Source organism: Hyaena hyaena, unplaced genomic scaffold (genome assembly GCF_003009895.1).
Source record: "Hyaena hyaena isolate Hyena2069 unplaced genomic scaffold, ASM300989v1 scaffold_372, whole genome shotgun sequence".
Classification (NCBI taxonomy): domain Eukaryota; kingdom Metazoa; phylum Chordata; class Mammalia; order Carnivora; family Hyaenidae; genus Hyaena; species Hyaena hyaena.
Window position 1 is genome coordinate 263,552 of NW_024081004.1, and position 72,089 is coordinate 335,640.

The window sequence follows — 72,089 nt, forward strand, 5'->3', positions numbered from 1 at the left end:
AAACCGTGAAATCATGACCTGAGACTAAATCAAGAGTCAGACGTTTAATCAACTGAGCCACCCAGGTGCCCCAGATGTCTACTTTTAGTAGGTCACTGACCCCTTCTGGGAAGGAACCTTGCCTCACAGCAGGTGCTGGTAGTAACTGGTAGTAAAAATTTAAGCACACCTCTTAACTTCTGTGGGGTGTGAGTTACTCATTTATAACCTGAACATCCTCAAGGTCTTTTCCCACTATTCCAACACTTTGTTATAGTAAGGATTTCTAGAGAGGAAACAGCATAAGCAAAAGTATGGAGAATGAAATAGCAGTTCTGAATTCGTAGAGAATTTGGAGGGAGGCAAGCAACAGTGAGAGGTGAGGCTAGAGAGGCACATTACCATAAAAGGCGATTGGGGGAAGACATGGAAGGTGTTATATCAGTGCTTAGGAACTTGGCTTTTATCCTGTATATGCTAAGAAGCCACTAAAAGGGGAAAATGACATGCTTAGCTTTGCAAATATTATTTATGAACAAGAATTGCTCAGAAGAAACAAGCAGAGAATAAATATCTGAAATATACTCAACTCTATTAGAAATTAGAAAATCCAAATTAAGGTAATTTCACTGAAATAGCCTTTCATAGCCTCTAGATTGGCAGAAATTAAGAACTTTTGCCAATCTTCTAAACTGTTTGAAAGCTATTACATCAAGTCTTTATTAGGTTAAACATTCCCAATTATTTTCATAACATCTCCAATGCCACAATTTCTAAATATTATTTTAGAAACTTTAAATGTGTTCATGTATTACAGTTTATACACTCCAAGTCTGATGTCAAAAATCATGCAGTAATGTGGGTGTGATCTATTCATTACAAAACAAACAAATTAGTGCTTGCATTAATGAATTTAATAGGAGTTTCAGTACCCTCCAACTACTAAAATAAGCTGTAATGTTACTGAGTTTCAAACTCAAACCCCATCTGTGGCAATGCTGGTGTACTTTTCTAGAGTGAGCTTACCCAACTACCTGGTAAACACATGTCAAGAAGCTTACTTGTTCTCAACATTTTATGGGAAAAATTATATATCATTGTGATATTCACAATTTGAGGATTTACAAAGCTTAAGATGCATCCTTCCCAATCTCTAAATCCCCCTCCAACTCACTTCATGTACATTCTGACTCTATGAAAGATATACACCTCCGCCCTTTTCTTTAATGGCATCCACATACTCTAAGACCTGTATAGGTTATTAGTCCCTGGGGTCAAAGGGCTCCTGGCTTTGGCAGTAATGGATGTAAAATAATAGTTTAAAGAGAGAACTTTTTAAAAAAAAATTCTGAGAGACAGAGACAGCATGAGCAGGGGAGGGTCAGAGAGAGAGGGAGACAGAATCCAAAGCAGGCTCCAGGCTCTGAGCTAGCTGTCAGCACAAAGCCCAACATGGGGCTGGAACCCATGAACAGCGAGATCATGACCTGAGCTGAAGTTGGATGCCTAACTGACCCACCCAGGCGCCCCAAAGAGAGAACATTTTGACGTCCATAATTAAGCTGAATAACTTGGTAAAGTCTAAAGTCCTGTTGAAAGAGAAGAATGTTAAGTTTTTTTTTTTAATGGAAGATATATAGTTAGATATAATATTAAATACGTATCTAGTATATTTGGGAAATATTAAGTAAATTTTAATAAAAGCAGCTTCTATCAAAATCTGAGATGTGTGCTTCAAAATCACCTACCTAATAACTTATGAAAATGATTATCATTTTATGATGATCTCTTCATATTAAAGAGAGGTCAAAGTATGTAGAAAAGCCAAAAAGGATATTAGAAGATATAGGACACAGAGAAACTATAAGATGTTTCTATTTCTATTATCCTCTCCAAAATAGTACCAAACATTTGCATAAAGATTGTAATAGGGAAGAGTAGAGTGGACAGAAAATGATTTGAAAGTCATAAGCTAAATACCATGTTTCTGCTGTTAGTAACAATGTCATAATCCAGAAAATTTCACTTTTCTCTGCCTTCCTGATATTCTAATACTATTTTTGATTCTGTTGCACTGGCATTAATGTATAGATAAATAATTGAAGTAATTTTTTTTTTTTGCTTGGTATATGCAGAGAAATACAAGGGAAATCACAGAAGGAAAGAATGAATTCAAATTATATTAAAATGTTTGAGGCATCAAGAAAATATTGCTCTATCTCCACCCTAAAGTGAGGGCAAGAATGAACATCTCAGGAAGATAAAGATCTCTCTTCTCTGCTTTACTTTAACAGTTTAGTGCAGTCACAACGTTCCCATATCAGCTAAGATCTGATAGGAAAAGAGAACCAGTTCTTTAATTTCTTCTGCAGATGTCTTCCTGTTTACATTAGCCTCAAAAGAAAAATTTTCACTGGCTGTGTTCTGCATCAGAGGCACTTTTGGGACTGAAAATCCCAACCAACTTTAAAATTTGTTTTTCCATTCTTTTTATTCTTTTATGCTAGAGCTATTCTTTGATTTTTATTCCTTCTCTCTACCTTTTCTCTATCCCTCTCTCACATTAACTTTTTCTTTTCTATTTCCTGAATCAATGCTTTATTTAGAAGTAAAGGATGCTATATTTCTTCCAGTTACTAGAAAAATGAATGGGCCTCTCTTAGCAGCTGACTTTTTCACTAAGTTATACTCAGTTATAGGGAAAGAACAAAACTCTGAACAATTTATATACTAACCAAATTATGATCTAAAAGAGTTAATTCAACTTTCACATGCCAAACTAAACTTTCAGGCATTAGCTCAGGTTTTACTATATCTATATATATCTACATACAATTGATTTTATTACTATAAAAGATATTGTAACAAAATAATGTAACTTTGAAAAGTGTGTCTTCACATGTCTACATCCAAATGAATATTATTCTTCAAAGTAGCATTTAGTGAACTTAGACGCATTATTCCAGATATGTTGCCATTGTTCAAAAACCTTTTAGAAATCATTTTGGAATTGTAAATCTTATCCCCTAGTTATGGACTGAATGTTTATGTTCTCGCTCAAAGGTCTATGTCGAAGCCCTGGCACCCAGGGTGATGGAATTTGGAGATGAGGCCTTGGGGGATAATTACGGTTAGACAAGTTTATGAGGGAAGGTGTATAGGAAGAGACACCTGAGAGTTTGCTCTCTCTCTGCCTGTGTCCCACAAAGAGATCCTGTGAGCACACAGGCAAATGATAGTGGGCTACAACCAAGAGCAGAGGCCTCAGAATGAAACCTATTTTGTTGACCCTTTGATCTTCGACTTCTCAGACTCTAGAACTATGAGAAAGAAATATCTTCTGTTGCCACACAGACTGTGGTATTTTGTCATGGCAGCCCGAGAAGAAGAAGATGCCTCTAACAAGGGAATATTTAGGAGCCATTAATCAAAAGTCATTTTGAAGTCATGGGATGATCAAACTTGACTGAAAAATGAAGTATGGCTACAGGCAATGAGACTACTTTTTTGTGTGTAACCCACTGAAGTGTCTCTGAGACAAATCTCAAAAGAGGAGCATCAAAACTCTGTTGCATGACTGTTAAAATTATTACAGTCTACCATTATTATGGTACCATTTAGGAGGGGCCTGGGTGGTCCTAGTTGAGCCCCAGTAGAGCATCAGACTCTTGGTTTCGGCTCAGGTCATGACCTCCCAGTTGATGAGCTCGAGCACTGTGTCAGGCTCTGTGCTCACAGTGCAGAGCCTGTTTGGAATTCTCTCTTTCCCTCTCTCTCTGCCCCTCCTCTGTTCATGCTCTCTCCCCTTCAAAAATAAGTATGCATTTATTTGAAATTAATAATTTATTTAAACAAATTTTGTGTATTATTAAATAAATATTTGGGGTTTTTTTTGAGGGGGGAAAGGGAGAGATGGGGGTGGGGGCAAAGATTCTGAACTAGGCTCTGTGCTGACAGCAGACAGCTCGACACGGGGCTCAAACTCACAAACCATGAGATCACGAGCCGGGATCAAGAGTCAGATGTTTAACCCACTGAGCCACCCAGGTGCCCCAGTAAATAAACCTTTCTTTAAAAAGAAAAGATTTATTTGGCTATATGTATGGTCTCTATACAGCTACACCTATAAAATATTAATGACAATTTAATTACATAAAGCAGAGAACAAGTTAACATATTTTACTTTTTGTATACTTACTGTTACAAAAGTAATGTATTTTGTTCATCCCTTGGACAACTATTGGATGCTGACCTGGAGTCAAGTATATACAAGGTATAATGGTACTGATCCAAGAACAATACTAAATTTAAAGAAATTCATACCAGGAATATATAATCTTATAGTATTAGTAAATCCAAAGGCTAAATGAAAATATACACTTCCCAGACGAGAAACATGACTTAATCAAATGTTAGCATGCCGTTACAGTATTTTGTTAGAAATGACTGGAAATCTTTAAAATGTTTGTTTTATGACCAATGTATGACTAAAAAAATAAATATCTTAGTTAGATATTTATCAAATCCAGCAGCTTATTTTAACTATGATATCCACCAATGTGATGAAAAGTCCAAATTAGTTATCAAATTCTATCTAAATTAACTTCTTCAAAAATGATAAATTTTGAACTTCCTAAATCCATGCATTTCCTAAATTCAGTCATTTTCTCCTCAATAATCAAAATGTAAAACTTTGCAATTATTAGACTACATAAGGGAAAATTTTTAATTCCAAGAAATTATATTTTTTGAACTTTGCTATAAAAATTCTTCAAGGGATGAATAGGATCTTCTCATTTAGTTAAGATGGTTTAGTATTTTAAGTAAGGTGACCAATCCTTTTTGTAGATGTTGTCACATTTGCAGTGGATAGTGCTCATGAACAGGCAACCGACTGTCTGTGGGTCCACCTAGAAGGATCTGTGGTATAAATTTAAAATATTAGAAAATGTTACATTCAGATTGAATTTAATATTGAACACAACTGAACATGAATATGTATGAATATGCTTACAGGTGAGGAAATGCAAAATATACAATTTATATTTTATACACAACATTTGGAAATGTTGCTACTTTATTTTTTATTTATTTTTTAATGTTTTATTTATTTCTGAGAGAGAGAGACAGCATGAGCAGGGGAGGGTCAGAGAGAGGGAGACACAGAATCCAAAACAGGCTCCAGGCTCTGAGCTGGCTGTTAGCACAGAGCCTGATGCGTGGCTCGAACACACAAACTGTGAGATCATGACCTGAGCTGAAGTTGGACGCTTAACCGACTGAGCCACCCAGGCGCCCCAAAATGTTGCTAATTTTAAACATGATATTTCAGATAACTAAACCCTCCCTTAATTCATGGGCAACAAAGTTTAAAAAATTATAGACTTTTTATTGCTTTCATAACAGTTTAACATTTGTATGCATCACCTCCTGAAGAAAGTACTAAGTGAAAAGGGGAAAATGGCAAAGGAAGAGGGGTTCATATGGTTGACATTTCTTTTCCATTATTTCCATTGTTCCTAATTTTGTATGAAGATAGTTGTATATTACTCTTTCCTAAAATGGAATACAATAAAATATATATTTCATAAATGTGACTTTTGTTGATGAGAGAATTTTGCCATTTAATTCTTATTTCATGTTAACATTCCTAACAGACACCAATTCATTTTCCAATAGACCCTATTACTGACAATATAAACATTATAAAAGATGATTTTATTTATACATTTCACACATTTTGAAGAATAAGAGACTATTTGTTTAATAGTGACAAGAAAAGCCATATTCACTTAGTTCTCTGGCTCACTGAATCAAGCAATTTATATTCCCGATCTGCATGTATTTTTCTAATTTTTTAAAAAAGTTTATTATTGAGAGAGAGAGAGAGCATGAGCAGGGGAAAGGCAGAGAGGGAGGGGAACTCAGAATCTGAAGCAGGCTCTGGGCTCTGAGCTGTCAGCACAGAGCCCAACACAGGGCTCGAACTCATGAACTGTGAGATCACGACCTGAGCCAGTTGGATGCTTAACCAACTGAGCCACCCAGGTGCCCCCTGATCTGTTATTTTGTACATTTTTATTACATTTTTAGTATTAGGCAAAGGAAAATATTTCATCAAGTGTTGTACACGTGCTTCGATAGATTCTTATATTATGTATGATTAAGTTACCTTTAAGCTTTAAAATAATTAAAAGTTGGAAAAATGCTTGCTAACACACTATCTTTGTAAGTATGTTACTCAGTTCTCTGTAGAACAGAATTCAGGCCTAAATGAAACTATTATTGAAAGTACTTGGCTCCATTTATATAACAAAGCTGGACTTATTATTTCCCACACAATCTTTTTCTCCAAAAATAATCAGAAGTTTTTGTTTTAAATCTACTCATCAGACAAGCACTGAAACCTAAAAATCTGATAACTACTAGTTCTACTTTAACCTTGCTCAGTTCATGAATCCTGACACAGAAACAACAAGAAAAAAAATTGCACTTTTTGGCCTACACAAAAAAGCTGCTTGAGAATAAAGCAAATTCCAAAAAGGAGATAAACAGGAGTTTCAGTGTTTCAAGCCAGATTTGCCTGATGGAGCCACTGTAATGTGTTTATTACATTTATGACGTATTTATAATTTCTTCTACTATAGCCAATAATAGGAAAATGAGAACAGGTAAAGAGAAATATGAATAAATGGTTAGTGTTAGCGTATCAGTGTAATACTTTATGGTATTTTTATTAAATTTAGGCACAAGTGACATCTAGACATCAAAATGAGGATGACTTTTGATAAAATCCTAATGGAGGCCACATATAGAAGAAAGCGACTTTCAAACCCACTCCTCTGATCCAAAGCTAGGACTCTAATTCCCATCCACTTTATTTTCTTATATAAATTTTTTAAATTATTTATTTTATTTTATTATTTTACAGAGAGAGCATGGAAGAGGGGTGGAGGGTGAGAGAGAGAGAGGGGAAAAAGGGAGGGAGGGGGAGAGAGAGAGAGAGAGAGAGAGACAGAGAGAGAGAAAGAGAAAGAGAATCCCGAGCAGGCTGTACACTCAGCACAGATCCCAACGCAGGGTTTGATCCATGACCCTGGGATCATGACCTGAGATGAAATTGAGAGCCAATGCTCAATCGACTGAGCCACACAGGCACCCCCTCATTCACATTGAATACATCAGTTCCACTTAAAAAAAAACAAACTATTTCATATATTAGGATTGTGCATAAGATTTCTTTCTTAAACCTTTGACCTAACAAAAGAAAAGTTATTTACCTGATCTATTCTTACTTGCTTGGATGAAATCATCCTCATCCTCATCACAGCTTTCACAGCTTAATTGTTGGAGGATTGTTTCTGATTGGCTTTCAGCTTGATTTACATCTTTCTGTTTATCAAAGCTTCGAAGTGCAACGAGCCGATGATGTATTGCTGCATACAGATATCCTGTATCTTTGGCACTGGCCTGCGTGAGGAAAATTAAGTTGTTAAGAATATACATAATTTGGGGCGCCTGGGTGGCTTAGTCGGTTAAGCGTCCGACTTTCGCTTAGGTCATGATCTCGCGGTTCGTGGGTTCGAGCCCCGCGTCGGGCTCTGTNCGTCACCGCAGGGGGTCAGCGCCTCATGGCCCCTTCACTGCGGTCCTATTTAAGACTGGACGGAGGCCGGGGAACAGATGGGGTGTATATAATGACCCGGCGTCATCTTGCCTTCTCATTAACCAGGATTCTGAGCAAGTTACTTAAATTCTCCATGCCTCGGTTTCCCCGCATCAGCTAAAGGAAATAATACCTGTGCTGTAAAGTGGTGGCGAGAACTGAGTAAGACGGTACAGGATAAGAATGGGCATTTCTTGGGGCGCCTGGGTGGCTTAGTCGGTTAAGCGTCCGACTTTCGCTTAGGTCATGATCTCGCGGTTCGTGGGTTCGAGCCCCGCGTCGGGCTCTGTGCTGACTGCCAGCTCGGAGCCTGGAGTCTATTTTGGAATCTGTATCTCCCTCTCTCTCTCTGACCCTCCCCTGCTCACGCTGTCTCTCTCTCTCTCTCCTAGAAAGAAATAAAAATATTTTTTAAGAAAAGAATATACATTATTTAATAATAGTCACGTTTTAGAGATGTTTTAATCTTTCACTATTAGTAAGGAAGGAATTATATGGCATGAAACTAGGATATAAATAACCCTGACAAGTAAGGGTAAAAAGCCATTCGTCTTGAACCAAATTGAATCCAAAAGTGAATAATTTTATAACAGGTCCCCATTTGTGCATTTTAAACTGAGAAATGAAATTTTATGATTTAAAATTTCTACTTGAATTCAAGACTATCCCTCATCCACTATTATATACCATAGAAGATTGTAGGATTGGGTGAATAAAAGACCCCCACTTCCTTTACATCACTTTGTTTAGACATCCCAATAAGCCTCGCAGCTCTGTGGAAAAAGCAGAGCCATGAGAGCAGTCTATACTACCGCATCTAGAAGTCAGTGCACTGTCCATTGCACCACCGAGCCACCCTTAGATATTGTATCATAAACACATCATAAGTCTTTGCTTTCAGCACTTTTCTATGCTGTTTTTAGTGGTTGCTGTTAATATTACAAATGATGGTAACAATCACATTTGTATAACATTTATGGTTACTACATTGTTTTTTTTTATTCAATCCTTAACTATAAAACCATGAGTTAGTTATTTATTCTGTTTATATTAGCAAAAGCACTTAGCATAAGTATTCAACTTATGCTTACTTCCCATGTCCCTTTACAGATGAGGAGATATGGCTCAGAAAGGTACAATGACTTGCCTGCATTTACATAGCAAGTCAGCAAATCGCTGGGCTTGAATCCCAGATCTTTGTCATCAGAGTCAGTGCTCTTTTAAGGTAACATGGCAGTGGTTTACATTTTTGTATCTTTTCACAATATCAAGGAGGATGTCAGTAAATTATTCTCTTTGCTAACCCTCCAGAAAACTATCAAACTTTTCAAAGCAAGAACAAACTACATACCAACTGTTTGGGAGAATGGTCTTCAATTATATTTTTTTCATTTGCATGTTCTTAAGTTCCTTTAATTACTTTGTGGCAAAAAATAACTCTAAATTAAATATTTTTGTTTCTCATATTGTGCTAAATAATCTATAGAGGGTGTTAAGTAAATAAATATTGACTCTTGACTGATTTAATGTTGTACATTATGTGCAAAGATGTCATTTTTCTTTAGTATGTTAATAAATATTGAAAGTACTTAAAATATAAATGCTATTCTACCACCATGACTTTCTAACATTAAAATTTAAATATGCCTTTCACTAGTCAATATATTGCCTTTGGCTAAATTCATTCAGATATATTCATTCAAAAAATTCAGAAGAAGTTAAAAGTAAAATCACAATAACATATTTTTCAAATAACAAATTTTCAGTGCTTAAAAAATTATAATTCCCAGGAAGTACCATAAGAAAATGCTGGCGAGAATGAAAACTGGTTCAGTCTTTTTGAAGGGAAATTGGCCAAGAGAAGCCTTTTTCCAAGAAAATTAACACACGTGTACAAAGAGAATTCCTTGCATCTTTCTTGTAGAATTTATAATAGTGGAAGACAGCAAATTACATAAGCATGTAACAAAGCAGGATTAATGGAATAAATTATGGTACAGAATATAATTCTTTTCACCTGTTAAAAAAAGTTTTTGAAGAATGGACTACTGTTTAATGACATGAAAACACTCATTTTCATTGATGAGTGAAAAGGTTACATATGTGTATTTCATAATCAAGTATTAGCTAGCTAATCTACCCAAGCTTTTTATAAAGTGTATTGTTATTATCTTTACTGGGCAGACTGGTAAAATCAAGTTATATAATCCACATAACCTGCCTGAAGATCATACGGTTGGCACACTATATACGTATGTGTACACACATACATGACAAAAATGTTAATAGTGACTATCTCTGGGAATTGAATGTGGGGTGATTTTTATCTGCATTTAGCAAACAAAATTTAGCTTATTTAGTAAACAGCCTACAATTTACAGTCAGTGAAGGTCAGACATTGAGCAGCAGAATCGCATCATAACTAATGGTCTCAGTCTCAGTGTCCGCGGCAGCAGGCTGCTCTGCTCACTCAAAGCAAGGGATCCAGCCTGGCAGCGTATCAAGTATTGTCTCCCTAAATGGTGAACAGGGTTTGGGCATTATCTTACTCTAACATCTTAATACTCAATATCACTTACACATAACAGTGCACTTACTGGTTAATAAAGTTAATACAACTTTGGGTTTTTCATCACTGGGCATTTGCCATTTTTTGATTACTATATTGAAGTTTATTTATTTGCATTGTTACTTTCTGCCTGAGTCACATAAGTACACAGTCTTCTCCAGTCTTCTGGGTCTCAGTTCATGTGGGAAACCTAGCTTTTTTTTTTCTAGCCTGATCCCTACCAGCTCTCTCTCTCTCTTGTGCCTGGATTTTGTATTTGAGGTCAAGCATTCCTGCTGCCAGGAAGCGCTAAAGCTATGCTCCCATCTTGTTACCTTGGTGACTGACTCATGTCCAGAATTGGAATTTGCTGTTGGACTGGTTGTTTTAACTTACTAGCCCTGTGTTTTTCCATTTCTCAGAGGTTCCTTTCCAGTGATCTCAAAGCCTTCTCAGTTTCAGCATTCAGTGTAAGCACGGGGCTGTGTGTTCCCCTGGACTCCTAGGAGCCAATCTTGACAATGGTCCCTTTGGTCACTTTATAAGATTGTTGACATAATTTCAATGGCAAAAAATGTGAAGGTTTGAAGCATATATCAATACAAATGTCTTGGGATACATGCCAATTGATTACTATAGATTTTGGTGCTAATCTAAGTTTCATTTAAAATTTAGGTTTCCTATTAAACTGTAAACCAAAATAAGTGGCTGATTTATTTAATTTTTTTTGCCAGTGGTGCAAGTTATTATAATACAGTGAAAAAAAATTAGCAATTGCAGAGATCTATAAATATAGTAGGATAATCCTCTATCACTGAAATTTGTTACTTACCTGAATTAAAAACACTTTGATGTTATAGTCTTCTAAATCAGTAGCTGTTATTCGTAAATTTTTGTGGTTTGCTCTTTGAATCTCCATTTGAGCCCAGAGTTTGCTATTGAGAATCAGCCTCAGGCTGCCTTGATTCCGCATAACTAAAATAGGAAGGTGAATATATAAGACTACAGAATAGTTGATTCCTTGGCCATATTTGAAAGTGAAGCTTACTTGTAAGCTGGTTTTGAAATTGGCTTATTATGTTGGAATACTGTTTTTAGCTTAAAAGCTGGAATTATTTTTTTTACTATAATATTAAAAAATGATTAAAATTTTAGAATTCCTGTGAGAACCTAGTGGTCTGAAGAATATCCAAAATGGAGAAAACAGAAGCAAAATCTTTAAGCATTCAAAAAATGGAATTAGCTAAATAAATGATGACTTGGCTCTTCAAAATAATATTATGGATCCATTAAGAGTACTGAAGAAGGATCATTACTGATATAGAAAGGTGGGCATGGTATATACTATGTAAAAAGTAAAATCAGGTCACACAGCAGTGCAAACACCATGCATCACAAATTTTGGCAGGCAGTGGAAAGAGTGGAGTTGAACAAGAGTAGAAAACAACTAGCACCTGCCGTGGGAATAATGCTTGGTTGGGTTATTTAGAAACCTGTTTGCTAGTTATAGAACTGAAAACATGATTCCTATTGTTGCAGTCTGAATTCTATTCCTGACTGGTTTTGTGAGCTTGATATCTGAAACTCAATAAACATCCATATACGTGGATACCACTTCTTCCAGTGGTTCCTTCCACAGCTTTGATTGCCCAATGTTGACCAGTAAATCTACCCACCCCTCCCAGATCTCTGCCTCTGCTCACTTTCAGTTTGGGCCTCTGAACAATGCCCAGTGTGTCTTTTCAGATGCCAAAAACTTTGAGAGCCTCTCAGTTTGACTGACTCCAGATTCTTACCATCACTATGGATGTCAGTAAACACACACAGGATTCAATAACCACACACCTTTATTTCCTTGGAAACTGACACCTTCCTCTCAACCCACACAGCATGTTTAGAATACCACTAATAAAATATACGGCAAATATCCTCTTTAGGAAAAATTATTTTGCCCTCAAAAATATCATCATATTGCTTTAAATAATACTGAGATTACTATTTAGGTGTGTGCTGGGCTATGTCATAGGTGCATTATCTTGCTGAATTCTCACAGTTGCTCAATAAGTCACGGAGTACTATTATCCCCATTTTAAACTGATGTAACTAGGGCATGGAGAGATTAAGTAACTTGTCCAAGGTCACCAATTAGTCGGTGATAGAGGCAGAAGAGAACCTGTGTAATCTGACATCAGAGCCTGCTCTAAACAGGAAGTTCCTCTGGCACATTGGAAACAATATTGTTTTCAACAGTCTGATTTGTTGACTATTTTATAAACATCTCCAGAAAATGATACGTACTTATTGGAAATTTTACCCTGAGAAATAGTGGGTTGCTTTACAAAATGATTCCTTACTTAGTCTTGACTGGAATGTTCCACAGTCACTGCTTGCTGTATCATTCAGTCTCAAAGCTCCTCTGCCCCTTTCAATCCAGGATTGTGTTGTTTTGTTGAATATAAAAAGCTTGCAGTTGATCTAAAGGACAATTTTTTAAAATGTCAAATATAGAAAAAATTTATTTTAAAGTGATTTCTTTCTATGCTACAACACTTTTATTTGTCTGATTTTACCAGAATAACCTTGGTTAATGATGTAAACCAGCTTAAAAAATTTATTCAACTTTTAAAACATACAATTTTTGAATAATTAAAATATCAAAAAGCAAAAAGATATACAAAATGAAAAGTCCTTCCCAACCTTCGTTCTTCACCTGTTGATTTCTACTCCCTGCTAATCACTATTGCTAATATTTTGTTTATCCTTCCAGAGATATTTGTATTTATATACATGCCAGTACCTATGTCCCCTATTTTTTCTATAAACAGTAGAATATAATACATACTTTCTGCATCTTGCTTTTCCACTTAACAGTATATGTATATGTACCAAGTTTTAAATGAAATTGAATGTTATTTGAGTTAAGTGACTTATTTGTAAGTAAAGGAATAGTGCAACTATTTGCATGCCTAAAAATTTTCAAAGAACACAGCATCAGAACTAGGATGTGGTACCATGGAGTACCGTACTATAACTTAATCCTTACCAGCATTAAATATTACTGTGTTAAAGAATCATACATGACTTGTTAAAAATATAGCATGCTAGGGCCTCACCGCTAGCAGTTACTTCAATTAATTGTGGTTAAGCCCGATCTGAGAATTATGCTTTGAGGCACACTTGTATAGGAAATGTATCAGTAAACCATGGGAGAAGAGAAGAGATATGGAGAGATTTGGGGGTAAAAGCAGATGGATAAAAAGAAAGATAAATCCACACCTTGTTGAAAAATGACTACCAAGTCATAATTACATTTCATGTGCCTAGACTAATAGCTATGCCACTCAACATTCAAATCCTATGTGTGATGCTACATACTACATCTGTGAAATTCTTGCTTTCTACAAAATTCAAAACTCATTCAAAAGAACTTTTCAAAGAAAACCAGAATTTTTAAAATTTTCTTGGACTGAAATCTATTAATCTAAATCATCATTTAAAAATGTCCAGTGTAAGTAGAACTTTTAAATCATATGATGATAGCACTGATTATTAAAGCAGGCATGTAAAGTATAAAACCTAGGTCTGAAGTTATATTAAGACAGGGTTTTTGGCTGTCTTCTTTCTAAGAGATTAATGTCAATGGTTGTAAATCCTGTAACACATTTTCCTGAAAATTACACATACAAACATAAAAATACAACAAAATATTGGCTTGATCTTTGGAAGTGTCCAGCATGTTTAGTTAAGCAGCTCAGTCTTCATGAAAACTATACTTCTGCCTTTATTTTTATAGGTGTTCCTGCTGATAGAAACTGGTTTCATCTATGTAAGTGCTGCCAGGAAGAGAAATGTGCGGTATACAGACCATGTGTGATATACAGACCTTCAACACATTATGTTCAGCTTCCTCCCCTGTTATAACATCAATTTTCTCCAGCAAGCATTTGGGTGATGGCTTAGAAGAGAAAGCAGCAGCTGATTCAATTAGGGATATATTTTTAATAGAGTCTGTTTGTAAGAAAAAATAGGGCAAAAGACTTCATTTTCTCTACTGTAAAAGCTCTGTATTGTCCCCATTAATATACATATCTCCTTAGCTTTTTATAACAATGAGTGTTTCCAAAAATATGAAACTACTTGAGTTTAGATAAATCCCTTTAATGATTCCTCATATCCTTAAGTAAAAAAAAATTTTTTAAGGTCATGTATCATACAACAATATTTTGCATAATTTAATCTTTGCCAAAAAGTTTTAAAGCATTGTATGACTGTTTTTGTATTTTATAGATATTGAACAGATGACATGGAAACACAGGAAATATACTAGTTGAATCAAACTTTTTACAAATGAAATAATTCTTACTTGAATTTGGAGAGTTGACAGGAAATTCTAGTGTGGATTTGAATGGTTGTTCCTCGGTATATGAATCATTTTCAGGTTGAGATTCGGTGAGATGTTGAGTATCCTAAGTGAAGGAAAAAGATGCATTACTTAATTGTATCCCTATGTATCTGCAGTAAGCCAAAAGATACCTTTGTTCTACTTCAACACAGCAAACGAACTCAACTGCTATGTTTTTGTTTTGGACTCCCTATGTGCTGAACAGAGAAATCCTTCCTATCACCAGAGGACGTTGGTTCTGACCCTCAGTAAGTGTAATCGAGTTACCACCAGACTACTTCGGGTGGGGTCTAGTTCCAGGGACTAAGGGGGGTTTAGACACCCAGAAGGAGGTAGCAGCTATTCCACGCTACCACCAGACTAACCTGATGCCTGGAAGGAGATGCAACTATCACTTCTTTTTTTTTTTTTTTTAAATGTTTACTTATTTATTTTTGAGAGACAGAGAGAAAGAGCAGGGGAGGGGCAGAGAGAGAGAGAGAGAGGGGGACAGAAGGGACAGAAAGAAGGCTCTGTGCTGACAGCAGAGAGCCCGATGTGGGGCTAGAACTCATGAACTATGAGATCACGACTTGAGCCAAAGTTGGACGCTTAACCAACTGAGCCACCAGGTGTCCCTTATTTCTGTTTCAAGGTATTTCAGTAGTATTCCCAGCATTTCACTTTATGCCCACTTCAAACGAACAAACAAAATAAATGTTGTCGAGACCCACTCGCTGTCTCGGAGCTCATCTTTATAGAAAGAATCTTAATTTTTCTCCCAAGACAATTTTTTAAGGATATTCTTTTTTTAAAGGATTTATTTATTTTTGAGAGAGAGAGTGTGAGCAGCGGAGGGGCAGAGAGAGAGGGAGACAGAGGATGTGAAGCAGGCTCTGCACTGAGAACAGAGAGCCCAATATGGGGCTCAAACTCCCCAACGGTGAGATCATGACTTGAGCCAAAGTTGGATCCTCAACCAACTGAGCCACCCAGGTGCCCCTCTCCAAGATAATTTCTGCCAACAAGTGCTTTTAAGGTTGCACACGTGCTGTAATCAGGGCCTGTGAAAAAAGACTGAGTAATTGCCGTGCCATTTCTGATATTGGAGAGCCCCCTGCAGAACAGGGGGAATTGGAACAGTAGTTTGGAAGTTAGATTTATATCTTTTCCTTTATGAACTCAAAATTCTTCCACATTATTTAACTGGACATTAAGATATTCTGTTAAAATCGGTAGAGATGGATGTGATTATTTTTAAAAAAATTTTTAATGTGTATTTATTTTTAAGAGAAAGAGAGACAGGGGTGAGAGAGAGAGGGAGACACAGAATCAAAGCAGTGTCCAGGCTCTGAGCTGTCAGCACAAAGCCTGCCGTGGGGCTCAAACTCACAAACTGCGAGATCAAGACGTCAGCCAAAGTTGGACGCTTAACCGACTGAGCCACCCAGGCACCCAAGATGGATGTGATTATTTCCATTTGAAGAAAATAAACACTAAGGCACAGAAAGTTTAATGACTCCCTTGAAAAGCACATAGCAAACAAGTCAGGAAGGCAATTTGACTACCAAATCACAAGGCCACAGGATTATAGGATTAACTAGGGGACAAATACAAGTAATCTCTATAGCTCCTGCTATCCTCAGATGTTATCAACTTAAAGAGATAGGAAGTACAGTTTCCTTCACAAGCCAGATTTAAAGTGTCCACAGGAAATGTACACAATCACCTCCCCAAACCAAATTTACAATCCCAACTGTAGTTCATTTGTTCAGGGGTCTCTCTGTCTCTCCTTAGATTATAAACACCTTGAGAGCACAGTGGCTCCTTTAGCTTTGCATAACCACTTTCACAGGTGCTTTTCAATCCTGGTTGTACATTCAAATCACCTGATACCTAGCCTCACCCACAGAGACTCTGATCTAATCTGTTTATGTAGATGCCCTGACATAAGAAATCCTTTAGAAGTTCGTGCAGCCAAACTTGAGACCATTGCCAGTGCTTTACATATCATGAGAATATAAAACATGTTTGTTAAATTGAACTGAATGTTAAACTTGATCCTATGAGGGCTTGGAAAGTATTTTAATTGTGTCTGTGACATCTTACAGAAGCTGTGACTAATCTAGTGCCAAATTTGGGAATAAATGAATTGGAAGAAATGTGCTTGAATGTATTGCTCGGGACTTCCCTCTAAAAGTTAGTCCTTTCTGGTTCATATCCAAGAGGTGGGTCAATAGCTCTAGAATTGTGGAGTTGACCTTAATTTTGAGAGTGAAGGAGGATGCCTCTAGGCTGAAAAACTATGATATTACTCTTGGGATTGGGTTTTAGCCTGAGGCAGGTGTAGCAAAACTAGGTCTTAAAAGTGATTGATTTGTGAAAGCCCTAAGAAACTTAGAATAAAATAAACTGACCTCATGAGTTGCTCCTTTTGTTATTCTGAGCCTTTACACAGGTTTTAAAACCTTTGCAGCTTCCTCCATAGAACTAGTAGCCACAAGACAAGCTAGCTACCTTGGCCTATGTCAACCAAGACCCTGGTCTGGCGAAAAGTATGAAGATATGATGGACCAGGTGCACAGCCCTCACTTTGCTGTGTCCTTCCCTGCTATAGATTATGTTCTGCTTTACAAACATTCTCTATGGGGGGGGGCAGCAATGGCCTCTTGGAGCAGGATGCTCCATATTAAATAAGGCAAGGATGTTTCCCTAGGCAAGTTAAAGCACTATGATTTTCCTCTTAAAGCTAGCAAAAAAAAAAAAAAAAGTTATAAGGATGTTTTTCACTATAAAAGCTCTAAGGGGAGGATTGTAGTTAATAAGAAAAAAAAAGTAAATGATTTTAAATGCATCTTGTTATGAAAAAGGCTATCGAAAACCTATATTAAAATATCATTACCAGTTAAGCTTGTCTATTGCAGATGATTCTGGGATTTCCTTGTGTACCTTCAGTTTAATACACGTGAAAGGACTATTTAATATTTCTCATCAGTAATAATATTATAATTACACAATCCCCTTCCTCTGTGGGTTCCTGGCTACTATTCTAACAACTAGAACTTGCTTCCCAGGGGAACCTTTCATTAAAGAAAGAAAATGTGGCTTTGAACTCAGGAGTTAAAGTATGCTCCAGTTTAACATTGTTTTAATTAATCTGCCTCCAGAAACTTGAAGTGATAGCTTTTTATATAATAGAAACCTTTGCCAAATTCTTACCAAAACTCTTTCTACCATGTTTTCTCCAAACACGAAATCAGAACTGCAGCTTTTAAAAGAATATTTATCTTCGTTTGGTTGACATCTAAGGAAAAGAAATAAGCATTTGCTATTTAAAATATATGGATAAGCCATGTTAAACCTTACACATGAAATAATCAAGTGTTTAATAGATTTATGTAAAGCATAAAACATCTGCTAACTCTTATTCATCTGCAGATATTGAGAAATAAAGGAAACATTGAGATAGGTACTTCCAGGGATAATATTTAACATATCTGACGGCTGTGAGAGCACTTGTTGAAACCAGTCCAAACACGTGTTCTGCCCATCACTGTTCAGACTGTGTGAGCAACCAGGGTCTCCCCAGACCTTATCTTCTTGCTTTTCCAGCACAGCCTCTGCAAATCTCTAATTTCTACTCTCCTCCTCAAGGGGTCAATGCTGTTAGCCACCAGAGACCTCCAGAGCATAGGCACAGCCAATCCACCTTGTCAGTGATACTTGAGTGTGCATTTGTTTAATTTGGGTTTTTCCTCCTCGAACTTCTTCTTCTTCTTCTTCTTTTTTTAATGTTAAAAGTGTTTTGCACAACGAGAAACTCAAAGATATGCAGCTCTCTAGCTGAAGGCCGATGTACTCTGGGGTCCATGTTGCATCACTAGTGTGCACTGTAGTGCATACAGTCACATAGGTGAGCTATGTGGGACCCACATGGGCCCTAATCATGTGAGTCCATTTATGTCCATGGCTCGTCTTAATCTTCTTTCAGATCAAACCTGCCTTCATGGTTGATGATCCCGGGAAATGCTAACTTTCATTTTGCACATTTATACTGCTTGCTTTCGTTGTCTAGCCGATGTATGTCAATAAATAATAATTTAATATTCAAAGAAATTAAAAAGAGAGGGAAAAAAAGAACATCAGAGAAAAGCAGCCTAGCAGCCAGATAATTGATTCCTAACTAAATATAAATTTAGCTATACATTTTTGAAATATTCTCACCCAAATCAGTGAAAAAAATGGATATAATCCAATATGAATAGGATAATCTTTATATATTAGAGATATTGGGAAAGCATTAAATTTTAAATTTTTTAATTTTATTTAAATCCAACTTAGTTAACAACAGTGTAATAATGATGTCTGAGTAGAATTTAATGATTCATCACTTATATATAACATCCAGGACTCATCCCAACAAGTGTTCTCCTTAATGCCCATCCCCCATTTAACCCATCCCCCCACCCAACACCCCTCCAGCAACCCTCAGTTTTAACTTCCTTGTATTTAAGAGCCTCTTATGGTATGTCTCCCTCTCTCTTTTTATCTTATTTGAAAAGCTGTTTTTTTTTTTTAAATATTTTTTATTTATTTCTAGGGGAGAGAGAGAGACTGCGTGAGCAGGGGAGGGTCAGAGAGAGAGGGAGTCACAGACTGAAACAGGCTCCAGGCTCTGAGCTGGCAGTCAGCACAGGGCCCGACGCGGGGCTCGAACCCACGAACCGCGAGATCATGACCCAAACGAAAGTCAGACGCTTAACCGACTAAGCCACCCAAGCACCCCTTGAAAAGCAGTTTAAATTTGTGTTCTTTATGAAATCTCAAACGGGAATCTTGCCAATTTATCTATGCAGTATCAGAAAGCTATTTTCCATAAATGATTATAATGATAAAAGAAAGCAAGAATAAAATATATCCTTTCTGTGTCCTCAGCATTAACTTACCCTACTGATGTAGCACCTAACCAATTCTGGTTAGTAGTCAGCAAGACTGACATTCTGGCACTGGGTAAATTTTCACTTAGCAAACAGGAGCTCCCTTCAGAAATCTGAAAGACAATTAATCCATCAGAAAGTTCCTTTAAATTACCTTAATAGGAGCATCAGACAAGGAAACAATAGTTACAGTCAAGTATTTTGAAAATTTACTATGTTCAAGTACTACTCTAAACATTTTATGTTCATTATCTCATTTACTCCTCACAACATCTCTCTATAAGTTGTATGTCTATTATCCACATTTTATGGTTTACAGATGAGTACACTGACCTAATGAGTTTAAATAACAGGGCTGGGTTTGGGCAACCAGGAATGGGGCTGACCTTAGAACCAGGGTCTGTCTGATACCAGAGACTGTATACTTAGCCATCATATTCAGAAATCCCACCTCCTTTTGTTACTTTAATCTTTTTAGCCACATGGAGTTAATTCTCATTTCTAGCTTAGCAAATATATCCTTCAGGACTATTCAATCCTAAAGACATCCTACAAATCTTACCAGCATGTCCACCAAATGTTAGAGGAAATCTCATTCATCTCTTCATCTAGAAATTTTTGACTGGTAATTTAATCAACTGGTTTGATGTATGTACATATGCGCATTACCTGACATGTATAAATGAAGGTGTGAACAATTTTTTGATTAAATGTTTATTTATTTTTGAGAGAGAGAGAGAGTAAACATGCCAGCAGGGGAGGGGCAGAGAGAAAGGGAGACAGAGGATGTGAAGCAGGCTCTACACTGAGAACAGAGAGCCCAATATGGGGCTCAAACTCACCAACTGTGAGATCATGACCTGAGTCTAAGTTGGAGGCTTAACTGATTGAACCACCCAGGTGCCCCCAGGTATGAGCAATTTTAGAACTGGAAGGAGCCCTATAAATTATCTGATATAGTGTCTCCAATGTTTTATAAACACCTCCTTTTCCCCCTACAGAGATTTGCAAAGATGTTGCAAGGAGTTCATATCTTTAAAGGTAGATAGTGTGTATTTCCACTTCAATTTCATATCAATCAATAAAAATAATTTTGAGGGGCGCCTGGGTGGCTCAGTTGGCTAAGCGTCCGACTTCGGCTCAGGTCATGATCTCACAGTTCGTGGGTTGGAGCCCCACATCGGGCTCTGTGCTGACAGCTAGCTCGGAGCCTGGAGCCTGCTTCAGATTCTGTATCTCCCTCTCTCTGACCCTCCCCTGCTCACGCTGTCTCTCTCTCTCAGAAATAAAGAAAAAAACATTTTAAAAAAGACTTAAAAACATTAAAAAATAAAAATGATTTTGAGCATTTTTTCCTTTATAGCAGAATTTGAGAGCTGAGAAATATGTATGAAGAGAATACGTGTTGTTGGTTAGCAAAGATCAAAGTAAGTGCCTCATGACTCAGTCACTCAGATGATTTATCTCTCAGCCAAAATGGTAGTTTTTATTCTTATGTACTTAAAATAGTACATATGAGTATGTGTACTACTGTATAGTACATATACTATATGTACAGTGCACATATATTATTTATATTAAATATAAATGTAAATAAATTATACATAATAAGTGACCATTGATTAATGACAGAGTGAATACAAATTGCTGATTTTATATACAAGTTAATAAAAACATGAAAACAATAGTTCTATGAAATTCACCTAGAGATAAGTTTCACTAGATCTATAAATTACATTATTTTGTCAGAATTCTTACATTGCATCTTATATAGCTTGTCTTAAAATCTTCAAAGGTATCATTCAACAGAGAAAATTCAATAATGGGCATATCCAGTTAAGCTATTCACTAATAAGGAAAAAGTGCTATTCATCATGCTTAATGCATTTATTCAAGAAGAAATGCTTGCAAACAGTAGCCTGAAAATTTCTCTTATTATTTATCATTTAGGAATAAAATGCAAGAAAAACACTAATAAATTTATTTTTAAAATACATAATGCAAAATTTCAATAAACCATGCCAAAGAAATATTGATTTATGACATGTAACAAAAATTTTAATCTATAATTTATAGTACATACTGATCCAAAATCATATGCAATACACCATTTTATTAATTTTTTAAATGTTTATTTCTTAGAGACAGAGAATGAGCGGGGGAGGAGCAGAGAGAGAGGGAGACACAGAATCTGAAGTGGGCTCCAGCTGTCAGCACAGAGCCCGACACAGGGCTTGAACTCACGAACTTTAAGATTGTGACCTGAGCTGAAGTCAGAGGCTTAATCCACTGAGCCACTCAGGTGCCCCAATATAACATTTTAGAAATTAGTCAATACATCATACTTTTTTTTTACATACTTTAACACAAGGTAAACAACATGCATCACTTCTTAAATGGATAAAAGATTGTATGTAATATGGTAATGATTATTAGGTTATATTTTAATGAAATATTTAATTATATTTTAATGAAAACTTTTAATAATCTACTGATTTGAATTTTTTTGAGAGAGAGTGCAAGTGAGAGAGGGGCAGAGAGAGAGAATCCCACGAGGGGCAGAGAGAGAGGGAAGGAGAGACAGAGGGAAAGGCAGAGCTCGCCCAAGTGGGGCTCATGTTTTTTCCAAAGCAGAACACGAGCTCATGAACCGTGAGATCATGACCTGAGCTGATGTCAGAGGCTTAACTGACTGAGCCACTCAGGCACCCTGGTTTGAAATTTAAAACACGTTTTACTTAAAATTCATACCATACACCCTGCAGAAATGATGAAATGATTTTTAAAATTCACAATATGTCTCATGAAATCATATCTTACAAAGAAAAAGATTTGGAATTATAAAAATATTGTCAAATGCTGACCAAGTTCAACTCTCCTTACTTCACTGATAAAAAGAAATTGGGTGCTTTGTCCAAGAATGGAAACATGGTTAGTGGCAGAGGAATGATTACTACCCATCTGACGTTTTTTCATTGCATTGATGAAATAACTGATATTTTCAGTTTCCATGTGTCACTGTCTTTATGTTCAGTATGGAAAACAAAACAAAACAAAACAAGTGACCAACCCTCAACACTTTATTTTTTTTTTAATGTTTTATTTATTTATTTCTAGGAGAGAGAGAGAAAGAGAGACAGTATGAGCAGGGGAGGGTCAGAGAGAGAAGGAGTCACAGACTGAAATAGGCTCCAGGCTCTGAGCTGGCAGTTAGCACAGAGCCCGATGTGGGGCTCGAACCCACGAACCGCGAGATCATGACCCAAGCGAAAGTCGGATGCTTAACCGACTAAGCCACCCAGGCGCCCCAACCCTCAACACTTTAGCTGGAGACTAATGAAGGATGGCATTACTCTCAAATTCCAACCTACCAATTTTGGTACCATTCAAGTATTGGCTTCTGGGAGACACAGCCACAGAATATTCCCAAATCTGTATGTGCATGGCTTGAGCAAAATGACAGTCTTAGAAAGGCCCACAGTGAGGGATTCGACCACCCACAACAACTGGAAGAGAGAATTCTTCTCTGTCTTCAGAAGCTTCCCCAGCCCTCCCAATTCCCTACCCTGTGCAGGCAATTCCCTCCTCCTGTTATTCATGAAGATGGGTCTGGATGGATTCCTGGTCACACTAGGATGTCGATCAGCTGGAGATACTGAAAACCCCTCTTCCTTTTTTTGACTTCTGCCTCCTGGTCCTGGCCACCTCAATGCTCCCTCTGTTCTCACGTGGGATCAGTGCACTGGAACAGGACCCCAGAGGTTTCCACCCCGAGGGACTCAGCTTTAAGCTTAGGGGAGACCACAAAACTAGTTCCTAGAAACTGCTCTCCAATTTAGTAAGACAAAGTTGAATAAGGTTACCAAGGGCTTTGTGCTGTCTATAGTCCGGGTGTTCTGCAGCCTGGCAGTGGCTTCAGGAGCAGAACAAAAGTCAGGTAGCCCCTAACACTGGGTGTAAGGCCCACAGCAATCTACTAATGAAAGATGGAGAATTGATGTCAGTCTTGCCATCGGAGGTTTCCTTACCTTATTTTTTGTCTTGTCTTTAATCTTGCAGGATTCCAAGGTATCGTGTCCCAATGTTGTTCTTGCTTGGTCACACCCTTGAGCTTGAGGTGGCTGCAAAGTAGCAGGTCTTAGAACATGTTCAGAATGTTTCACAGGACCTTAAAAGGACAGAATTCAAGAGTCAATATGTCTTTAGGGAAATACTTCTTCCTCCATATTTTTGACCAATTTAATGATTATTTTCTAAAGTCATCATTAAATGAGGGGTTAATGTTAACTAACCAAAGTCAAAATAGCCAGTGAATTGGTTAGTGCTTTACTTTTGGCCTAGATTTTACCCAATAACCAATCATTTTGACCATGGGGCCTGGCTTACCCAATGTTTCTTCATGTTTTGTCACTGTTCCTACCTTCATATCCCAACATACATACGACAAATTAAAATATAAATGGTAAAATGTAAAATTTTAGACGTTCTTGTAATAAACTACATACCTTGTTCTGCACTGTTCATATCAACATTCTTTTGCACATGAGTTGATGTCATAAAAACATTGTTTTTCTTCACTGTAAGAAAAACAATTTAGAAAAATGTAAATCTAAGAGTCAGGCTCTACACAATTTGGGTTTTTACAGTCCTTACCAGTAGATGTCACTGTTGGCACTAATAACTGTAGGCAGTGTGCTGAGAAAGCAGGTGGGCTAAAAAATGAGTGATGGCTGTGAGTTTTGCCACATAGTTCTATTTACTTTCAGAAATATAAGTGAAAATTAGGTAACTGTGGAATAGGCAGTCTTCTCTAGAATCATAAAAATGAGTACTAAATGAGTACATATTATGAAATCTGACGTTAGTGATCCCTCTGTGTGCGTTAATGTTTATTTTGTATAAAATATTATGAAACTATTAGCAAATTCTGCCCCTTTCTCTACCCTAGTGACACCTACAGAGAGAAGCTGACTGTTATGTTACGTGATTTTTCTTTTCTTTTTTTTTTTCAAATAGTTTATTGTCAAATTAGTTTCCACATAACACTCAGTGCTCATCCCCACAAGTGTCCTCCTCCATGCCCATCCCCCCCTCCCCCCCACATCCATCAGTCCTCAGTTTTTGTCAGCATTCAAGAGTCTCTCATGGTTTGCCTCTCTCCCTTTCCCCCACCATTTCCACCCTTCTTCTCCCCCTTGTTCCTCAGTTAATTTCCTCCTAATCCTCCTATACGTGCAAACATATGATATTTGTCCTTCTCTGCCTGACTTATTTTGCTCAGCATAACACCCTCAAGCTCCATCCATGTTGCTACACATGGCCAGATTTCATTCTTTCTCATTGCCATGTAGTATTCCATGGTATAGATAAACCACATCTTCTTGATCCGTTCATCTGTTGATGGACACTTAAGCTCTTTCCATGTTTTAGCTATTGTGGAGAGTGCTGCTATGAACATTGGGGTACATGTGCTCCTATGCATCAGCATTTCTGTATCCCTTGGGTAAATTCCAAGCAGTGCTATTGCTGGGTCATAGGGGAGTTCTATTGATAGTTTCCTTAAAACCTCCACACTGTTTTCCAGAGGGGCAGTACCAGTTTACATTCCCACCAACAGTGTAGGAGCGTGCCCGTTTCTCCACATCCTCGCCAGCATCTAGAGTTCTCTGATTTGCTCATTTTAGCCACTCTGACGGGCGTGAGGTGGTATCTCAGTGTGGTTTTGATTTGTATTTCCCTGATGAGGAGGGATGCTGAGCATCGTTTCATGTGTCTGTTGGCCATCTGGATGTCCTCTTTGGAGAAGTGTCTGTTCATATCTTCTGCCCATTTCTTCACTGGGTTGTTTGTTTTTCGGGCGTGTAGTTTGGTGAGTTCCTTATAGATTCTGGATATTAACCCTTTATCTGATATGTCATTTGCAACTATCTTTTCCCATTCCGTTGGTTGCCTATTAATTTTCTGGGTTGTTTCCTTGGCTGTGTAGCTACGTGATTTTTCTATAAAGTGTGTTGGTGGCGTAAGACTATGGTGGTGGCTGCAAATATAGAATTACTATGAATTTCAAAGAGATCACTTCTTGGTTGCAAAGTGCAGAAACAGCAACCTTTGAGCATTTGATTAATGGAAATGAAAGAAGAATAAGAATTGATTCTTCTAAGTATTATACATATTATAAATGTTGGGGTAGAATTGCTTCTCTAATTCAAGTTCAACTAAACGGTTTCTGATCTTTATTATTGAAAACCAGTAACAAATGGGACATATCAAGTTGTACTATTTTTCTCCATTCCAACACCAACAACATACTGCACAACATAAAGTGGAATGATATTTACTGATATCGATATTCCTTTACTTAATCTTTGTGTGTGTGTCTAACTTAAGATACTAATGAATCACAGCAGTTATTCAGATACTTAAAGCCGTTCCTTTTAAAACAAATTCTCTAGGATAGGACCCCTATTCCTCTTAATGTCTGTAACTTGTCAGTCAGGTTTAAATGGAATCTAATGGGCTAGAAAGTATTTCTTATCTATCTGAAAGGTATCTGAGATATATGTTGCTCAACCATGTTCGGAATTATTAACAAGAATATAAATTCATTAGTTTGAGAACTCTGTGGGTCCCAGGTAGAAAAATTAGTTGAAAGGAAGTGAATAGTTTGTATTTTTCTTATTTCTTAGTGACAAAATTAACTTGGAAAACGCAGCAGGTTGTTCAGTAGAAAGAAACACAAAAAGAATATAAATCATAATTTTAATGTAGAGAATGTTCCAACATCTCAAATATCTTGTAATGACAAGATTTACTTAGCAAGGCACTACAAATTCCAAATAAAAATAAGTAATGTTTTCATTAGTGAAAAGTGTAAAAGGAATCATATTCCAAGCTTTAGAATATGCCTCTAAAGCATAGACTTTAGAATAAGAATCTGGAGCATAGCAGTATATTTTGAGTACCATTGGTATTGTGAACCGTATGGATGAACAATAATAAATGAAATAAAACAAGTTACTTTTATGGCTTCCTTATATAGAACATATTATCATAAACATGAAATCCTAAAAAAAAATCATCAAGTTCAAACTCTCTACCAAAAACAAACAGGATTTGTGAAGTTGGAATTCATTAGGTGTTCTTCTAATCATACTTGGCTAAGGCCTCTACTTTATTTGCCACTAAAATATCAGTACTTTGTAGTAGCCAAGTAAGAAAGTTCATCATCAAGAGAATGGATTTTGAAAAGCCAGAGTGTCATGCTTGAGGTCCCAGAAGCTGTTTATTACCTGGCCCAGAAGGGGGGAAGGTCGGGAGGTCAGTGAAGGATGATGATCTCATTAGATTCTGGGACAAGGTTGATGCTAGAAGCAAATTGCAAATTGAAGTCAGTAAGGAGGTGGGTTTTTGTGTCGTTTTTTTTTTTTTATTTGAACTTTTGGTATTTCAGAAAAATTTCTATATCCCTAATTTAGAAACGATTTTGTATGTTTATCAATAGAAATAAAATGTGACTGTGGTGAGAATTATAAATTAATTTCTGTTCGGACCAATAAATATTGGAGTGCTCAGCATGTGTGAGACACTCTATCAGGCATGAAGATGACCTCTAGGAACCCACAGTGGGGGAGCAAACACACACACAAATAGCTCTATTACAGAGCAGAGGTCAATGCGGTCGTTTTTAAAAGGGATCACTGGAGAGCTTTGAGTGGGGAAGAGAGCAATCTAAGTTACTGATTTACTCAGAATATGGTACACAATGAAGTTCTTACAGTGTTCTTTTAAAGGCAAACATCTGTTTCTTTAAGTAGATGGTTACTTAGGGAGAAATGGCAATTTCCTTTAATTACAAGGCTAATGCATACTTAATGCAGACACTTTGGAAACACAACAAAGTTTACAGAGTGGGTAGAAAACCCCAAATCACCTGTAATCTCATCACCTAAGACAACCACTGCTGACATTGTGGCTTATGTCCTTTCAATCTTTCATCCAATGGTGATCAATTGAATTTTTAAAATAGTGATTCACTATATAGTCCATTTTATAGACTGCTATTTTCATACAGCAATTTATTATAAAGACCATCTGATGGGTAGACTTTTTAAACATTTTCCGTTTGGAAAATTTCTCAGTAATTCCACACTCGGAGAAAACATAATAGTGAACAGCTAATAGTCAGGTCTATACCTACCTCCTTGGGACTGAGGATGTGTAGTATGCAAAGTAAAAGATGAAGACCGTACACGCTTTCTTGGAAAACCATTAGATTCTGCAAGAAATTCAACGAGAAGGGTAAAATTGTTTGAATAACAAATTATACTAAAGCAAAGATATGGATAGGTAAATAGAATTACCTCTTGCCTACACAGATCATCATCTGATAACAATGTTAACTCCTGAAGCACAAGTTTACATACTGAGGGTAACAGCTTGGTGATTATAAAGCAACAGGCATATCATCCTAATAAGCACAATTAGAAACAAGTGGCTTCAGCAAGAAACTGCATATGAATTTTGAGATCGTAGAGAATGCTTTGGGTAGGTTGAGACACAGGCAATGGAGAAACAAGGAAGTTTAGTGTGGCTAAAGTCAGTGTTCTCAGGAACTACGTGTCATCTGTCAAAACAAAAGCCACTTATTTCCATGTTTAAACACAAGAAAACCCATTACATTTTACACAGTTGTTGCCACATGTCAACATGCTTCTGCCTGCTATTTTCTTTGTATGAAGATTGATTTTGAAATAAGGATGTAAGTCATTACCATGTTCTGCTGCTTCGTACAGAGTGTCTTCTGCAGGTCTCTGGAAGAAACAAAGCTGTCAATGAGAGGTGAGTACTTGCTGTTTTTAGGTAAGAATTCCACCCTGTCACTTGATAAGAGAATTCTCAAAAGCTAGGTCTATTCAGGTGGGCCAGGATAAAGCAACTCACCTTTACTTACTAGGCATGTATTCAAGAGGAAGCAAAGGCTGAGTAGAGCGGTTTTATATTTCAGTGACTGCAGAAGTACTTGCGGGAACTTGTTTAAAATGAAGGTTTGGAAACACCAACTCTCAAAATTCTGAAGCGGTTGGCCTGGGGTGGGGCCCAGGAAACGGACTTTTAAACGAGGGCTTAGGGGTTGAGCTTTTCTTTAGTTAGCTTTGTGAGTAGTAAGGTAAGTGACTTGGCATAAGCGAGAACGAATAACAAGAATATCTTAATCAAGCTAAAGAGAAAACACAAGAATCGTTCATTTGCCTTTCAAAGTAGGTGCTTTTAGTTATGAAGCTGAAAAGGCAGATATATTGGGTCCTTAAGATCCCTTTTAGATCAAGCATCAGAGTTTAGAACTTATCTGATTCCCAATTTTAAGTTAGGTCAGTGGTGGACACCCACGAGGAGTCTCAGGCCTCCTGACCTCTTTCAGTCCTGACCCTTTCTAAGTCACTCCAAAAAACCCTATAATTTTGGTAAAAATGGTATGTTATTCATAGCTTCAAGACAAGGCCTTTGGCCTCCCCATTTCAGCCAAATTGCTGCCAGGAAAAACCTCCTATATAAATATTCTGGAGGCATTACTCTGCTCAGTAAAGAACAAGAGCATAAACTAAGGCAGCAATGATATCATTTAGGATCGCCAGCTTCTTTGAAGATAAATTTCTTGGTCAAAGTAAAAATCAAACATAGAAAAGTAGCTTGGTCTTACCTTAAAAGTTTGTTCTCTCTTTGTGAAAACAAATATTGGCTGAGCAATGACAGGTTTTTCTGTAAAAGGAAAAGAACAGGCAAAAACACAAATTATATTCTGACAATTCCTAACACCAATAAAGAGTATTTGAAGATTTTTTGTTTTTCCCTGCCTTTGGGTAAAATCCAAACTGTGTTTATATGGACCCTCAAACTTGCATATTTGCAAATGATTTTCAGTTAATTACAGATATAAATACTTGGGGAAAGTGATAATGCGTTTCCATAAGTAGTGATATCATCCCATTAAAAGAACACACTTTTAATGAAAACAAAGTATAATTACCTACATTTAGAATATCATTAGGACATAATGATTAACACATTTACTTTTAGAATGAAGAATAGCAAGGGGCGAAAAATCTTATCTAAGAATAGTTCTACTTGGGTTGGATCTCAGGTAGATCCTTATAATGATCCAGAAATATTTCATATTTCCTTGATGAGAGTAGCATATACTATGCCATGTTTTAATTTAAAAAGGTTTTTTTTAAATGTTTTTAATTTATTTCTGAGAGACAGAGACAGTGTGAGCAGGGGAGGATCAGAGAGAGAGGGAGACACAGAATCTGAAACAGGCTCCAGGCTCTGAGCTAGCTGTCAGCACAGAGCCTGACGTGAGGCTTGAACCCACGAATCTTGAGATCATGACCTGAGCTGAAGTCGGACGCTTAACCGACTGAACCACCCAGGCGCCCATTAATTTTTAGGCTAAGAATCAGTCTTTAAAAAAAAAAAGTTTCTATATTTTTAGAGAGAGAGAGAGAGAGAGAACCGGGGAGGGGCAGAGGGAGAGAGATAGAGAATCCCAAACAGGCTCTATACTGTCAGTTAGCACAATGTGGGGCTGAAACTCATAAACAGCAAGATCATGTCTGAGCAAAATCAAGAGTCAGATGCTCAACCAACTGAGCTACCCAAGGTGCCCCTAAGAATCAGCCTTAAACAGTGTTGTAAAGTAGGTATTTTGTGTTCAGCCTCATTGACCTTATTAATGTTTTATATTTTCCTATTTTAGGTAAGACGATGGAGAGACACTCATTTACTCAAGGGCTGAGGAATAACAGCTTTAAACGGCACTCCAGAATTCTCAGGGAAAATGACATGTTTGTTAGGAGGTTGGGCTCTGGAGTTAGGTAGGCATGTGTAGAATACCTGGGGAAATAATACGTTTGTACTTTTAGGTTCTTCATCTGAAAACAAAATGAAGATTACCTCACAGAGTGTACGTGACAATGAAATGGATTTTTAGATATAATTGCTTAGATTTTTACAAGACAAAAAAAAAAGCTTTATAGAAAGGATATTAAATATGTGGCATGCCACCAATCCCCATTCCAAAACTCTTAGCTAACATTGCCAATTTAAGACAACACTTTCTTTCTTTTTTAAATTGAAGTAAAAATGACAACACTTTCTTAATGAGCCCAAATATGATCTTAGAATTTTTCTCATTATAGGTTTCCAATAGCCATTACCAATATATTGTCCTGGTATACAAGCCAAGGTAATTGCCATCCCTGGGCTGATTACATAAAACTCTCACTGAGAAGTTTCAAGGAACTGCCAGACAATTACATTTTGTTATATGCCAGAAAGGAGCTCTCCAGTTTCCCATAATCAAATCCCATAAGAGAAAACTCTGCCAGACAGCTCTTGCCAAGCTCCTGGGGCCCCATGACCTGGGGGGACTTCTTGTGGTCCACTGAGATAAGCTGCTCGCTTTTTCATGCAAGTTTTTACCATTTGTCCTTGGAGCCAAGTGAACCCCAGCAGAAAATAACTCAAGAACATACTGGCAGTCCCATCCATATTAAACTATAGTTCAATTCTTTATTCCTTCTCAAACAAGCTCCTCTTCAGCAATTACATTAGATTTAAGAAATGAGAACTCCAGTGACTTTGAAAAAAAAAAAAACAGGCTTTGTGAATGTGCAGGGGAATACTTGTGAAACAGAATTATAAATCAGCCTCTTCTAAACCACACTTAGGATGGTTATGCCTAAAATAGCCTGACGAGGGCTAGACAAATAACATGTTTACTTTCCCTTGATCGAAACATTCATCGAAGGACAGGCAAGAGCAACCTTCAATGCAGCATTAAGGAGGGCATCACAAAGGGTTACTTGCAGTTTGGAGAACATATGACAAAGTAAGAATGTCACTTTTGTTCATTAAAAGTGGGTATCCTTTCTATGCCAGGCACTGTGCTCAGACGTAGGGATACATTGCGTGATTGAAGGTTTATTAGCCTCCGAGTAGCCACCCTTTCTCCCTGACACTGTCCAGCACATTAGTCAGAAAGCAGATAATCTCCATACCTCCTCTTCCACCTGGGTTCTGTCCCACTCTCCCAAGCAGCTCTTTTGGCTCCAAAGCCAAAGCCAAAAGTAAGCATTTATCCAGCCATTGGGTCCATAACAGTTTTCTTACTTGACCCAGTACAAAAATTTCAAAATAAAAGCAAGGTTCTTATGATTTTTATAAGTTTAAGTTTATGCTTTTCTTCTTTCTAATGTATTCGCTAATCAACCCATTTATTTAAAAAAATATATATGTATTGAGGATTGACCATGTACAAGACACCTTGCAAGGCAAGAAGAGAGAGAGGACCGGTGGTACAAGATGAGACTGAAGGTGAGTAAATACAAATTTTTTCTCCTAATATGTACCATAATTCCCCCTCCCTCAATTTTACGTGGGTCATAAGGGTTTGTCCCTACCCTTTATTGCCATGTGGTTCATCGAGGAAAGTAACCAGTGGATTTTCTCAACGAATCATCTCAGAGAAGGAGGTTTGAAAGGATCTGTGGAGTCAAAAGCAGATCCAGAAGAGGAAGAAGACACTGAGCATGGAGCACCCCTGACTCAGAATCCCAGGGCAGGCAGTGACCAGTGCCCTTAGGGACCCAAGTTTCTGCTACACAGCCTCTCCCACACAGAGTCCCACAGACCGCCTCTTGGTACGATGGGAACTGAGGAGAGGTGAACACTGAGTCCTCCATGCTGGACAGAACCAGGCTGCCCCAGCCTGGGCCAGAAAGGTTGTGGAAACAGACTTGGCAGCAAAGAGAATTGCAACAACCCCTCCCCGCTGAGGGGCAGGCGCTGCCAAATGGGTCACCTCTTAATTGCTACCAGGACTGGAATTATCCACTTGGACTGCAGCCCTGGCAGGTCCTGCATTTTCCTCTCCCTTTCTTTCTGGGCCTATCCACATGTCCGCCACATCCTCTTCTTTAATTTCTTCTTCTTGTGCACAGTCTTAGCCCAGGCTCCAATACTGTTCTTTATGCCCCTGTCCTCTCCACTCTCTTTTACTTGCATCTGGCTCTTTGCCTGATCAAAGCATGGATTTGGGAGCTCTGAAGTCGAATACTCCTAGTGCGGTATTTTTTTAAATTACTCCAAGCCTCAGCTTTATGTCTATCTCTCTGTGTATATGTTTTTAAAAACTTGTCATGAGGATTGAAGCAATGTATGCATATGGGAGCATCTTGTACAGCTTCCTCCCCAAGCCCATTGGGAACAAAGCAGAACCACCTATCATCTATCTATTTTCTTTATTTGCATACATCTCTCTATATATCCAGATATTTATAGTACATGCCAGTTTCTATTTTTCTATTATCTATCTGTACATACATACATAAACATATAGCAATATATGTGACCACAGGTTGTACAGGAGATATTCAATAATAGCCTTCCTTTCCAGTCGTATGTTACATGCGGGTACCCTGTGACTCTTGTTAGTCTGGGGGAAATGCCTCACTGTTCCTCAAAAGTCTTTGTTTTTCCTTTCACTACCTTATTCTTATCCCTAGGTTTCTTCTTAATTTCTCCTCATTGAGCTCCTATCTTTCTTCTTCTTTTAATATCAGGAAGTTTCTGAAATCAGGCTGTGGTCCACACAGAGGCTTAGAAATTGTTGGTGCTGAAAGTATGGTCCAGATAGACCAGGAGCATTACTGGGTGCTTGTTAGAAATGCAAACTCTCAGGCCCCACCCCATACCTACAGAATGAGCACCTGTAGTTGACACGATCCCCAGGTGATGTACATATATAGTTAAGAGGGAGTCTTATTAGAGCACCTCCAGGCTTCTGTCACCTGATACCAAATTTAGGAAGATGGTAATGGAGACTCCTGGAGTCAGTGACTCACCCTCCAGATGTTCTGAGTAACGGGACAATTAATAAGAAAAGGATTACTACTCAAACCACATACTATGCTTGTTATGATTCAGTGTAAGATGAAGTTAAGGGCTATTCTCAAGATTTCAAAAGAAATCCCCATAGTAAGGATATTAAAATATTGACACTGATGTTGAAATCAGTCATTCAGATATTTTGCTTGAAGCAATTAATGATTTCCTCTCAGATGCAAAAGTTTGTTTGCTGTTTTGATATGTCTGAAATCTGACCTTTTTTTCCCTGAAAAAATGTATTTGGAAAATGTCTCTGCTTGGGATTATTAAATGTTAATTAAAATGTTCATTTCTGTGAGGCAAAAAATTAGACTGGAAGCATAAACTACATCAAAAATATCACCATAGGGCTAAGATTCCTCAACAAAAATTTGAAACCTCTGAAGTTTCAACTCTAAAAATGAGATCTTCCATATTAAAAACAGGCAAATCATAGTAAATGACCTTACTCTCTGTATAGAACCCCAGAAGAAGAGACTCAGAGGGTCTGAATCATAATCTTGAGTTTTGTAAAAAGAAAAAACAAAATCTCAACGTTATATTAAAATATTCCAAGACAGTTTTATTTTTTTAAATGTTTATTTTTGAGAGAGAGAAGGGGAGACAGAGAATAAGCACGGGAGGAGCAGAGAGAAAGGGAGACAGAAACCAAAGCAGGCTCCAGGCTGTTAGCACAGAGCTGGACACGGGGCTCGAACACATGAACCGTGAGATCATGACCTGAGCCAACGTTAGAGGTCTAACCAACTGAGCCACCCAGGTGCCCCCCAAGATAATTTTAATAAGGGCAGTTGGCAAGCCCAGAAGAAATAGAAATCTGTGCCAATTTATGAGGGAAGCACTAGCATGAGATATTCTGTACTTATTTCTAGCCATGCACAGAGGAGCTCAATAAAAATGCAAAAAGAATGAAATAAACAACAAATTACCCACCATCATATGAAAAACTATGTCTTTACAGAGGGTTTGGTAGGGCCACAGAGTGACACTTTTAACTGTGATGGAACACTCTTGGTTCTATTTTATGAGATGCTTTGTACTGAGTTGAAGTAAAATAACCAGGACCCCAGAGGAAAACAGAGGCAGTTTACACAGGAAGTTTCCAGGCTGATTCACAAAGCGCTAGCTCAACTTGAGACACAAGGTGAATGGATCCTGCTGGAAGGATTCCAGCCCTGGGTCATTGCTGCTGAAGTAATAACCAATTCTGGTACTATATAATAAATACAGTGTATGAAGTAGAAGGGAAATAATAAATATAGTATATGAAGTAGAAGGGGAAAACACTCTTTCAATTAACTTCGAATTTGTTTGAGCTGCTTTAAGTTTTTGTTGAAAATGAAATTATTAAACTGCCAAATCTAAGAAATCGAGCATTTCTAGTTTTGATTCATTATGAGAAGCACACACTAGAGACAAAAAATCGGCATTAGAATAGAAAAAGAAAGCTACTCCTCTTCTCGTCAATACCACACTGATAAAGAAATGACTCATTTTCAGAATGGGAATCATTTCAGAATAGGAAATCGGAGAAGATGAGAAGACTCTCAACCCACTGAACACAACCATCATCCCCTGAGTTTGCCCAATCCATCCATTTCCGAACTCATCTGCTTCTCATATGGATAATCTTCAAAGCATCTGTCATTGTAAGTTCTAAAGAGTCTAGAGTCTTTCCTCCCTTGGTTTGTATGTTGGTCTAGATCTACACACAGACCAATTTTGGAAAATCAAGGCATAGAGATAATAAAAGTCTCTGATGTGAGCAAGTAGCAAAAAGCCTCAGAGGCTGTGTCAAACATAGACCCTGCTCCCCTTCTGGAGATAGGGCCAAGCCCTGAGAATTCCATGTTGAATGCACTCACCCAGCCTCACCTCTAAGCTGTGGTGCTTAATTTATAATCCAGTTATGTGTGGTAGTGGCCGATAGCCAGTGAATTAATTTCACTTGCATTTTAGAATCTGGAGATTTATAGCAGCAGTAATTCAATGGAAGAAAAATTCTCGTTTTTCAAAGTCATTTACTTTGCCAATGTCTGTGTAAATAGAGAGGCTCACAGAGTAAAAAACAAATAATTTTAATTAAATCATGTGGTATAGAACATCTGGCAAAATCACTCTGTCAGTCAAAACACAATAGTGAGGGAAAAAATGGCTTTATAATTTTGAGAGTGTTCTGTAATTGATCCCAAAAAGATATGGTCATCATGTGTAGTGTGCTTTATATTTGGGGGTATTCGGTGACCTTTTCAATAGATATCATAGCATACTCTATTAAATTTTATTATTATTCCAGTGTCAAAACAGAACTCTTTGAATCATTTCTTTTTTCATTCTTTTTTTTTTAAATATTTTTTAATTTATTTCTAGGAGAGAGAGAGAGACAGCGTGAATAGGGGAGGGTCAGAGAGAGAGGGAGACACAGACTCCGAAATAGGCTCCAGGTTCTGAGCTGGCTGTCAGCACAGAGCCCGACGTGGGGCTCGAACCCACGAACCGCAAGATCATGACCTAAGCCGCAAGATCATGACCTAAGCGAAAGTTGGACGCTTAACCGACTAAGCCACCCAGGCGCCCCTTCTTTTTTCATTCTTAAAGACAGTAACTACCACATGATATGCTTATGCATGTCGTGACTAATCTTTTTGCCTTTTGCTTAACTTAATATGACCTTAAGAAGTAGTATAATAAGTTAGATCTTGGTGATTTCCCACGATGCTTCTTTTATGCACTGGGATAATTTGAAAACTTACCTAATACTTTACCTATTATAAAACTGATATAAATATATTAGTTTTTGGTGACTCAATGAATGGCTACTAGGGTTCGGAATGCATGGTTTTAAAAAATCCAAGCTTGGGTGGAAAAGAGGCCTGGATTCAAATTCCATCTCCTGAATTTGCTAACAATTAGCCAGGGCAAAGCCATTTGATGCTTCTGAGCCCAAGTTTCCTTGTCTGTAAGATGGAGACAATAAAACATACTTCACAGAGTTGCAAGGTAAGTTGTAAGTAAGTTGCTGCGCTCTTACTGCATTATATGATTCTCAAAAGGTAAGTTATTAGACCCTTGTGCTCATGAGAAAAGAAAGTCTCTAAAATCACAGGATATGCCCAAGACCAGACAGCTAATATTTAGGCACTAAAGCACAGGAGAGCTTTTTCCTGTAAGAAAGGGTCCCTCCTGGCTTTCATTGTGAGTTAAATGACTACTTGACAGCTTCCTCTCCTGAAGTTGTGATACGCCTGGGCTCTGAGAGCTCTCCTACTTCCATGGTTTGTGAAAGCCTCATTGCGATGTGATTGCAGACCGTGTCAGTCTAGCTGCACTTTGGTTTTGCCTTCTGTAAACACTGTAAGATGCTTCACTTAGTCTCACCATTTTCTCTTCGTATTCTGACTAAAGAGGTTTGTTCGAGAATGTCGGCAAGCAAACGGCATGGTGAGCCTTGCCGTCGAAAATCTCCGTGTCAATATATATATAGTCAGCCACTGACCAAAATAACTCAAACGAATGTATTACTTTTGACAGAGCATACCCACTTCTACATAATTTGAAGGTGCTATTTTGTTTATAAATAAAACTATGTTGTGATAAGGTTACTCACAATCTTTGATTACTTGAATGTGTTTACCAGCAACAAACATGGGACTTCTGGATGGAGAATGCCAAAAGGGACTGTTTGCCCTTCTCTAAACTCTTCCTTCATTTATGCCCATGGGGTAATGAAGATGTGGAATTTGTCGTAGGATGTGCTTGGTCAACTTGGTACCATTTGGAAATACATATTTCATTTGACAGCATTTATGAATCACATATTTTCCCCTCAGAATAACTTGCAGTGTGAAACTGCTTCCATATGTTAGAAATGGGTCTCTCTGTTTTGCTGAAGGAAGGGGAACAGAAATATAGTCTAGGTTTTATGACATGCTGAGGATTAATATTGACCAGGCACATGCTCAGGTTTAAAACGGTATCTCTTTAAGTAATTCTCTAATGTTTCTGTACTGCTAAAATTAAAGAGGTGATTTTGACACAAAATACCATATTAGTAAGAAGTCACTCTTCACATAGGCTATTAATAAATCAATATGGCTGAAGCAGAGCTTCATACTTTGAATTCAGATAAATTTAAGCTCTTCCTCTTCAGCAAAGAAGCACACTATTTTTAAATTCCTTCATAGATTCCAAGGACACAGGCCGGATGGAGAAGTTTGATTGCAGCTTCTTCTGATTCCAAATCTCTTTTCCTTAAACTTATTCCTCTTTGTCCTGAGCCTTTGCGCAGTAGGAGAAAAAGGCTCCTTGTTTTCTTGTTTCCACAGGACTAAATGGATGTTGTTCCGCTGAGAACAAGATGTTGTAGGCCTAGGCCAGAAGAAAGGAGCAGAACCGCCCACCCAAGGCGCTCACAAGCCCAGAAGGCCCAGACCTCATTCTCTTCTTGGGAACTCGCAGAAGCCAGAAGCCGGCAGGCGGCCATTCATCGTCACTGAAATGCTTTGCTGGCCCTCGGGCACAGAAATGAGCAGGAATACAGCAATGCTGGCTGCAGATACCTTAGTGCATTGATTTAGAGCTAGCTTGGTAGAAGTCAAGGCCAGGTAGCAATTTGTTAGCCTTACCAGAAACATTTTGTTCATTATACTAAAAAAAAAAAAACAAACAAAAAAACAACTATAAGAGAAACTTTCACTTTTCAAATGTATATGACTTGAAGAATTCTCAAGAAAATGGAGAACAAGCCCTTCAATCTATTCATTATCTTTCCTTGATCATTGAATTACCGTGACACTCAAGATGAAAGGGTTAGAGGAGATTCTGTAATCAAGTGATTTCTTTTAAGTGTTTTTTTTATTCTGGAAAAATGTATATAACATGTTACCATTTTAACCATTTAAAATGTACGATTCAGTGACATTACGTATATTCACACTGACGTGTAACTATCACCACCGTCCAACTTCAGAACCTTTTCATCATCCCAAACTGAAACTCTGTATCCACAAAGCACTAACTCCCCATGTCACTCTCCCCAGAGCCCCTGTCACCACACTCTACTTTCTGACTCTGTGGATCCACCTGCCCTAGGAAACCTTGGAGACGCAGAATCCTGGAACCTGTGTCTTTTTGTATCTGACTTACTTCACTTAGCATAATATCTTCAAGGTTCATACATGCTACAGCATGGATCTCATTCCTTTAGAAGGCTGAATAATAGGCTGGCATTTGTATGTAGTACATTTTGGACCTATTTTTTAAAATCAGCTTTTTTTCATTTGTCTTCTTCTCCATTCTTTGCTCTCAGCTGGCTGAGTATTTCTCTCTAGTGCCTGATTCCTTGCCTCTCCACACGTTTCCCTTCCTCCCTCTTCCTGTTTCTCCCTCCCCTCCTTCATATACTCCTCATTTTCTCTACATGCTTAGTACTAAGATTATTACACAAGTAAATACCCTTTCTATGGGTATTTGTAAATAAGGTACAACTCAAGTTTATTTCATCTTAATTTTTTAATGCATTTTAGATACTTTTTATTCTGCTGGCCATTACATCATAAAATTCTCAAACAGATGTAGAAGTATAGTACTAGCTCTTTGCACTATTAACTTTGAGTAAGTCACTTCTCTCCTCTGTTTTCAGTTTTCTCGTATGTGAAGATCCATTGCGCTACGGGGAATTTAAAGCTCTAATACTCAGTGATTTAGGAATATTAATCACTTGAATGAACTTTTGGGGAAAAAAGTATTGATTTACAGAATAAACATTAATTGCCTGCTATAAGCAAGGTAAAAGACAATAACAATATTGTGAATTTAAACCTTAAAATGTGAGAAGTGTTTACAAAGTTAGAAAAATATCTGGCACATCTGTTATGGTGTGTTTCGAAGATTTGTTTTCTAAATTTTTATGGTTTTTTATCTTTACATTTGTAGCTAGAGATTTTTTACAAGTTCCTCAGAATCTACCTTGCTTTATCCTACTATCGAAACAATCACCTCTACTACTTAATTTTAGCTTATTCAATTTTCAGAAAGAAAAATGGAAAATAATACCAAAACTAATCCATACTTGGATCCATACTTCATACATGAAGTTCCTTATGACAAAGTTAGTCTTGTTGAACAAACAGACCCTTGTGTAATTGTAGCTCTGGAATATGTCCTACCCACACTCAATTTATAAAAACACACATACACACAGATCCTTATCTGTAACTTCATTTCTCTGCAAGACAACTAAAGTTTAACACAGACAGCCCTAGACCAAAATGGTCCATTTCCATCAAGTCTCCCTGCTTTACTCTTTTCTCTCCAGATGGTAACATACCTCCTGGTTATGAATTACTTCCTTTTATCAGAACAAGGAAGGATTTGGAGCCAATTATTGAAAACAGTCATTACAGATTGCTACTTGAGAGGGACAATCCAGTTACTAAGCTGTAGTGTCTGGAGGCCTGGTAGTTTCTCTGCATCCCCTGAGGGAAAGGAAATTGTGTCCTGTTAGCCTTGGGTTCTTTTAGGACCTGAAGCCCATTCTGCAGTGATACAGGCCACTTACAAAAATCTTTTCTCTCTCCTGTTTGAGTATATAGGTCAGTTTCCGTTTCATCAGTTACAGGTTAGTCTCTGCCTCCTTCTGACTCAATTCTCAAATGCATGTTTCATGCTCTTCAATGTTGCTTTAGTATCAAAAGATATCTTCCGACTACCATCTCTTGTCAGTAGTCTAGATCTCATTCTTAGGACCTCCTATGGCTTAGTTATTGGCCATCCATACAGGGTGAGATATCTGATCATTGGGTAGAAGGAATGCAGCTTCTTACTGAATATGAGTATTTACTGCATTTTGAATCCTGCCTTTTGGATATTATGCTAGCTTTACCAATAGATTTCATTAAAAAGCAACTCAGGTGTGAAACTCACCTGGCCTAAATGTTAAAATTTCAAGTCACGTTAATGATTTAATGTAATACTTGTGCCAGCACTTTGAATAGAGTCCTCAGTTTAAACAAAAAAGTGAATTATAATAATGACCATTCTTTAGCCTCTATTTAATTTGGAGTTTTTGATACTTCTTATTTATTTTGTGAAAATCTAAATCATCTCTCCGAGGCCATATTGGCTCAGTTCCGAAAGTGCTATATTGCAATCTTTCACACTTTGTGCAGTTTAAGAAACATAGACCATGCAATTATTTAAATTTAAGTGAAAATTGCTAGCCCAGTAAGCAGGCCACCTGCTCTAGGCTGATGTGTTTGCACTGATACTACCTTACTTACTTTCTTTTTTTAATTTTAATGTTTATTTTTGAGAGAGGGAGCGCGTGCGCGCCTGTGCGTGTGTGCATGCACACACACACACACACACACACACACATGCAAGAGCAGGGGAGGGGCAGAGAGAGAGGGAGACACAGAATCCAAAGCAGCTCCAGGCTCTGAGTTGTCATCACAGAGCCTGACATGGGGCCCGAATCCACAAGCTGTGAGATTAGGACCTGAACCGAAGTCAGATGCTCTGACTTCCAAGTGAGCAACCCAGGCATCCCTACAGTTGAATTTTCTTACCTGTTGTTTTAGAGTCAAATACCCCTTTGTGGAGACATTTGGATGTGGTGAGCAGTTTCCATACAAATTAGCTGGTGACTTCAATAACAACACATTTAAAACTGAACCACTGACTTCAAGGGCCTGCCATCACTCAGATCCTTTGCAGGTACTTAGACGAGGCCCCATGAGAGAAAGGAAACATGGGGTATAGCACAGGCTCTGGAGTTTTTGGGCTAGGATGACATATGACAAAATATGATTTGTTTATAGGTGACATGTTGCACTGCATGTGGTTCCTGGCATAAATCCAGTTTACTGCTCCCAAAGAACTTGTACAACATAGTTGAGGAGACAACATTAAAATGAATGAAAGAATTAGGGGCAAATCACAGAATCTTGGTTTGGAAGGAGATCTTATAGTTGCCTAGCAGAATTTACCATCTGAGGTGTCTACAGCATCCTCAGTAGAGGGCCTTCCATCACAAAGCATAAAGGTCAGAATGTATGCTATTGCCAGAGCTTTCTAGCCTATGTGCAGCAGCATACTGCTGTATGAGCTACATGTGTGCCAAGCTCTTGGTCCTCCATCCCATAGAGCCAGCCACTTCATCCCCCAAATGTCATACAACTTCAGATTCGTCTATGTGGTTATGTGTATCAATAACTATTTCTTTCTACTACTGGGTAGTATTCCAATCTATGGACATACCACAGTTTGCCTATCCATTTACAGGCTTATGTACATTTGGGTTGTTCACATGCTGGAGCTTGTAGGTATAAAATATGCCAAGAACAGCTATTTGTGGACATATCAATTTCATCCCTCTTGGTAAAATACCTGAGAATGTGATTGGGTATCTTAGGATAGGCATAGATTTAGCTATAAAAGAAACTGTTAGACTATTTTCCAAAGCAGTTACACCACTTCGCAGCAATAAATGGGAGTTCTGGTTGAGTTACATTCTCTGCCACACAGTATCATTGGTATTTTTAATTTTAGCCATTCTAGTGAATGGGAAGCAATAGCTCACAGAGATTTTAATTTACAGTTCCCTAATGACTAATTATGTTGAACATTGCTTGATGTGATTCTTAGACAGCTATGTATCCTTTTTCTAAAGCATCTGACAGATTATTTGCTTATTTTTAATTAAATTGTTTATATTGAGTTCTTTATGTATTCTGATTTCAAGCTTTTTTTTTTTTCAGATCTATGTATCACAAATGTTTTCTTCCAGTTTCTCTTTTTTTTTTTAAATTTTAAATGTTTATTATTTTAAGACAGAGAGAGAGACACACAGAGAGAGAGAGAGAGAGACAGAGGCAGAGACAGAGCATAAGCAGGGGGAGGGGCAGGGAGAGAGGAGACACAGAATCCAAAGTAGGCTCCAAGCTCTGAGGTGTCAGCACAGAGCCTGACGAGGGGCTTGAACTCACGAGCTGTGAGATCATGACCTGAGCTGAAGTCAGAGGCTCAACTGACTGAGCCACCCCGGCACCCCTCTCCCAGTTTCTTTTTTCTTGTATTAATGCAATCTTTTAAACGACAAATATTTTTAATGTTGATAGTCTAGTCTATCTATTTTTATGGGTGGTACTTTTTGTGTCTGTAAAAATTACCTGTTCCAATTTATGAAAATATTTTCCCATGTTTTCTTCCAGAAGTTTTACAGATTAAGCTTTTATGTTTTCATATTTCATCTCAAATTAATTTTTGTGTCAGGGGGGTAATAAGGACTATTTGTTCCAGGGTTATTACAAAAAATAGTATCTTTTCCTTGTTTGAATTATCTTGATATCTTTGTCAAAAATTAATTGGCCAAAAATAAATGAGTCAATTTCTGGACTCCCTCTTCTGTTTCAATAATAAATCTTCTATGCTTATACCAATATTATACCATCTTGATTATTATAACTTGAAATCCAAAGCATAAGTTGTCAACTTTATTCTTCTTTTTCAAGATTGATTTAGCTATTTTAGGTCCTATATATATATATATATATTAATATAATTAATTTATTATATATATAATTAATATAATATATAATTAATATAATTATATATATATAATATATATATAATTAATATATAATTAATATAATTAATATAATTAAATGTTAAAAAACATTTAATTTAATGTTTTATTTATTTCTGAGAGAGAGAGAGCATGAGCAGGGGAGGGTCAGAGAGAGAGGGAGACACAGAATCTGAAACAGGCTCCAGGTTCTGAGCTGTCAGCACAGAGCCCGACGCAGGGCTGGAACCCACAAACCGTGAGATCATGACCTGAGCGGAAGTCGGATGCTGAACTGACTGAGCCACCAAGGTACCCCAGGTCATTTATATTTCTTTATAAATTAAAGATTAGCTTGTCAATGAAAAAAGAGTCTACTTGAATTTTTATTGAGATGGCCTTAACTCTAGATCAACTTGGGGAGGGATGATATCTTAATAAATTGAACTTTCCAATTTATATATTTAGTTCAATCGTACTTAGCTTTTTTCTATAATGTTTGTTTTAAGGGTACAGGACTTGCACATATTTTGTTAAATTAATCTGTTACTTTTTTTTTAATAAAAAGGCACTACTAAAAGAATACTTAAAAATTTCAATTCCCAATTCTATTTTGCTAATATACAGAAATAGAATTGTTTTTAGTATATTCACTTTGTGCGCTGTTATCTGTGACCTTGGTAACTAACTTATTAGTTCTAGTATCTTCTTTTCTTTTAGTTGATTACTAAACTTTTCCTATACTGACTATCATTCATTTGCGAATATAGTTGTACCTCTTTACTTCCAAAATACAAAACTTTTCTTTCTTTTTATCAACCTAGTACATTGGCTAGGACCTTCAGTCCCATTCCATAATGCTGAATAGAAGTGACTATAGTGGACATCCTTGCTTGCTTCCCAATCTTAGTAGGAAAGTATTAAGTCTTTCGTGGACAGTGAAAGCATTATATTAGCTGTCAGTTTTTTGAAAGTGTTCTTTATCAGGTTGAGGAAGTTCCTTTCTATTCTAAATCCTTTTGGTGTTCTTACATGAGTGGCTCTTAAAATTTTTTTTGTTTGGTGTTTTTCTAGCACAGTGTTATTCATAATATTCCTTTATTATCATTCTAATAGCTGTAGGATCTAAAATGACACTCTATGTCATTCCTGATATTGGTAATGTTATATTTCTTTTTTATGACAATTAGGAGCTTATTAAATTTATCAATGTTTTCATAGAAATATCTTTTGAGAATCCGAGATGAGCAGGATATTTTCTTCTAGTTTTGGTTTTAAAAATAGGAAAAATGAAGGTTTGTTTTGTTTTTGTTTTTTTACAGTCCAAATTCAGAAACATAGTTACGGATGGTTTGGCCAGTTATGGCTTTAAAATTTTTTGGTAAAATACACATACCATAAAATTTACCATCTTAATCATTTTTAAGTATATAGTTTAATAGTGCAATCTCTAGAACCTATTCATCCAGCAAAACTGAAATTCTATACCACTAAATAATAACTCCCTATTTCCCCTCCTAGCCCCTGGCAACCCCCATTCTGGTCTCTGTCTCTGAAAATGACTACTCTAGCAATCTCATATTAGTGGAATCATATAGTATTCACTCTTTGTGGCTTGCTTGTTTCATTTAGCTTTATGTCCTCAAGGTTCATCCATGTCGTAGCATTGTATCAGAATTTACTTTCTTTTTCAGGCTGAATAATATTTTGTTGTATACATATACCACATTTTGTTTATTCATTTGTCAATGGAAAGATGTGGCACTTTCACCTTTTGGCTATTGTGAATAATGCTGCTATGAGCATTGGTGTGCAAGTACCTGTTTGAGTCCCTGCTGTCACTTCTTTTGGGGATATACCTGGAAGTAGAATTGCTGGATCACATGGTAATTCTATTTTTAGTTTTTGAGGAATTGCCATACTATTTTCCAGCAGATGCACTATTTTATATTCCCACCAGCAGTGTATAAGAGTTTTAATTTCTCCACATTCTTGCCAACATTTGTTATTTTCTGTTTTTTTTTTTTTTTTTTTAGTAGCTCTCCTAATGAGTGTGAGGTGGGAAAATGAAGTTTATGCCATTACATATATTTTTCAGATCCTCATATATGTGCCATCTATTAAGGAAGCTTATAATGGAAAGAATTCCTGCACTGGGTGGGAGCTTGAATATGATCAAGTCTAATAGAATATGAGTTCTCTCCTTTCTAATTATTTTTAAATGGTCTATATTTGTTTCCACCAATTTGTGCCTTTAAATGTGAGTAATGGTTTTGTAGATAGAACAAAACTCATTTGAGCCACTTTGAGGCTCCTTCTTGGTGGAAGAAAAATAAATATCTGCAGGGTTCCTTCTTTTGATCCTCTTTTATTTAGCCATGTATGACCCAAAAGATGTCATGTCGTCTATGCTGTATCACTGTTTTAGAATCACAAAGAAGGAAAGCTAATACAAATCTATTCTGAGAAGCTTAATGCGTGTATCTCATATTATCTTTTCATATAAAAGGCATTATTTCATTGTTTGCCACTATTGGGTTTCCTTTCTCATGGTTGTATCTTCATTCCTTAGCACTTAAATTTTTTGGATGTTCTAACTTAAGTACATTCATGAATGTTCACAGAGCATATTGAAGGGAAACAGTGCATTTGCAGCAACTAAATATAATTTGTGTTTTATGGTTTAGACTTGGGGCAAATTTGGTCTCACAGTAAACAGGTCCCACTTAGCCTTTATATTTATATTTACTAAGTTCAAAGCTAGATTAAGTGCCTTCTGAAACCCTCAAGAAGAGTGTGGCTAAAATACAAAGAAGAAGGATGAATGCAGCAGGGTTAGAACATTAAGAAGTCAAATCACTTTTTCTTTCACCCAAAAAGTTGAAAAAGTATCATTAGCTGAGTTCTTATTACTGAATTCCTCAAAAAAACGCACAATAGAAAATAAACTTGGGCAGATAAATTTGCATTTCTGGTGCCTAATATATCTCCCAGCTCTTGGTAAAAACTGTATTTATTTTATTTTTTTAAATTTATTTTTTATTTTTTACAAATAGTTTATTGTCAAGTTGGTTTCCATATAACACCCAGTGCTCATAAAACTGTATTTAATAAATAAGTGGTTGAGGGCATTAATCTGTGTTTCTTGACTTTCAGGAAACTGTCTTGACATTAAGAAAAGAATTCATCCTGAAAATGACAGCCAAAATGTGATGTAATAAAGAATAGATGTGGTTTTTGTTCTCCATTCCTTACACAGAGCTTCGAAAACCCTCTGAATTTCCTAACTGATGGTCATTTGTTTTTGTTATGCTAATGAGGAAACTCAAGGGATGGGCTGGCCACACCAAAAAGAACAAGCTTGTATAGGGTTGGGACTTCTAGCCCTACTTTCTGTTTCCAACTTCTAGAGAGGGAAGAGACATTGAAGGCTGAGGTCAATCATAGTCAATGATTTAACCAATCATGCGTATGTAATGAGACCTCATGTGAAAACTCTGGACACTATGCTTACTGGAGCTTCCTGGTTGATGATCTTACTGATGTCCTGACAAGAGGGATACCCTGACTCCATGTGCTCAGAACCCTCCCACATTTTGCCTTATGGACCTGTTCAGCTGGCTGTTCATCTGTATCCTTTATAATACAATGGTAATCATAAATATAGGGCTTTCTTGAGTTCTGTGAGTCATTCTAGCAAATTTTCAAACCTGGGAGAGTTGTGAGAAGCCTTGAATTTGTAGTCATCCAGGCAGAAATGGAAGTGGCTTGGAGACACCTGAAATTTGTAGCTAGCATTTGAAATGGATTGATTTCTTGAGACTGAGCCCTTAATTTTTGAAGTCTTCACTAACTGTGGATAATGACAGAACTTAATTCATTTGTAGTATACCCAATTGGTGTTAGAGCAATCAAAGTCAGAAGGAACACCAGTGCATCTTAAATATCTGCAGAGAAGTTTCTCTGATATGGATGAAAGCAAATTAAACATTGTAATGCTAGGAATCATGGATTTTATGAGGTAGCTATATATGAGCATGAGCAAGGGAGGGGCAAAGACAGAGAGGGAGACAGAGAATACAGGCTCTGAGTTGTCAGCATAGAGCCTGATGCGGGACTCAAACTCATGAGTTGTGAGATCATGACCTGAGCCGAAGTTGGACACTTAACTGACTGAGCCACCCAGGTGCCCGTGGATGAGATTTACATTTAAACTGGTGGACTGTGAGTAAAGCAGGTTGCCCTCCAGAATATTGGTGGGTCTCATCAATCAGCTAAAGACCTGGATATAAAAAAGACTGACCTGCCCTGAGCAAGAGGGAATTCTGCCAGCGGAGCATTTTCAAATTTTAACTGCAATGTTGGTCAGCAATTTTCCTGGGACTCCGACCTGGTGGAATGGATTTTGGACTTGTCATCTTCCATAATCGTGTGAGGCAATCTCTCGAAATAAATTTTGATCTCTCTCTCTCTCTCTCCACACACACACACACACACACCCCCTATAGATTTTGTTTCTCTGGAGAACCTTGACTAATATACTACCTCACCTGACTATTGTAAGAATTAAATAAGATAATGTATTGAAAATTTTGTAAGTTTTAAAGCATTCTAAAAATTTACCTTGTAAGTTTTAAAGCATATAAACATAAATATAGTTTATAAAACATAAATGCGGTTAAGTCTACCTAGTACATGTAATGTGAACTGAACTTTGTTGAGGCTTTGTAGACATATAAGTTAATGTTTACAAATGTGGTCTTAGATCAATGTTATAAATGGATCTGAACTATCCTAGAAGAATCTATAAAGACAGTAACAAGTAGGGAGAGGGACCCATTGGATTCCTTTTCTGGACTGTTTAGCATCTGTTGTTGCAGAATGTAAACACCATGTGGACTGGAAATCTTAGTTTAGTTAGCTTGGTTCAACTGAAGTACCGTGTCTGACACGGTGCTTTGTGTAGTCCTTGTTCAATTAGTTGCTAAAAATAAGTGACTTTTATCTAAGTGATCACCCAAAAAGCACAATTTTATAACATAAAGCACTTCGGCATATAGCATATAGCAGATGGTTATGCCGTCTGAAGAGTTAAATGCCAGTTAATCATGGTCTGTATGTTAAATTAAAAAGAAGGAATTTTGGTGTGGCTGGGGATAGGCCAAAGCTATAAACTCAGTTGCCTCCATGAACAAATCCACAGCCAGACCTCACTCTTGGAAACCAATGGCTTTGCTTTCTTGGACCTCTGATGAACTTTGCATAATAGCAAGGTGCAAATATAGCTTGGAGGAAAAAATCAAGGCCGCTATACTCAATGGATACTTTTAAACTCCAGAACAGTAACTGGGATGCTATTTGGCAGCATAGCAAACACTGCCCAGTTATCACCTGTCAATTCAGATCTCTAGATGACAGCTTGTTGCAGCCAATGGCTGGTCTCAATTGCATTCACGTGCTTTGCAACTTTATGGATTGTGGTTTCTGTGGACTGATATTTTGAGACTCTGTTGTGGAAGAATATGGTTGCTTTCAAAATATTCTAGGCAAAAGCTTCAGTCTGAGAAAAAAAAGACGAGACTTCTAGTCTTCTTACTATTTCGGGAAGTATGTCATCATAATGATTTTTCCAGTCTCCTCTGGGTATGGCCAATAAAGGAAGAGAACATTAAGACAGCCTGCCTTAAATTAAAACAACAGCAGGATAGTATTTTCCACTTATAAAATTGAGGGAAAATAAAAAATAATACCCAGTATTACTGAGAATATACCCCTTGTACTGCTGATTGCAGGGTCAACTGGCAAAAAAAACAAAAAACAAAACAAAACAAAACCCCAAAACACAACAACAAAAATGTTAAAAAAAAATATGTATCCTTTGACCTAGCAATTCCACCACTAAGAATGTATCCCAAGAAAATAATCTTACCTCTGCAATGACTTCTCCATTTTCTTAGGCTAAACACAGTGTTGTTTATAATACTGAAAAACTAGAATTAAAATACATATCTAACCATGGAGAATTGCCTAAAGGAATTTTGCTACATCCTTTTAAGGAATAGTATACAACTGTTAAAAAAAAAAAAAAAGAAAAGGTTGCAGAGGGGTTCTTGGGTGACTCGGTTGAGCACTGGACTCTTGATTTGGGCTCAGGTCATGATTTCAGGGTCATGGAATCAAGCCCAGTGTCGGTCTCCACGCTGAGTGTGGAGCCTTCTTAGGATTCTCTCTCTCCCTCTCTCTCTGCCCCTTCTCTGCTTATGCATCTTCTCTCTCTCTCTTAAAAACAAATTTAAAATAATAAAATAAATAAATAAGGTTGTAGAAGAATATATAGGCATGAATAATGACATGGAAATTTGTTCATAATCAATTATTAAATTAAAAAGCAGTTCATAAAATATTATATATAAAATAACTCTCTTTGTTTAAAAATCAAGCAAAAGGATAAGCTGTACACATGCATAGAAGAAAAGGCTGGAAGACTATACACTAAAATATTAATAGCAACTATCTCTGGATGGTGATTTTTATTCGTCTCCTCTATGTTCCCCCTGACAAATTTTATATAATAAATATTACATTAGCTATTGGAGGAGGGAGGTAGCTTTAAACATTTCAAACAAAATGAACAGCCAACAAAAAGCTATGATTAATTAGTGTTTACTAACAGAAGAGCAAGAATTTTACAGAGCTATGATTAAACTTTGGCACATTCCAGGACTTTACATGCTAAGGCAGTTAGTTTAAAATGACTTACTTAAGCCTTGATGACACTGAATGGTCTTAAAAGTTTTTGCTGTTTCCATTTATTATAAAGTATTTTCTTCCCCCACTATGGTAAGCCTTGTACAGCATGAAGTCCAGGAATTAATGCAGGGAAGTGGCCTGACACCTTCATGCAAATGTTAGCACACAGATGCCACCTTGGAAATGGGAGGTTTTAGTCCATTAGCTAACACTGTCCATGCCACTAAAATCTAAATCTGTGTCTATGGAAAAGTAAATAAAGAGCTTGTAGCCTAGATCCCTACATAGACAGATCCATCAGCAGTTATTAAGGGCAAGTTAGAAATGCCTGGGGCCAATCCTTAACCACTGGGGAGTGATGATGTCATTCATGACAGCGCCCTGCCTTTTTTTCAAGTGTCCTTTGCTGTCTGTGTCAGAATGGATTGGTGGGATCATCTTGTCTATTCATGTCAGCCATCTGCCACTAATTGATGCAGCTGGCTGGGTAGTGGATTTGAAATTTTAAAGACTGATGGTGGAAATGCTGCCAGGTAGATAGTTTAGTCTGAATGAGTGCCCGTCATGTGAAATGTGACACTTTCCCCTGTCAGTCTCCAGCTGTTCCTACATCATAACAGGGAAAGAGTCACGAATATATTTATTTTTCCCACAAATGAATGAGTCAGAGATCCAGGCAAAAATCAGGCTTAAACTTTAAACCCAAAAGCGTGCCATTAGTGGCAGGACAGGGAAGATAGTTCCAGTCTAACTTAAAGCTAATCTCAGCAAATTCCCTTGTAGCTCATTCAGCCTTGCCTGGATGAGTGTTTTGAATTACATAAATCTAGCATATTCTAGAAAAATGATAGTGGCTAGAAGTCTAAGCACATTAGCTTCAGAAGGACAAGTCCAAGGATATGCATTCTTGATAGTCTCCCATAGTCCTTTAAAAACCAATAGTGAATCCAAGTTAACTCACCCTTGTGCATCACTACTATGTCTATTCTCAGAGTTTAAAAAAAAAAAAAAAATCAAAGATTGTAAAGCATTTCCCAACCAGAGATTCTCTAGGTACTTCCCCAGCCTACCATTCCTCCTGGAATGCAAATGGCCAGGTCACAGAACACGTAGCCCATTAGGCTGGCTGACTCACCTTGCTGTCGCTCGTCTTCTGGAAGCTTCAGTTTACAGGTGTAAAAACTGTTAAACAGGCAGCTGCTATCTTTTCTCTGTGTAGTAGACATGGTTCTGGCAATACTCTATGGTTCCAGTATCACTAGGACATTTCCTTCCCTTGGTCAGTCACCTAAAATGGTCTTCACCAGACAACCAGAGCCGCAGAGGTACATGCAGATCCTGTCCTTGAGTGTAAAACATTTACTTCTCTAATAAACTTCCAAGTGCTTCCTAGTCATGATTCTTGAAATAAATATTTACCAATATAACTTCCCCTACATATGAAGATGCCAATTCATTTGGATAAAAACACAGCTTAATTCTTCTTTCATTTCAAAGCACTTTGAAGTTTTCCCCTTTACAGTGTAAAATTCTACAGAGTAACTATTTCTGACCAATTACAGTTTTGGCAATTTTTTGACCCAACTGCTGACATGAAATCTAATGCCTCTAGTATTTACAGAGGACTGCTAGAATAATATATACAAAATTTAAAAGTGCTGCTGGGTTAAAGCAAGTGATTTCCAAGCCTGGTCTGAGTTACCCTCCGTGACAGCTGAAAGTGAACAGTTCTTAAGGGAAGCTGAAGGAGGAGGGGCTGAGTGAGCTAGGCTGATTAGCATAAAGAGGCAGGCAAGAAATGGCATTGGAGTTGCTTTGAATAATAGTGGCCAAAGCAGGGATTCTAAAAAGATGCCCAGATGTTACAGTAATCACGTTTCTGATTTGTGCTACTTTGTGATTAAAACAAAAGCTCAAAGCAGGGGTTTATGCTGCATGGATGTTCATTTGCACATGCAACATCTGAAGGGTATAACCGGAACTGGTAATGAGCTCATGGAAATATACTGCTGGGACTTTCAGTTTCTGTAAACACCTCTGAGTCTTCAGAAGGGGGCAGTTATAGAGCAGCCTGCCTGCCAACGCAACTATTTGGAGTTCTAGAGGACAAATAAACATATAAAGTATTGTCTTTCTAGAGACCTACCTCTGATCCCCCTCAGGCTCTCTATTTCTACTTCTAGGTCATAAACCAAAGAGATTTCTGGTGTTTTCTTGTGTTGAATATTTTATTGAAATTATAGCATATTTAATAACTGTTTAAAAAATAAACTCCAACACCTTTCATTTAACTTAGAAGACTGTTACCTCTGAAGTTTTAATGAATGCTAGTAGATTCTGCCCTTCAAGATTCATAGTTCTCTGTAGATTTGGAATAGAAGTGGTGGACTAGGATGAAGGAGAAAGGCAGAATGCTTAGCCTCCAAATCCGGGTGCTACAGTTTCCTGGGCACATTTGGAAATTGGTGCTAAACTTGAAATCCATCTGGATGGGTGTCCTCCTTCTACTTTGAGGCAATTAACTCTCCAAACATACTCTGAGTTATAAAAACTCTTATGTGTGATGGCTCTTTTATAATTACTATGATTTATTAAATCACTTTTATTATTTAATAGTCTATGAATTGCAGTTTTAGGCCTCTCACAGTACAACAGGTTACAGAAGTATTTAGCTACTTTGAAAGAGATTCAAATTATTAGAGAACTATAGTTTCTGTTTTAATGGTTGGCATTTATCTCCTGCTTCACAACAGTCATTGTGGAAAGTTGAAGTATTTTCTTCCCGAGTGACATAAAGCTATCAATATTCTGTCAAGTTGCGGACCTCACTAATAAGCACATTATTATATAAGTAAGTCAAATAACTCCCAAAACTCTAAGCCAGCCCTTGAGAGAAATGGATTCTTAAAAAAGGCTTTATAGTCAGAAGTTTTAAAAAATATATATATATATATTTGAATAGGTAGAAAGAATAGCATAATAAGCCCTATGTGTCCATCAGTGGGTTCAATCATTATCAATAATTTCAAAACATTTTTACATTTTGTTCAAATTGGACCCAAAGGTCCACATATTGTCTTTGGTTTTATATGTCTAATAAGTCTTTTTCATTCTGCAGGATTCTCTCTGAGAGAAAATGTTGCTTGGGGATTAATATCTTACATTTACCCTGATTTATGTCTGATTTTTCAAGAAAGCCCCTACATGCCTCCATTTTTATTACATATGGATGTAAAGCTTGGGAAAAGGGGGAAAAGGAACGGTCAACTGACCACAGAGGCTAAAACAGCCAGCTTTCTAGTCCTGATGCTCCATTAGTGTACTGTGTAAACTTGAACCAGGTACTTCACATCTCTGAGTTTCTGTCTTCATTTGTCAAGTGAAACAAATGTTTGGTAAATAAGGCAAGAAACTATCCAATACTTATTCTCTGAATATAAAGACCTGAAAAAAGGAGTATCTTGTTTTGTCTTTGTCTATAGCCTGAGGAGAAGGAAATAGATTTTTTAAAAAATGTTTTATTTATTTCTGAGAGAGAGAGAGAGAGAGAGAGAGAGACCGCATGAGCAGGTGAGGGTCAGAGAGAGAAGGAGACACAGAATCTGAAACAGGCTCCAGGCTCTGAGCTGGCAGTCAGCACAGAGCCCGACGCGGGGCTGGAACCCACGAACTGTGAGATCATGACCTGAGCCAAAGTCAGACGCTTAACCAACTGAGCCACCCAGGCGCCCCAAAGGAAATAGATTTAAAACAAAAATGAGTAGGATTTGGGAATGTATTTGAAAATCTAGGCCCTTGGTTTTCCAACCTAGCTGAGCACTGTAATTACTCTGGGAATGTCATAGAGATTCCTGAGTCCCAGATGCAGTGTTGAAGATATGGATGGTGTCTGAAATATATATATATATATGCATACATATTTATATTTAAACATGGTTTACATTTTATATAAATATTATATATATATATACATATATATTCTTATTTAATTTACTTTCTCCCCTCTACTTCATTGATATATAATGGACATATAACATTGTGTAAGTTTAAGTTATACAACATGATGATATGATACATTTATATCTTGAAAGATGGTTATCACTATAACATTGGTTACCACCTCCAACCTGTCACATAATTACCATTTGTTTTTTGTGGTGGGAATGTTTAAGATCCACTCTCTTAGTAACAGTAAAATATATGATACAGTAGTATTAGCTATAATCACAATCATGTACATTAGATCCCCAAACTTGTTAATCTCATAAATGTAAATTTTTACTTTTTGATCAATATACTCCCCATTTCCCCCACCCCCAATCCCTGGTAACCACCACTCTATTCTCTATTTCTCTTTGTTTTTTTTTTTTTGGATGGAATGTTTGTAAATTCCTCTTATACAGGTAAACATGCATAATCTGCTTAAATAGTCAGCTTTGCTCCATTATTTCATTCATTATACCTTTCCTGAGGGCTGATGAAACCAAATAAGAACTCCTTAAATCTAATTTCCAGTGCCACAACATTAGGGAATAGGGACAATCCAGGGGGAGACTTGCTGCCTGGTTCCTTTATGTCTCATGGTTGTGCATCATTGAGTCAGCCCTGGGCAGTGACCCTGTGATTGATTACTTGAGTTACGGAGACTCCTGGGCTCTTTCACAGCATATTGAGTCACATTTCTGCTCTGAGAGGAGTCTCTGTTTTGACTCACCAATTTCCACTGGAAATAATCCAGTATAGCTAAAAGTAATGTGTAATGGAAATATATAAAATAATATCAGCTCTATCAGCCATAGTTAGAATAAGTTATAGTAAGCCAGACCCTTATTTTTCAGAAACACTACCAAGTTAGTAGCTCATAATGGGCATATTATACTTTGCTTCTTGCTTGTAAATAAAAGCAAGGAGTCAGACTGTAGAAAGTAAAGTCTGTTTGGGTCAAAAAAAAAAAAAAACACAGGTGAATAATATTTGACATTTTTTACTTGCAATTTGATTAAACATGAATTAGAATTTCTATGAAATTCAAGCTTCTTCCCTTACCAACTCTCTGTGATGTCAAAAAGATGCCACTGTTTGGGGCGCCTGGGTAGCTTAGTCGGTTAAGCGTCCGACTTTCGCTTAGGTAATGATCTCGCGGTTCTTGGTTTCGAGCCCCGCGTGGGGCTCTGTGCTGACTGCCAGCTCGGAGCCTGGAGCCTGTTTCAGAGTCTGTGACTCCCTCTCTCTCTGACCCTCCCCTGCTCACGCTGTCTCTCTCTCTCTCCTAGAAATAAGTAAAACATTAAAAAAAAAAAAGATGCCACTGTTTTTCTTGATCTGGATTCTTCTTTCTCTCCCATATTCTCTTTGCTTGACCTGTGTCTTTGTACTCCTAGAAGGGTAGAGTGGAATGGCATATTACAGGTAAATAATTGATCTTCTCAACCACTGCGTTTGGGATGGACACTGGAAAAACTGATATTTTATAATTAGAATTTATATCTCAGAGAGCATAGTGCTTGGTTAAATAATATAAATGGTCCTTAGTTTATAGGAGATTTTTGCTTTTTCAGTTGAGCCATGTTTAAAAAGCAGAAACATATGCATTGTACACAAGTATGCAAGTGAATTATTTACTATTTATTTAATAACCTGCCTTGTTTCAAAAGTGTTTATGATATTTAGTGTACAAGTATATCTACTCCTTGAAAGTGTTCAGAGTGCTTTGAATGACAAGTGTAATATAAATAAAAAGCAGTAGTATTGCATTTATTACTCTTATCCTCAAAGAATAGGATAAAAGACCCCTAACAGGCAAACTTGAAAAACCACAAAGCCCTGGCCAGAGCCTCACTATGACCCCCAAAGCACTGCAGGGATTATTACATGGTCATTTAGTTCAAGACTGATGAACTAATGTTAAGACTTCAGATTTTCTATTGATTTTAAATAACAGATCCTCTGCTCCTCTTTGTCATTCCATGGTAGATTTTTTTTAAAAAATCACTTTTCCTTTCACAAAGACATTGTGGACAAGAGTGTAGAGTTTCAGGATCTCACAATGGCTTATGCAACATGCTTATCATAAAGCACCATCAAGGTAGGCTTTTGTGGCTATCTAGAGTTGTGTTACTCTAAGTCGCTGTATGTTTTTAGCTCAAGGAATTTCTCAGGTAGCACAGTTGGCTGGATTCCCATAATTGCTATTTGTTAAAACATAGGAGATGCAAATAGTGGTATTAGAGGTTGCTCTGCTTGAATGCTTCTTCCTCTCTATGAATTCAGGAGGCTATACTGGCATTGCACCAAACTGCTTACCTATTCAAGGTGCTCACATTCTGAAATCGCTACCATTGATCTTTAATCCACTGAACATCAACATTTGGGTCTTGGTTATCAGAAATATTGCATCACTCTATAAACATTGCCTTGGCATTTGAAACAAAATTAATTTTGGCCCTTTGACAGATGAGCCTCAGATCTGGCTGCAACAGGGCTCCCTCTGGAGGTCAGTAGAGTCCAAGGTCAGTTAGTAAAATAGCCTTGGCCTCCGCACAAAATAAACCCATGTCTTCAGAATATTACATGTCTTGTAATAGTGAGCTCAGGAAATGCTTATCTGTGTCTGAAGTTGTAGGAAAGTTACCTGTGCTGGTATTTAATCTCTGTAGCTGTATGTTTTTTTCCTGTCTTTATAGACAAAGTGAAAACAGGACAAAATAAAACCAAAGGGAAGGAAAATGCAGAGTTTTATTTTGTTTGTTTTAAGTGGCAAGGAAACTGGGGTATGGTGGTTCTCGTTCCATAGTGTCCACCATCTGGGTAGGATCAAATGATCCTGCACAATCTGAATTCCACCTAAAAGTGTTTGAAGTACATGGGCATGGGGTCAATGGGTTCGCAGCGGAACTGAACTCTTTGAAGGTAAACAGTCATTAACTGGGATCATTTCCAAAATAAAGCAAATTAACTTGCGCCGGACCAGACTTTTGTTACTTGATATGAATTTACTTTCACGAGAATAAAATAATCACCAAACTATGCTTCTCCCTCCCTATCTCCTTCATATCTCCTTCCTTCATTAGTTTGTTGATTCCTTCTTTCCATTCTTCTTTTTCCTTTTCTTTCTCTATTTTTTCATTCATTCATTTTCTTTTATGTTAATTAAATGGAGTATAACATATTATACTCCATAATGATGTCTGGAATCTGCTTCAAAATAATTTGAGTGAGGGAGATATGGAGGATAGAGATGAAATAAGACTTGCCACAAATTCTACCATATTTTAACTAGTGGTTGTAGGGGAGAGGTGCCTGGAGAAAACAAAGTCATTTCCCGTTTTTGAAATAAGGCTAAAACTTGAAAAAATCCTGATAATTCAAGAATGTAGGTTATCTGCTTGGAAAAGTCTTCTAAACAGGGACCAGAAAGAGAAGTAGAGCTGAACGTGACCTAAGACGACCCCTTTTCCCCCTTCTACCTGGAAAGAGACTGGAAAGAAATGTGCTGAAGCCTTCCATAGCCAAAGTCCTCCTTTGTGGTGTTTGGAGGATGTCTTCAGGCTGCCTGTCTGCTTTAAAGCCATAAACCCAAAAGTCTGTCAATACAACCAGTGTACATGTACAAAGCATGCAGTCAGCCCCTAGGAGAAGCCTGCTGGGGAAAAAAGACCCACACCTGCAGAGGAAAATCATGCTAACTCTCCATATAAACCGACCTAAACTTTCACTCATAAATGTGAATGGCCAATGTAAGATCATTAGATATTTGAGGAAAACCAATAAAAGAAAGGAAAAGGACCAGATGAGCAAACACAATAGATGACCCTGGGAAAAAAATAGAAATAATACAGGAAATGAGAGGGAACTTAAAAACATAATTTAAATTAGTGTCCTTAGAACAGAAAGGATATTATGTCCGTGATATATGAACAGGTTGCCATCAAGAACTGAGCTGCCAGGGCACTAGAAAATTCTTGGTAATTAAAAATATGATTGCCCCAAAACCCCGTATCTCATTTAAAAAGTGAACTAAATCATGAACATGATTAAAGATAGAATTCGTCACATAGAAGATAAAGTAAAGGAAATTTCAGGAATACAGAGCAAAATGACAAAAATTGTGAACAAGTTGAAAAGTGGAAAGTCCATCTAGGAGATCCATGTACTCCTCAACTGACTAGCGGTGACCTTGGGCAAGTTGTAGCACACTAACATCCAGCCTTAAGTGTGTGTTTACTGTTTGCCAGCACTGTTTTAAGTCCTTACACATGTTAACCCATCTAATCCCCTTGGCAGTCCTCTGTAGGACATCCTTCCATTTGCCATGATCTATTACATCCTTGATTTGAGGAGCTAGATGCTCTGTAGTACTGCCACCTGATAAATTAATTTTTTAAATAAAGTCCCAAGTAAAGGACATAGAGAGTCCACAATCTACCTTTCATTCTCTCAACATTTCAAATGTTGGCCAAGGATCCCCTTTCTGCCTCCTGCAAATATTGTTGCATCTGTGGTAGAGATAGAACACACAAGCAGCCAGTCATAAAGCCAAGAAGTGTTGGAGGCAAAAGCCATCCCAAAGAGGCAGTGGTAATGTATAGACATGTGGTTTTTCCCTAAACAGAGCTTCAAATAACATTGAATTAACAATCAACCTTTAAAAAAAAAAAAAAAAGAAGAGACCTGTAGATTTTATAAAAATTTCTGTATTTCAGGTTCTTGTGACAAAATTGGAAGATTTGGTTCCTCTTCAAAAAAGGTAACAAATGTGTTAGTTAGGATAGACTGTTGTAATAAATAGACTCTAGGGGTACCTAGAGTGGCTCAGTCAGTTAAGTGTCTGACTTTGGATCAGGTCATGATCTGACTGTTTGTGAGTTAGAGCCCCACATCGTACTCTGTGCTGACAGCTCAGAGCCTGGAGCCTGCTTCGGATTCAGTGTCTTCCTCTTGCTCTTTCCCTCCCTCACTTGTGCTCTGTTTCTCTGTCTCTCAAAGAAAAAAAAAACATTAAAAAATGTTTAAAATAATAATAAATAGACTCTAAAATACAGTGCCTCAAATGAGATAGAAATTTCTTTCTTTTATAATAGTCCAATGATGATCAAGAGGTCCAGACTAGGTAGGTGGCTTTCCCTGAGGTCATCCAGGATCTCTGGTGGCTTCTATTTTGTTGTTCCAGAAGAAACATTTTTCTTTACCATCTTTGATTTTAGAAAAGACTCCTTTCACCAGAAAACAAATCCCTTGCCTTCTGTATGTATTCAGATATTGAATGAATCAAGGTCAATGTAAATCTCCTACACCTTGCAGATGATGAATAGATATTTCAAAGCACTTTTATAAAGCACTGCACTGAAAATGATAAAGAAATGACAAAACAAAAACTAACAAAAATTATCTATAGACCATTATACATGACCTATAATGATGTGGATGGTACTAAAAAAGAGAGAAAATATGCAATGTTCCTTCTTCATTAGTACAGAAGTACTAATTAAGTATCTGTACTTAACTGCAAAGTCAATCACCTTGTCCCTTAATTTTCTTATTCACTCTGTAGCAGACATCTTTGAATGCCTGCCCAGCAGCCATTTCCTCCCTCCGTGGTGTTGACAGAACTCTGATTGATATTGCACAGCCATGAGCTTCAGGAGAGGTGGGCCTCATCCCTGTCATCCTGGATTGGTCTAAATCATCACGTAGACCCCACTCTCCCTGCATTAAAGATTTCTGAAAATATAATTTGTATTATGTCAAATGGCTTTTATAACAAACAGAAAAAGTCCTGATAAAAACTGCCTGAGTGGCTCAGTTGGTTCAGCTTCAACTTCAGCTCAGGTCATGATCTTGCGGTTTATGGGTTGGAGCCCCCACACTGGGCTCTCTGCTGTCAATGTAGAGCCCTCTTTGGGTCCTCTGTCTCCCTCTCTCTCTGCCACTCCCCCAACTGTGCACATGCACACTTTCTATCAAAAATAAATGAATACTAAAAAATATTTAGTATCATAATTTCCGGGAGAGAGAGAAGTCATTCCATCAACACTGCCTGGCTTGATGCCATCCCTGCAGCTGTCTCACCTTCCACTCTAACAATGCTGGGAGCAGTGGGATACTTGTCTTTGGAAAACACTCTTTGCCAATATCAATACCATACATGTTCGGCTCTGACCTTTCTGCATCTCCTGTCCTCTTCTTAATACTGCATTGAACTATCACTGGTACAGGAATCTGTAGCCAACAAAGACACACCAGGGCTTTTCATACTCTGTGCTCTCTCCCTAGGCTGCTGTTTCTCTTGCCTCTTCATTTTTCAAGCATCAACATCAAGCATCTTCTGGGTGAAAGATTCCCTGGCCCTGCCTTCTTCAGGATAGAGTTAACCATACTATCTTCTGGTCTCAAACTATATTTTGGATATATTTCTTTTATTTTATCTGCATATTTCCTCCTAATTATCCATACACATATGTTTCTTCCCACTAAGACATGAGTACATTAGGCTTAATATATGGTACTTTTAAATAGGAACAAAGGATGGAAAGGAAAGGAGATGATAAGAAAGAAGAGAGGGAAGGATGGTGGAAAGGAAGAAAGAAAAATGTTATGGTTTCTTTCTTTTTTCTCCACAAGACCATGATGAAATAACCAACCCATGGCACATTTAGATCCTAGCAGATTGTTCCCTAAACTGGGAAAATTTCTGCTCCATCCATGGTTAAGAAACAAAATGGATAACATTGCAGCCAATTTTTAAACAAATTTTCTTTGGGAAACATAGATTCATTAAGTGATTGACACCCTTAATAAATAGAAAGAATAAAGTGCTACTGACCCAAGAACAAAAGACAGACTTTAATACCATTGAATGAGATCAAGATCGTTAAATTGGAAGGGTTCTGAAATCAGGCAGACCTGCTGGAATGTGGGCTTCACCCTGTGCTAACTCTATGACCGTGAGCAACTTCCCATCTTCCAGCTTCCAGTTCTGCATCACACAAAATGAGTACAATAATACCTATCTTATACAATTAATATGCAGTCTGCATTAAATGAGATAACTGTATCTAGCTCAATGCTGGCACAAGTCATTTAGATATCTAGATGTCAGCATCTTTCCATCCATGGCAAGTACTGACTTAGAATATATGTATTTCTTACCACTAATACACACACACACACACACACACACACACACACACACACACACACAGTTCTGGTTTGTTTAGGATAAGTCAACTCTCTATAGAATGACCATTCTTGGACAAACTGATAAATTTGAGTTACCTAATTTGACACTTGTGGATTGCAGGACCTCAGCAAGAGGATTTCAAGATTTTCTGTGGCTAGAAACCATGTCTAATTCAACTTTGGGTCCCAAGCATGCAGCACAGAGACTGGCACACCTTCGATGGCAATGAGTTTCATTAGAAGAATGAATTTATAAAATCACACTCACGGTCTCATCTGGGCCATACTACTAAAATTTACATCAACATAAGAGCCTAGAACTCATGGCAGGATTTTTCTTTGATAACATGCTTTAACAACCTGTATAATATCAAGCAGAAAAGAAGTCAGGGTTCATTCTTCCTTGACTTTCCTCACAGTGCCATTGTCTCTCAGCTCAAGGAAAGCTTTTTGAGCTCCATGGCTGAGAGACAGCCAGCCCTTCAGCTGTAAGAATTTTCCAGTTGCATGAGAGAGCTTCCTTAGAAACCATCTCCACTTTTGCCCTTAAAAAAAAAAAAAAACCCAAAACAAACCAATAAGCAATGAACAAACAAAACCAGATATTTTTGCTTTCTCTTTTCCCGACTCTCTTATTATGGGTTGTGAACTGCATGCTTAAAATTATACCTTTTATGATTTATAAAGTTCTAAATAAAATACTGTTTACAAATGCACACAGCACAGAGATTGTAACTAGATATGATGGAAAGATGGAGATAGCTGCCTAGTCTGAACTGAAGGGGAGCACTCCACTGGGAGTCAACTAACATTTGTTTTGTCAGCATTCGGCAGACCCAGTAAGTTACAAACATATCAGATACCAAGTGGAATTATGTACAATGCATTTCAGAGGGCCAGCCATGTTTGGTATAAAAATAATATTTCATTTAAGGGAACTGGTGTTATGAAATAGAGTTAAGTATGTAAGCGGGAGCTGTCTAAAAAATATTATGTAAAAATACTTGGTTTTCCCTCTTTGAAGCTCATTTGAAACAAACTTTATAAACTTTGTTTTGAATTTAAAAGTAGGGAAGCATTTTGTAGTTTAAAGACACTAAGAGAAAGTTAAAGACACATAAGAAAATTATGATACCTGAATTGTCTAGAACATGGCAGAGATTTCTGAAAGTCTTTGTGTGGTTTGGGAAACTGGTTCACAGACTGTGGAGTCAACCTGGTGTTATACTCAAGGGCAAAAAGAAGTCATGAAAAAATGTGATGTCCTCCAACCTGCAAGGAGGTATAAAGCCTGGTTCACCACAGCCAGCTGGTGAACAGTCCTTGGATGATTTCAGAATGGCAATCTGCAAGTCTTACTTTCTTCCCCTTGCTATGAACTCCTTCCTGGGTCAGAGAACAGACGTAAGTACAGATGTGTAGGCTCAGTGAAGACCAGTCAGGTGTGAGGCAAAAACAATGGGGTGAATCAGAAGTGAACTAGATGCCTCACTCCACCACTAGAGGGTGGTCTACAGAGTGATTCAAGAGAAAGATGGGAGCCTTCTTGAAGAGATCTTGGAGTGTTAGAATTGGAAGCCTTGTTCTTTCCACATCCTCACACTCCTGAGAAAGAGGAGCACTTGCTGTGGCTTCCTATAAAAACGATCCCCAGAGAATAGCCTGTAAAGTTCAGGGATACATCTGAACATAGAGACTGGCACCAGCCTCTCATCTGGAATGTGCTGAGTGGCAGAACCCATGGGCATGTCCAGAGCTGCCAGGGCACAGGCAAAAGACACCAGAGGGCTTTGAACACAGGCAGTGGGATCATAAAGAGGGCAGAACAAGCCAGGAATGGGCACAAATTACCTGCCAGTGTTCCATGGAGCTGAGGTAGTTCTAATAGGGAGTCCAAGCTTCCCAGAGCCCCAGAAGGCCAGTAAAATGGTTGGAAGCACAGGTCAGCTTGCTCAGCAAACCGTTGTTGCCCAGACACACAAGAAGCAAAGGTTCTAGGACCACCCTTGGTCTCAGCAAGAGGGACCCCTGTCCTGGACCCCATCTTTAAAGGGCTCTGCCAGTCACAAAAAAATGCATTTGCTGAAGAATACACAGTGCCACTCAGGATCTGACGTCAGAGGCAGCACAGACCAAGGTAAAAGCCTAAATATTTGCTCTCTGATGGACACTATTCAGGCCCCAGGAAAAGCTTCTCCACACCCTTAGATCCTCTAAACAAAAGGCAATTGTGCCCAAAGCCCAAAGGTGTGTGGACTGTGCTTGTGCAGAGGTTGCTTGGGAGCACGGGGAGGATTTCAGTCGTGCATTTGTAACACTTTGGGGAGAAAAAAACAAATTAATTAACTTGTAAATCCTTCCTCTCAAATAGTGTGAATGCAGAAGTGTCTTTTATAATGATATATCAAGTCCGTCATGGTGCCAACTGTCTGTTTTCTTTGTTCTCTTTATTTTTTGTTTGTACTTGCAGAGGTGCTCATGCATTTGCCTGCTATTTTCAACAGTTAACCTGATATCTGAGAAATAGCTGGGGTATTATTCATATTACCCTTACATGCATATATAGCGTAGGTCCAGTGTAACAGGCATGAAGCACCATCGCTTTCCTTTATATTGGCAATTTTGTGGGCATTCAATTCTAGAGTTACAAATAGTTCTGTTTTTATAAAAATATTTACTAAGAATTAAAAGTTTTGAAATGTTCAGTTTTAATGGAATCACTTTGACTTAAAATTTTGTGAAAAATGAATTGATATTCATTGTAATGTGTGTTTACTTTTTAATCTTAATAAATAATTTTAAATATTAAACCAATTTTTTATGTTTATTTGTTTATTTTTGAGAGAGAGACAGAGAGAGTGAGCAGGGGAGGGACAGAGAGAGAGAGAGAGGGAGAGAAGGAATCCCAAGCAGGCTCTGCACTGTCAGCATGGAGCCCAATGTGGGGCTCCAACTCACAAACCATGAGATCATGACCTGAGCCAAAATCAAGAGTCAGATGCTTAACTGACTGAGCTACTCATATGTCCCAAAAATTTTAAATATTTTAAAAGAAATCTTACTTGTTTAACAATGTAGGAAAAACAATTTTGTTTGTTGATACTTACTTTAAATTTTCTTAAAAACTTATCCAAATTTTGTACAGTTTGAATATAAGTACATTTTACTTTTTAATCCATGTGTTCATTAGTGAACACAAGAATACAAGTTTTATGCAAAAGTTTTGATTATGTCACCATAATTAGTGACTTTACTTGAAATGATGGCCAAAAATTTGGATTCCAGGAAACAAATATATACTAATTTCTGAACTATTACTCATGCATCCCATCAAGAGAATGCTCTGGCACGTGTAAAACAAATTAAACTCAGTTGTAGTCAAGTGGTATTTTGCTAACTCTCAGCTTTATATATGTTTTACTGATGTGTCCTTACAAAGCATATATTTCAAGTTAGGAAGATAGAATATAGTTCATTTAGCAATTTATTGATCTGATTTATAACTTTTAAATACATAGACTTAAGATATGTGGACCTCCATTTGTCTTAAGCCTTATAAAAGTTGGGTGGTCATGAAGGAACCTCATAAGCAGAGATTCAGGGTAGACCACCCCGCTGGGGATCAAGCAGAAGTGAATCACAGAATGCTAGGAACATTCATGGATGGCTGAGCCAACAGGAAGATACCCACAACCAGACTGGGTGATGACATTGGCAGCTGGAATCAGCAGAGAAGTGACTGTAACCAGCTCTTCAGTTTCCTGCCCCACTGGCCTGTTATCAGTCAGCTCACTCTTCTGACTTCATCTCTCTGCTGCTTTCACAAAAGTCAAGCATGAGATTTCTTCCCCGGAAATTCAGTAAGAAGAGGGATTAAAGACAGTTTGGAGAAAGGATTTTGAACGGGATGGTGATTGAAATGGTTTTACCTGCGTTTGATTACAGATATACTAAATTAGACAGATGCTTACCTAATTACACTGAATCGTATTCTGCTGCAGAACAGAAATAGGGGACTTGGAAAAGGAAAATGGGCACCGATACCAAAATAAAGGGAGTTTCATATCTGCCAACATCCGACTTGGCATTTTTCTAATGCATAACTCTTACTGGTAGCATCTTACTGGAGAATAAGACACCTTTTGAATGGGAGAGACTAACAAAGGTAAAAAGATGGGAATTATTAATTTCTTGACTTGACAAAGAAATTTGTAACCTTAGCTATATGATGAAATTCCTGAAGAGCCTTAAAAATATTCAAATTTCCTTCCCCACCTCAGAGTAATTGCTACTAAATTTCTGGGTATAGGGTTTAGTATCTATATATTATAAAAACAACTCAAGGGGGCACCTAGATGGCTTAGTTGGTTGAGTGTCCGACTTCAGCTCAGGTCATGATCTCGAGGTTCATGAGTTCTAGCCCCGCATTGGCCTCGCTGCTGTCAGCCTGTCAGCAGAGAGCCTGCGTCAGATCTTCTGTCCTCCTCTCTCTGTTCTCCCCCTGCTTTCACTCTCCCAATAAATAAATAAATATTAAAAAGAAAAAAAAACCCAACTCAAGTGACTCTAAAGAGCAGCCAGAGTTATACCTCACAGGGCAGGTGTCTTCCCAGTCAGTTCTCTGTGTCTTTGTTCCCAAATCCTGGCAGATTAACTCTGTACTGTTTCTTCTCTCCCTCTCTATGTGGTCATGGTCCAAGATCCTGCCAAGTGATGAGGTCCTGTGCCTCAGGTGCCTTGCGTATCAGCTTATTTACAGTGTGTGTGACAGCCACATCACTGACTTGGGGAAATTAGCCTGTGTCAAAGCCAATTAGTCTCACTGTTTCCACTTTAATGAACCAGATCAATTAAGAAGAGGGCTACACTGGAAAATTCCTGGGCCAGCCAGACTAGTAGTCTTTAGGTATTATGTGGTTAGACATCAAATTCATTCATTCATTCATTCATTCATTCATTCATTCAACAAGCATATACTGACAACCAACTATGTGCTGGACACTGAAAACAAAATGTTTAATGAAGATATAATCTCAACATTCATATAGCTCACAACTTTTTTATTTGTCACCTTAGAAATCAAGGGGCACCTGGGTGGCTCAGTCGGTTAAGCATCTGACTCTTGATTTCCACTTAGGTTGTGATCTCATGGTTCTTGAGATCGAGCCCACATTGGGCTTTGTGCTAACAGTGTGATAGCATTGAGCCTGCTTAGGATTCTCTCTCTCCCTTGCTCTCTGCCCCTCCCCTGCTTATGTGTATGCAAAATAAATAAATAAACATTTTCTAAAAAAACAATTATATTCCAGCCATCTGAAGTTCAGCTGTTTTTAGTCCCAAAATTTACCACTCTTTCCCAGACTTTAGAATTTGATAAGCCAGTATTTTTTTTAGTTGGAAGACTAGAACATTTTAATTTTACAAGGTAAAAAACAAAATCAGATGAAAGTCTTTTTAATACAAAAAATAGCAAATATATATCTCAACATAAGGAACTGACATTTAAATGAAAAACAATTAGTTTCATGGAGAACTCTACATTATTCTTTCTTCTCTCTTTTTGCTACCTCCCAACAATCTCTTTCTTCTTCTTTTTTTAATGTTTATTGATTTTTGAGACAGAGACAGAGCATGAATGGGGAGGGGCAGAGAGAGAGGGAGACACAGAATGGGAAGCCGGCTCCAGACTCTGAGCTGTCAGCACAGAGCTGGATGTGGGACTCAAATCCATGATCTGTGAGATCATGACCTGAGCTGAAGTCTGAGGCTTAATTGACTGAGGCACCTCCCCACCAATCTCTTTCTTTAAGATTTACTTAAAACCAAATTTCTTTCTTTCTTTCACTCTTTTTCTTTTCTTTTCTTTCTCCCTCCCTTCCTTCCTTCCTTTCTTTCTTTCTCCCCCCAACTTTCTTTTCTAATAATGAAAGTACCCATGAGGAAGCATATTCTTCTCCAAACAAATATCCTGGAAACCGAATCACACTTCTGGCCTAGGTGGAGTCACAGGACCAGATTTACATTTCCACCTTAAACAATCAATAAGTGAAGAAAATATATGAGACAATGGTTTTCAAGACACTGGATATCATACAATGAAGAATATCAACTTCTGAAAGAAAGGAGACAAATGAGGTGAGTCCCATGATTATCCCAGCTTGCTGTCTTGAAAGGGATTCCAGTCTGTAGTGCAAGAAAAGCAAACACAGGTGGAGCCTGGGTGATTCCAGGCTCAAGTCAGACTTGAGAATTTGAGATGGAGCTGAAAGTGTGAGGTAAACAAGATGGCTAGGGGGCACTAGAAAAATTACTGGGGGAGAAAAAGAGCTTTATAGACAGAGATACTTGATGATCTGCAGAGTTTCCCTTGAATTGTCACCTGAGGACAGGCTAGCAAATTCATGTGATGAAACTGCCTTAGGTCAGGGACAAAGTCTTCTGGAAAGGTAGTGGAAGAGTACCTAGCACTCATACAGAGTCAGAGTAGTGTTTGCACCCAGAAATCACACTGGAAACCTCATGACTCACACAGCATTAGGTAGAGTACTTAGAAAGGTGTTATCTTGGTAGTGGGGAATAATCAGCCCTTTACTGAGGACTGTTCTGATCTCACTTAATAAATCATAAAAGCAAGACCCCCAAAAATCAAACTGTTTCCATAAAACATAACCATGTTCTGAAAGTGCAAGAGTATAGAAATGTAAAGCACATATCAAGATAAAACTCACAATGACTGGCATCCAATAAAAAATTACTAGGGGGGTGCTTGGGTGGCTCAGTCGGTCAGCCCAGGTCATGATCTCACAGTTCGTGGGATAGAACCCTGCATTGGGCTCTGCACTGACAGTGAGAAGCCTGCTTGGGATTCTCTCTCTCCCTCTCTCTCTGCTCCTCCCCAATCACAGTTGCTCTCTCTCTGTCTCAATAAGTATATTAACTTAAAAAAATTACCAGGTATGCAAGTCATTACTAGGGATGAGTGAAAATACAACCCATAGTAAGGGAAATAATCAAAATAAACTCAGAACAAAAAAAGTGTTAGAATTAGCAGACAAAAAATATTAAAACTGTGATTAAAACTATATTCCATGTGTTCAAAAAGTTAAATAGAGACATGAAAGATATAAAAAATAGACTCATTTTCAGCTCAGGTCATGATCCCAGGGTTGTGGGATTGAGTCCCACAACAGACTCCATGCTGAGGGTGGAGCCTGCTTAAGATTCTCTCTCTTTCTCCCTGTGCCTCCTCCCCAACTCATGCTTGCTCTCTCTCTCTTTTATAAATTTTTTTATTTTCTCTCTCTCTAAAATAAATAAAATGGAAAACAGAATTAAATAAATAAAAATGTAATATATAGAGAAATGAGATTTTAAAAAAATGAACAGAGTATCAGTGAGCAGTTAGGCAATCTCATGGAAACTAATATATGTGTAATTTGAGTCACCAAAAGAGATAAGAGAGTCAGGAAGGCAGGAAAAAATTTTTGTTTAAATTATAGCCAAAATTTTTCCAAGTTTGATGAAAATTATAAACCCATAAATTCAAGCACAAGAAAGATAAAGAAAACTACGCCAAGGCACATCAATTTGTTCAAAGCCAATGATAAAAAATTTTGAAAGCAGTCAGCAAAAACATGTGTATAACATATGTGATATACGGCACAAGCAAAGTAAGGATAAGAGAAGATTCTAGATTAGAAGCAATGAGAGTGAGGACAGTGGACCAACGTCTTTAAAAGTATAGAAAGAACAATAGTCCCAACACAGACTTATACTCCAAGCAAAAATATATTCCAAATATGAAGGCAAAATAAATATTTTTTTACACACAAAAATCTGTAAAAACACTGATCATCAACATACCCTCACTATAAGAAACGCTTAAGGATGTCCTTAAGGTTAAAGGAAAATTATATCGGTTGGAAATGTTGATCCATACAAAGGAATGAATATCACTCAAAATGGTAACTATATGGGTAAGTATATAAAATGTTTTCTTTTTATTTAAATACATTTAAAGGACAGCTATTTAAGCAAAAATATTAACAAGTTATGTGAGGTTTACAACATTTGCAGAAATAAAATGTGTTATAACAATAACACAAAGATCAAAAAGGAAGAAATAAAGGTATGCTATTGTAAGGTTCTTATACTATAAGTAAAGTGCTACAATGTACTTAAAGGTAAGCTGTGATAAGTGAAAGTTGTAATTTACAAACCCCTGAAACAACAAAACAAAAAGTTATAGCTATTAAGCCAACAAAGGATTATAATTTTTACAAAATACCTTAAGAGAATGAAGAAACAAGTTGAAGACTAGGAGAAAATATTTTCCTAAAACATATCTGATAAAAGATGATTGTTTTCCAGAATATACAAAGAACTTTTAAAAACTCAACAATAAGAAAATGACCAATGTGATTTGAAAATTGACAGAAGACTTGAACAGACACCTCACCAAAGAAAATATATAAATGACAAGCAAATGTATGGAAGGATGTTGAACATCAAAAGTCTTACAGAAGTGTGAATTAGAATAATGAGATACCACTACATACCTATTGAATGGCCAAACTAAAACATAAAACAAAATGCTGATGAAGATGTGGAGTACCAGTAAATTTCATTCACTGTTGGTGGAAATGCAAAGTGGTACAGTCAATTTGGAAGACAGTTTGGCAGTTTATTACAAAAACTAAACATATTTTTACCATGTGTTCCAGCAATTTCACTTCAAGGTATTTACCCAAAGGAGTTGAAAATTATGTCCACACAAGAACCTACACACAGGTGTTTATAGAAGGTTTATTCATAATTTCCAACACTTGGAAGCAACTGAGATGGTTTTCCAGTAGGTGAATGGATAAATAACCATGGTACATCTAACCAATGGAATATTATTTAGTGTTTTATTTATTTATTAAAATTTTTATTTTTTTATTATAGTTTATTGTCAAATTGGCTTCCATATAACACCCAGTGCTCATCCCAACAAGTGCCCTCCTCCATGCCCATCACTCATTCTCCCCTCTCCCCCACTCCCATCAACCCTCAGTTTGTTCTCAGTATTAAGAGTTTCTTATGGTTTACCTCTCTCCCTCTCCTTAAGTATTTTTTCCCCTTTCCCCTCCCCTATGGTTATTTAGTGTTTTTAAAATAAGCTATCAAGCCATGACATGGAGGAGACTTAAATGCATATTACTAAGTGAAAAAAGCCAATTTGAAAAGGCTACATACTCTGATGACATTCTGGAAAAGGCAAAACTCTGGAGGCAGTAAAAGAATCACTTGTTGCCATATGAGTTAAAGGGGAAAAAGGGATGAATAGGTGGAGCACAAAGGATTTTTACGATAGTGAAACTATTCTGTATAATACTATAATGGTGGATACCTATCATTATATACTTGTCAAAACCCATAGAATTTACAAGAGTAAAACCTAATGTAAACTGTTGATCTTGGGTGATAATGATGTGTCCATATATGTTCATCAACTTTAAAAAAATATATCACCCTGGTGCAGGATGTTGATAGTTAGGGAGGCTATTCATGTGTGGGACCAGGGGTATATAAGATATTTCTTTACCTTCCACTCAGTTTTGGTGTGAATCTAAAACTTCTCTAAAATATATAGTCTATTTAAAAATAAAATAAACAGTAAAAAACAATGCTCAGTGCAAAAGAAGGCAGAAAAAGATGAAGAAGAACAAAGACCAGATGAGACTTAGATGAAAAACTAGCAAGATGATAGATTTGAACCTAACCATATCAATGATCACACTAAATATAAATGGTCTAGTACCCTGTCAGAGATTGTAGATTAAATTAAAAAGTAATACTAACTCTCTGCTGCTTCCAATTAACCCACTTTAAATGTAAAGACACAAACAGATTAAAAGTAAAACAATGTAACAGATATACCAAGCTAACACTAATCAAAAGAAAGCTTGAGGGGTGCTGAGGGGCTCAGTTGGGTAAGCTTCCAACTCTTGATTTAAGTCCAGGCCATGATCTCATGGTTCCTGAGATTGAACCTCGTGTCAGGAGCTGCACTGACAGTGTGGAGCCTGCTTGGGATTCTCTCTCCTTCTCTCTCTGACCCTCCCCTACCTGTGCTTATACCCTCTCTCTCAAAATAAACTGAAAGCAAGCAAGCAAGCAAACTTGAGTGGTTATATTACTATCAAATGACATTTCAGATCAATGACTATTACCAGGAATAAAGAAGAGCCTTCCATAATGTTGAAGGGGTCAGTTCACAAAGACAACATAACAATCCTAAATGTTTATGCACATTAAATTATAGATTTTCAAAATATATGAAGCAAAAACTGATAGAATCTTAAGGATGAATAGACAATTATAGTCAAAGAGTTCAATACCTCTCTCTCAATAGTTAATAAAATAAATAAACAGAAATCATTAAGGGTATAGAGGACTTAAACAACACTATCACACAATTTGACCTGATTCACTTACAGAACTTCATCCAACAACCCAGAACATATATTCCTTTCAAGAGAACATAGAACATTTATCAAGAAAGATCAAACTCTGAGCATCAAAAAAAGTGCATACATTTAAAATGATTCAGCTTATACAAAGTATTTCTGTAACCACAAGGGAAATAAATTAGAAATCAATGACATAAAGATATATGAAAAATCCTCAAATATTTGGAAGCCAAAAAACAAACTTGTACATAACCTATGGCCCTAGAGAAACCAAAAGGAAATTAGAGTGTATTTTGAACTAAATGCAAATGAAAACACAACACTTTAAAAATTGTAGAGTGCCATTAAATCAATATGTTGGGGGAAATTTATAGCAGCAAATGTCTATATTAGAAAGGAAGAAAGTCTCAAATGAATGACCTCTAAGTCCACCTGAAGTTATTATTTTTAAATAGGGAGTGAAACCCTAAGTAAATAGAAAGAAATAAATAATAAAGATCAGAAAAGAAATTAAAAAAATAGAAAACAAAAGAAGAAAATCATTGAAATGAAAAGCTGTTTTTTTGAGAAAATTAATAAGGTTTATTAACCTTTGGCACACTGATCAGGAAAGAAAGAAAATATAAATTACCAATATCAGTAATGAGAAAGGCAACATCACTACAGATATATAGATATTGAAAG

At 37.3% G+C, this 72,089-nt stretch overlaps 1 protein-coding gene across 2 annotated transcripts; it reads right to left on the bottom strand.

Annotated features, from left to right (window-relative positions):
• Positions 1-4,687: 4,687 nt before the first annotated feature.
• RANBP3L (RAN binding protein 3 like) lies at positions 4,688-51,464 on the bottom strand. 2 transcript variants are annotated; one of them, XM_039250517.1, is made up of 15 exons: positions 50,909-51,464; positions 29,209-29,267; positions 28,282-28,321; positions 27,709-27,786; positions 26,801-26,875; positions 24,017-24,088; positions 23,540-23,679; positions 19,521-19,624; positions 17,794-17,878; positions 14,557-14,659; positions 14,077-14,201; positions 12,548-12,668; positions 11,026-11,168; positions 7,260-7,449; positions 4,688-4,899 (listed from the first exon to the last, which is right to left on the bottom strand). In XM_039250517.1, the coding sequence occupies exons 1-15, from the start codon at positions 50,997-50,999 to the stop codon at positions 4,856-4,858; spliced, it is 1,470 nt and encodes a 489-aa protein (XP_039106448.1). In that variant the 5' UTR covers positions 51,000-51,464; the 3' UTR covers positions 4,688-4,855. The 2 variants fall into 2 exon arrangements, with proteins under 2 accessions (XP_039106448.1, XP_039106447.1); XM_039250516.1 differs by having other exon boundaries at positions 28,282-28,336.
• Between the last annotated feature and the right edge of the window lie 20,625 nt (positions 51,465-72,089).

What these genes read in the sequence shown, in the direction of transcription:
- RANBP3L (XM_039250516.1), bottom strand. Translation starts at nt 50,999, where the DNA reads ATGTCTACTACACAGAGAAAAGATAGCAGCTGCCTGTTTAACAGTTTT. An exon ending in AAGACAAGACAAAAAATAAG is followed by an intron (nt 19,625 to 23,539) that starts GTAAGGAAACCT and finishes ATTGTCTTTCAG; the next exon opens with ATTTCTGAAGGGAGCTCCTG. An exon ending in ACATGGTAGAAAGAGTTTTG is followed by an intron (nt 14,660 to 17,793) that starts GTAAGAATTTGG and finishes TCCTTCACTTAG; the next exon opens with GATACTCAACATCTCACCGA.